The 72,089-nt window shown below is 47.2% G+C and overlaps 1 protein-coding gene across 1 annotated transcript; it reads right to left on the bottom strand.

The window, feature by feature from the left end:
- Window positions 1-1,727: 1,727 nt before the first annotated feature.
- On the bottom strand, window positions 1,728-51,953 carry LOC308476355 (retinal guanylyl cyclase 2-like; the record flags this gene model as incomplete). The annotated part of the gene is made up of 17 exons (XM_081003902.1): window positions 1,728-1,838; window positions 3,183-3,268; window positions 6,581-6,675; window positions 10,520-10,618; window positions 16,073-16,247; window positions 16,618-16,810; window positions 20,305-20,468; window positions 21,574-21,722; window positions 23,623-23,772; window positions 25,628-25,784; window positions 27,188-27,364; window positions 29,069-29,149; window positions 30,329-30,460; window positions 44,530-44,790; window positions 46,443-46,744; window positions 47,644-48,219; window positions 51,923-51,953. 17 exons carry the CDS (start codon window positions 51,951-51,953, stop codon window positions 1,745-1,747), a joined length of 2,922 nt encoding a protein of 973 aa, XP_080860028.1. The 3' UTR covers window positions 1,728-1,744.
- Between the last annotated feature and the right edge of the window lie 20,136 nt (window positions 51,954-72,089).

Below are 72,089 nucleotides of genomic sequence, written 5' to 3' on the forward strand. Positions count from 1 at the left end.
GAAAGGCAGGATATCAAATCCAAACTCTTCTTCTTCTTCTTCTTCTTCTTCTTCTACGTGGAAGGATGTTATGGACTGTTTGGACACAGAGGAATGGTGGGCGGAAGCAGCTGGGGAACCACCAAGGGAAGAAGGCTCAGAGCCAGAAGACCAGTGGTGGGATGACAACAAGATGTCAGAAGGAGAAGAGGGACCAGACTAGGAAGAGGTGTCGGAAGATGGAGGTGCAACAGGGAAAAGTGAGCAGGGAGAGTCGGTGACAGACAGCAGTCCAGAATCAGAGGCAGAAGGTGAAGTAGGCTAGTGGATGGAGGGAGGCCAAGAGGGAGAGAGGAGTTGGGTTGGTGAAGAAACGAGGGTGTCTCCCTCTCCTGCTACAACAAGCGCCCCTCCCTACTGGTCTCCCAGGACCCACCCAAAGAGGCACAAAGAGGGCGAGGCTGTGATCAAAGGGGGCATGTCTGTTGCATCCTCCATGAGCTGCCCTACCAGCATGGGCTGGAAAGCTAGTAATATCCAAGTCAACATGATAACCAAATACAATGATACAATATCAATATACAGTGGTACCTCGGCTTAAGTACTTAATTCGTTCTGGAGGTCCGCTCTTAACCTGAAACTGTTCTTAACCTGAAGCACCTCTTTAGCTAATGGGGCCTCCTGCTGCTGCCTCACGATTTCTGTTCTCATCCTGAAGCAAAGTTCTTAACCCGAGGTACTATTTCTGGGTTAGCGGAGTCTGTAACCTGAAGCGTCTGTAACCTGAAGCGTATGTAACCCGAGGTACCACTGTACACTCTTTATATAATATGAAATATATGAAATCACATAAACAGAAAACTTGTGAATCTCTGAAAGACACAAAATATGCCCTCTTAATGGATTCTCTTGAAAACGTAAAACCAAATAAACATAAGTCTTATAAGTCTCTGAAAGTCTTTGAAGACTATGCAAGTCTCTGAAAGAAGCAATGGGTCAGATTCTTATCTGGTGAAAAGCAGGCTGTAATGATTTGCTTATCGCGTCCAACGCTGCGAAAGTAGTTCGCAAACAGACGTTGTGAACAGTGATTCCGGATATACCTACTGTTTCGTGGAATTCTTCTTCAGCACAGCAGAAGGATACAGAAAGGCTTCATAAACCCATCTATATGGGGAATGGAAAAGTATAACAACAATTGCTATGGAGCAGTAGTCATAAAGAGAATCCATTAAGAGTGCATATTTTGTGACTTTCAGAGATTCATAAGTTTTCTGCTTATGTGATTTCATATATTTCATATTATATAAAGAGTGTATATTGATATCGTATCATTGTATTTGGTCATCGTGTTGCCTGGGATATCACTGACCATTGTTTGCAACACAGGGGTTACATGGGCTGGAAAGCTGAGATGAGGAGGAAGCAACTGATTTGCCGCAACGCTTTGCAAGACGTGGGATCGGACCCTGGACCCCTATGCCCCCTATGCGATGCCACTGGAGATGCCATCTAGCTCAAACTCCTGCAATGCCGGAATCACAACTAAAACTGCATCATTTCCCCAGCCCAGGAATCCTAAATATTGCCACGGGGCTAGAATCCTGCACACAGATTTCCATGCTGGTTCCATCCAGACCTTTCTCAGCAGCAAAACCGAAGCAGGCACAGAGGTGGTGGCCCGGATCGTGGCCATCAGCCACGGCTTTAAAAGAAACAGAATTTACCGCTATTTCCCCGCAGTTCTTCTTTGCCTTCTGTCTCTTCAGGACTGTTTGTGGAGCTTGCTCGTGGACTTTCTCTTGGAATCCCTCAAGGCGGCTTTGATTTCTTGAGTCACCGTGTCCTGCCATGGCTGGCTGTAAAAGATGAGTGGCAAATAGGAGACCACCTCTTGGGGGGGGCAATAAGGACTTTGCTGAGCTGAATCTCATTCGCTCCCCATGCCCAGAGCAACCCGCCCTAGTATAAAAACCTGCTTGCACAATCAACAGTCAGAACTTCCTGTCCTGAGATAACAGGAATTTATGTGCTTTGTTTTGGAAGGTTTATGAGCTGTTTCATCCAAGGGTTGCCAACATGGCGCCAATGGCAGGGCCAATGGTGGCCACATACCGCCCTGTAGTAATGAGCTTTCACTCTCTGGGAAAGTACATAGAGCTGAAGGAGGAAGTTGGAAGAACGACGCTCTTCCCTACTTCCTCTTGCAGCTCTATGGGTTTCTCAAGGCTCAGATTCATTCTAAGGGATCTGACTTTTGCCTACATTCCTTGGAAAAGTGAAGTATGCTGTATCCACACATATTTTTGTGGCTCCCTGATCAGGAAGAGAGGGTGTCGCCCACAGTTTTCTCTTTTTGTTAGGCGCTTTGAGGGGTTTTGTTTGCTTGTTTACAATGTATAAATGTTAATAAATAAAAAATAAATATTTTGCTCATTCCAGGACTACCTTTGAAGGTGACCCGGAAACTACAACTATTCAAGAATGCAGCAGCTAGACTGGTGACTGGGAGCGGCCGCCAAGACCACATAACACCGGTCTTGAAAGACCTACATTGGCTCCCAGTACGTTTCCAAGCACAATTCAGAGTGTTGGTGCTGACCTTCAAAGCCTTAAACAGCCTTGGCCCAGTAGACCTGAAGGAGCGTCTCCACCCCCATCTTCCAGCCCGGACACTGAGATCCAGCGCCGAAGGCCTTCTGGCGGCTCCTTCATTGCAAGAAGTGAGGTTACAGGGAACTAGGCAGAGGGCCTTCTTGGTAGTGGTGCCCACCCTGTGGAACGCCCTCCCATCAGATGTCAAAGAGATAAACAACTACCTGACTTTTAGAAGACATCTGAAGGCAGCCCTGTTTAGGGAAGTTATAAATGTTTGATGTTTTATTGTATTTTTAATATTCTGTTTTGAGCCAGAAGGTCTGTTCTTAACCTGAAACTGTTCTTAACCTGAGGTACCACTTTAGCTAATGGGGCCTCCTGTTGCCACCGCGTCGCTGCTGCGCAATTTCTGTTCTCATGCTGAAGCAAAGTTCTTAACCTGAGGTACTATTTCTGGGTTAGAGGAGTCTGTAACCTGAAGCGTATGTAACCTGAAGCGTCTGCAACCTGAAGTGTCTGTAACCCGAGGTACCACTGTGAATTTGTGTGTGTGTGTGTGTGTGTGTGTGTGTGTTGTTGTTGTTAAAGCCCACAACTGTACTCACCCTGGTTTCACTTCAGGAGGACGTGGTAATGGTTTGGTGAAGCCCTTCTTTCCTACCAGCCAATAGGTTTCTTCTAACCCTTTGCCCTACAAGCATGGAAAAGGGAGACCATCAAAAACTCACTGGAAAGGTCAGTGCAATTTTGCAAATAATAACCAGAAGTCTTCCGACTGGGAAGTGCAGATGTGTTCGGCCCAGCAAAGTAATTGCACAAGCACAACAAATCCTGCATGTGCAACAGAATTTCCCCCAGTCCCCCTGTATACCCGGGAACCCCCAAAATCTGCAGATCTGCCCTGGGGGTTCCCCAACCCTCCAGATCAGATTTGGAGAAGTGCAGGAGGAGGAGGAGGAAGAGGGCACCTTGTGTGGTGCATAAAAGGTAAAGGTAAAGGGACCGCTGACCATTAGGTCCAGTCGTGGCCGACTCTGGGGTTGCGGCGTTCATCTCGCTCTATAGGCCGAGGGAGCCTGCATACCGCTTCCGGGTCATGTGGCCAGCATGACTAAGGCGCTTCTGGTGAACTAGAGCAGCGCACGGAAACGCCGTTTACCTTCCCGCCGGAGTGGTACCTATTTATCTACTTGCACTTTGACGTGCTTTCGAACTGCTTGGTTGGCAGGAGCAGGGACCGAGCAACGGGAGCTCACCCCGTCGCAGGGATTCGAACCGCCGACCTTCTGATCGGCAAGTCCTAGGCTATGTGGTTTAACCCACAGTGCCACCCAGGTCCCTGTGTGGTGCATAGGAAGGGACAAGTCCATCAATTTCACTTTCTTTCAGATCCCCATTTCTACATCCGTTTGCATAATTTTTTAAGCCATCGTGAAAATTCATCAACCTTTTAGTGCAAATTTCCCCTGGCATAAATACGTTTCTGTGCAATTTGGCCCAAGAAACTGGTTTTTGCAAAGCCATTTCCCCATATTATACGTTATGTTCACTATTAGATGCAGTTTTAAAATAATAATTTCTTATTTATACCCCGCCCATCTGGCTGGGTTTCCCCAGCCACTCTGGGCGGCTTCCAACCAAATATTAAAAACAATACAGCACACTGGCATGTGCATTTTTGCACACATTATCTGGCTTGAGAACTGCTTTGCAAAATTTGGAGAAGTGTGACTTTCAAAGAAGGGCTGTGTTTTGGTTCAGGTATCATTTCGGCAATCAAAATATTCCATAGGTTGGTCTTCACATGCAAACTGAATTGAATTTCTCCTCCATCCTGAGTGGAAGTTGTTCCACTTGTACACTTCATGCTGAACAGCCTTTCCTCCACCTCGTGACCTGCAGATGTCTTGGACTAAGATCTAGTTTCCCCTCCTTCTCCTTACATCTCATTTAAAGATCTCTGAGAGATCTGCATTGGCTCCCAGTACGTTTCCAAGCACAATTAAAAGTGTTGGTGCTGACCTTTGAAGCCCTAAACGGCCTTGGCCCAGTATACCTGAAGGAGTGTCTCCACCCCCATCGTTCAGCCCGGACACTGAGGTACAGCTCCAAGGGCCTTCTGGCAGTTCCCTCACTGTGAGAAGCCAAGTTACAGGGAACCAGACTGAGGGCCTTCTCGGTAGTGGCGCCCACCCTGTGGAACACCCTCCCTTCAGATGTGAAGGAAATAAGCAGCTATCCTATCTTTAAAAGACATCTGAAGGCAGCCCTGTTCAGGGAAGTTTTTAATATTTAACACTGTACTGTTTTTAACACTTGACTGGGAGCCGCCCAGAGTGGCTAGGGAAACTCAGCCAGATGGGCGGGGTATAAATAATAAATTATTATTATTATTATATTAAAGCTGATCTCTACCAGTCCAGGGACCTTTCGGTCCACCAAGCTGAGTGTTGCCTCCTCTGGCTGGCAGAAGCTCCTCCTGGTTCTCCAACAAAGCTCTTCCCCATCATCTGCTTCCTAAGACCATCTAAAACAGCCTTTCTCAACCTGTGGGTCCCCAGATGTTGTTGAACTACAACTACCATCACCCCTAGGTGGCAAGACCAGAGCTCAGGGATGATGGGAGTTGTAGTCCAGCAACATCTGGGGACCTACAGGTTGAGAACTGCTGATCTAACAGGAGATGCTGGAGATTGAACCTGAGACCTCCTCGGTCCTATTGCCTGGGGTTCCATATGTCCAGAATTCCCCAGACTTATCCAGGATTTATCTGTCGGAAATAGTGCCTGGGCAGAATTTCCGAAAATCGGTAAAAATGTCTGGGGAAACCCGGGCATATGGCAACCCATGTCAGAAGTGTTGGTTTTTGGAGTGAATTTCCTAAAATGAAATGAACCTTCTGCATTCACAGCAGATGTCCTGTCTGCAACCTGTGGCCATTCTCTATTTTTGATGGTTGGTGTTTGTGCAGATGAACAAAGGAGACTGCCTTCTAATAGAATCAGTCTAGAGCATAGCTGTCAACTTTCAGATTTGAAAATAAGGGACCAGCAGCCTCCCCTGTCCCGGGGACAGTCTACAGGATATCTAACAATCCGGGATAGCAGTGGGAAGCAGCAGGAAATGGCGCTGGAATAAGGGTAAAGGGACCCCTGACCATTCGGTCCAGTTGTGACCGACTCTGGGGTTGCGGTGCTCATCTCGCTTTACTGGCCGAGGGAGCCGGCGTACAGCTTCCGGGTCATGTAGCCAGCATGACTAAGCCACTTCTGGCAAACCAGAGCAGCGCACGGAAACACCGTTTACCTTCCCACCGAAGTGGTGCCTATTTATCTACTTGCACTTGGACGTGCTTTCGAACTGCTAGGTTGGCAGGAGCAGGGACCGAGCAATGGGAGCTCACCCAGTCGCGGGGATTCAAACCGCCGACCTTCTGATTGGCAAGTCCTAGGCTCTGTGGTTTAACCCACAGCGGGAATTTCCCGCAAAAAAATGGATGGTTGACAGCGATGGTCTAGAGTCAGCCTACACCAGGGATCAGCAAACTTTTTCAGCAGGGGGCTGGTCCACTGTCCCTCAGACTGTATTTTTTTGGGGGGGGATGAACAAATTCCTATGCCCCACAAATAACCCAGATGCATTTTAAATAAAAGCACACATTCTACTCAAATTAAAAACACGATGATCCCCGGACTGTCCACGGGCCGGATTTAGAAGGCGATTGGGCCGCATCCGGCCCCTGGGCCTTAGTTTGCCTACCCATGGCCTACACTGACTGGAAGCATCTCTCCAGGGTGTTGGGCAGTGAACATGTGCAGCCCTGCCTGGGGGCTGAACCTGAGACCTTCCACATGCCAAGCATATGTTCCGTCACTGAGCTTTGGCCCCTCGTTGCTCTATCACTCCCCTGAAAGCGAAAATGTTGTCTTTGGCAAAGCAAGAAGGTTGGCCAGGAGACAAGAGACTTCCAGACAGTTGTCTCCGTCCAGATCAGATTCCTTACCTTCAGCTCCGTCTTTCCCCTGAATTCTACTTTATAACCTTCATTTAGGCTCTTCAGGGTTTTCATGGTGCTTCGGCTGATGTGGATTCTGTACGCTGCCATTTTTATTTTTTTTTAAAAAGGGGGGAAAGGAAGAAAAGTTTCAACTTCAGATCTTTGTCACGTTTCCAAGTGTCAGAGTCTACCTGTCGGGACCGGCCCACCCATCAGCCTCGCTGAGGCAGTCGCCTCGGGCGGCAGTGTCACGGCTAAAATGGCCGCTGTTTCCTTAATGCTTAAAAAGCAGGGTCAGCATGAGTCAGCGGCCTGCACCGGGTTGTATATATAGAGTGAGAAACGTTAGTTTGTTTGTTGGGTTGGTTGGTTGGTTAGTGAAAGCTGGTTGTGTTGATGTGTGTACAGTTGGTCAGTCGCTTTTGCACAAAGACTTTTAAGAATAAAAGCAGAAAGTGCTCTGCGAGGATATTCTTGTGGATTCTTTTATGCTGGCAAGGGTCTGAGGACCAGGCTGAGGAGACAAAGGGAGGTCAGAACCTTTTTTTTTTTTTTTACAAACACTGACAGGTTATGGGCCCAGTGTTTCTGAGCATGTGCAGAGTCCAAATGACTGACAGCATCTCAGCAGGGAGCTGGTGAGTCCTGGTGGTTTATGGAGCCAGTGGCTGTGTGTTGGAGCAGTTGGTGACAAGCTGTAACTGTCTGCAGCGACGCTGGAGCGGCTAGGATCTGAGGATCAGGAAAGCACTCAGCGTCGGCTACTGGAACAGTTTGAACTGCTAGAGGACCACAGTAGGCAACTCACAGAGCGGCTACACCAGTTGCAGAGCCAGGCGGGAGAAAAGCTGGGTGGGGTGGCAGATCTGGAAAGAGAGGGGCGCCCCTCACATGTCTTTGCCGCACCTTCTTTGGCTGAGGAAAGGAACCACCGCCATCTTAGTCTCCCCCTAATGGGGAAGGTTCCTCCACCAACTCAGAAAGAGCCACCTGCCCGGGCAAAGACATACCACATATGAAAAAAAACCAATCTTTTTATATGCAACAACAGCTGCCACGGTAGTGACTGCTACTAAATGGAAATCTCAGGACATACCAACCAAGGAAGAGTGGATTTGTAAATAAAGTGAGTATATAGAATTGGCAAACTTAACTTCGATTGTAAGACATCGATCAAATCAATAGTTAAGAATGGAGTGGAAGTATTTCGAAGGTTATACGTCAAAATATTGTTCTAAAAATGACATGTTAGTAGGCTTAGAATAAAAAGTGTAAGCCGTAACAAAACAAAGAAAGTAGGAAAAATCAGAATTTAACAAAAGTAGTTTATTATAGAATGCAAGGGAAGAAAAGGTGGAAAGAAATATAAAGAAGTCGAATTGCTGTGGAGGGAAGTAGAGGGTGGGTGGTGGGTTTTATAATTAAGTGTATAATTATGCAAATGTTGTAATTTAGATATTATATTTTATGTGACGGAATCATTGGGAATTTTGGTTATTATGTATATACGTTAAGTTTCAATAAAGATCTTTGAAAAATTTTTTTTAAAGGAAGAGCCACCTGCCCACCGAGAATTGTCACCTCCTCCTCTCCTTCTCTGAAGGCCCCTGAGGAGAACACCACTTGCCACTTGGGATGACTAAGGCCACTGCCGCCATGGCTGCTCCTTTCCACCCTCTGTTTTCATACCCCTGAACTGTACCCAAAAAACCGGGACATCCCTTTTTTCACGCGAGATCTTGGCACCCAAAATGGCCGCCGCAGCCTTGGCCCCCCAAAAAGCTTTTTTTCAGGGCCACAATCTTGTATGGGGTAACATGACTGTTATGTACTGAGTTGAATAGGATCCAAAATGCAGCAGTCTGATTGGTCCTAGAACAATAGGATTCAGAATGCAGCAGTCGGATTGGCCCTAGAACAATAGGATCCAGAATGCAGCAGTCTGATTGGTCCTAGAACAATAGGATCCAGAATGCAGCAGTCTGATTGGGTGACAGGAGCCACCCAATCCAGCTCCAAGCGGAAGTGAATCCGCAACCTGATTGGCCTACAGGAGAATCCCGGAATTAGCCAATCATGTGGGGTCCATTGTATAAATAATATATATAAAGCAGACATTCTGGGGGAACTTTCATTCCTCCTCACCACTATGAGCTGAATAAAGAGCATGAAATCCACTCTCAACTCCGAGTATATTTCAATGACTTGTGCAGGTGTGCTGCCCAGGAAGATGGCGTCCTAGTTTTTATCCGTGACGTGTTGAAGGGTTGGCTTTTTTCTCTCTCCCCTGCTGCCTTCATCACACAACTGCTTCCCTGGGCTGCATCCAGTCACCTCAGCTGGTGACGGAGGAGGCAGGGACGCCATCTTGTTTTGCCTCAAGCGGCAAAATGGCTTGGGCCGGCCCTGCCGTTGGTGCCTATTTTCGAAAAGCACCAATAGAGGTGGAGCAGGAATTGGTAGGAACTTCGGAAGCTGCCATTTACTGAGTCAGACCATTGCTCTATCTCTCTCACTGCTGCCTGCACTGACCGGCAGAGGTTCTCTAGGATTTTGGGTGTGGAAACTTTCTCATCACTTCCTGGGGTTGCCAGGGAAGGAATCTGGGGCCTTCTGCAGAAAAGCAGGTGTTCCACCACTGATTTATGTAGGTCTTTCCCCATCCAAGAGAGGCCTAATCTATCTCTGAGGACGTTCCACTGGCAGGAAGAGCTGCTTATTCAATCATTCAGACAGGCCTTTGGCCAACGGGTTGAAATGTGTTTAACAAATTGGTTTTAACATCGTTTTTATGCATTGGTTTAATCACTTTGTTTCCCCAACTTCCTCCCCAAGGAGCCTAGAATGGCCAACAGCCAGACAACAATATAATTACAATACAATGAAAATATTCAAAACATTCTAAAGCAGTTAAACTACACACATACCCCCACAGCTAATTATTGCAGCTCACTGGGAACGTTTTTCGATTCTCCCGGAGTGATCTACCTCAATTATACATAAGAACACAAAGAGAGCCTGTGGGATCAGGCCTATGGTCTATCTATACCAAGAAAAAAGCACACCAAGAACTCAGGCCAATATAAGTTTCAGTAGTGGGAGTGGTTCCTACTCGCAAATCAATAGTCGATTGTAACAAAAACTAATCCATTCAAAAGGCCTTGCATGAGAACGTTTTCAGTACAGTGGCACCTCGGTTTTCGAACAGTTTAGTTCACGAACAACTTGAAACCCAAATGCTGCAAAACCGGAAGTAGGTGTTCTGGTTTTCAAACTTTTTTGGGGGAAGTTGAATGTACTCCGTTTTGAGTCCCCCTGTGTTTCCTGTTGAGCTGCTAATTTGCATCCCCCCATTGTAATTCAAGCCTTCCGTTTCCAAATGCAGTGTTCTGAGGTGATATTTGGAGCTTATATTTGGTGCTTTTGTTTTTGCTATTTATTTTGCGTCTTTTGTTTTGAGGCTTTTTCAGTTAATTTGTTTTTGTGACTGTGTGGATCCCAGTTCAGTTGCTGATTGATTGATTGATTGATTGATTGACTGATTGATTATGTGACCGCGGGAATGGATAAAAGCCTCCCCCACCCCCAGCCAAACAATGACTATCATTAGTGCAGGTAAGAAATTATCATCATCATCATCTACAATACTGTTTTATTTATTTTATAGTACAGTACATTGATTATACTTTCATTTTAAGGAGCAATGGTCTCGTTAGATAGTAAAATTCATGCTAAATTGCTGTTTTAGGGGTTGCTTTTAAAAGGTTGGAACGGATTAATCCATTTTGCATTGCTTTCTATGGGAAAGCACGCCTTGGCTTTGGAACGCTTTGGTTTTGGAACGGACTTCCAGAAAAAGATTAAGTTTGAGAACCAAGGTATCACTGTGCTTGTGGCCAAGCCAGCATTTGCTAAAAAAAAAAAAACAACCCCAAGAAGACTTACGCAACCCGGTGGACTCTATCCGCGAAGCTGTATTCACCGTGTCCCCAAAGAGACAGTAGCGTGGCATAGTGAGACCCACCACCCCAGCAGCACACGGACCTAGAAAACAGAAATGCATTGGGTGAAAGTGGAATGGATATGAGATGCACCAGATATTGAAACACAGGAACCCTTAGTCCATCTAGCTTTCTAATGCCAACACTGACCGGCAGAGGCTCTCCCTGGTTTCAGACATGGGCACTGGTGCCAATTCTATGGGCCGAGGTGTCTTCGGCCCCCTCAAGATCTGTGGGGAGGGTCCCTTCAATGCTGAGGGGGCAGAAGGGGTCAAGCGTGGAGCTGAGAATGGTGTGTTTTCAGTGACTGGCCCCTCCTGAGTGCAAGAGAGGAGGCCACCCCACGCTGGGCTCCCCACTCGGCCTCCTCCCAGCGATGTGACACACATCACGCACATGTCACGCATGCACATCGCACACATGACATCACACCAGCACCAGGTCCCCTCAATCTTGGGTGCAAGTCTTCAGATCTGGACGCGGGTTTTTCCAGCCCTGCCCAGCTACACCAAGGATTGGAACCGGGGCCTTTTGCATGCAAAGCATGGGCTCTAAGACCGAACTAGGTCCATTTCCCCTAAAAATAAAGCAAGAATCCGCAAAGAAAAAGAAGGAACATTTTATCACATGTGGTGGGAATGTAAAAAAGTGAAAAACCTCTGGGAAATGATATATAATGAGATGGAAGAAATGTTGAAATATACATTTATTAAGAAACCGTAAGCATTTTTACTTGGCATTGCAGGTGATGATATAAGCAGAAAGGATTGTAAGTTATTTTTGTATGCAATGACGGCAGCAAGAATATTATTGGCACAAAATTGGAAGCAAGAAGAATTACCGACGAAAGAAGAATGGAGGACGAAAATGATGGACTATGCAGAATTAGATAAACTAACAGGAAGAATTCGAAACCTGCGGGACCAGAGACTGGAGTAAATTTACAGACTACTTGAAAAGTAATTGTGATGAATAGATAATGCTAGTAGGTTTGCAAGAGATAATGAGGAGAATTGTTAGTTAAAGATAATTAAAGGTAATATGAAATTAAGAAATGCATAATAAGTGATAAGAACGGGAAATCATCAGAGGTGTTGACGGAAGTCCAAAAATTATTGTATAAGATGAGAAGTTTTGTTGTATGAATGATCATTAATATGTTAAAAATGTATATATATATATATAAAGAAAAATAAAGCAAGAATCCATGGTTTGGAATAAAGGGCTGGATAAAAGAGGACTGTTCAAAGTTGCAATCCAGCCTGTGATCTTCAGACAGAGGTTTTACCCTGCCCTACCTAAAACACCAGGAATGGAAACTGGCACATTCTGAGCTCCTTGTTTGTTACATTTATAGACCTCCCCCCCCCCCCCAAATACTTTCCCTCCAATTATCATTGTAGCATAATTATAAGATGATTGTTTAATCTTTGATGGTTGGGTAATTTCAGAAGGGGCCGTGGGGGAGAGTGGCTATGAATTTTGTGAAGGCACCCTACGCTTCTGAATTGTTGTCCCTACTTTGCTGTCTGTCACACGTCAGGTATGTCACCGGTTAAACGTTCTCAGCTGCTAAACACCGCAGCTCTGAAATGCTTAAATGCTCTCCAATGCTCAACAGTGTCACACGCCAAACTGTCAGCTCTCGGATATCAACCCAGATTTCGTGGAACGTCAAATGCAGACACCAGCTGTTCAGAGTGTGTCGCCGTACAAATTTCCACCGCTGGCTGGAAGTCAGACTCAAAACTCTTTACAATTCCTGGCAAAGTCTCAGACCACCCAGCCTCCCCCCCCTCCTTTTTTCGGGGGGAACTGGAGATCTGATTAACTAATCCACCAGACGAGCTGCGTTTTTCTGTCTGCTATCTTATCCCTGAGTGACAGCTTCATCCTTTCCAGAGGTAGTCCAGAAAACAGAAAATCCAAGCCATTTGTCAGGGTTCCCTCCCCAACCCCATGTTGAGAAATACGGTGCTTATGAACACCCACACGACACACATGGCAGTCTGAAAATTATACTGCCGTTATACATATCTATGGGGTGACCGCACTTGGGACACTGAAGACAATTTTAGGGGTTGGATAGCCATCTGTCATGGGTTGAGATTCCTGCATTGTAGGGGGTTGGACTAGATGTCCCTTCCAACTCTATGATGATTCTAGGGAAACAGTGATCAAGGGGCTGGATCAACTCCCTTGTGAGGAAAGGTGGCGACATTTAGGGAAGCTTCATATCTTAAAAAGAACTTCATATCTCAAAAAGTCCTTCCTTTTGTCTGTCCTTAACCTTCCAACAGTGAGAGATTTTACTTTCTTGGGCTCCATGATCACTGCAGATGGTGACAGCAGCCACGAAATTAAAAAACGCCTGCTTCTTGAGAGAAAAGCAATGACAAACCTAGACAGCATCTTAAAAAGCAGAGACATCACCTTGCCAACAAAGGTCCGTATAGTTAAAGCTATGGTTTTCCCAGTAGTGATGTATGGAAGTGAGAGCTGGACCATAAAGAAGGCTGATCGCTGAAGAGTGGATGCTTTTGAATTATGGTGCTGGAGGAGACTCTGGAGAGTCCCATGGACTGCAAGAAGATCAAACCTATCCATTCTGAAGGAAATCAGCCCTGAGTGCTCTCTGGGAGGACAGAGCCTGAAGCTGAGGCTCCAATACTTTGGCCACCTCATGAGAAGAGAAGACTCCCTGGAAAAGACCCTGATGTTGAGAAAGATGGAGGGCACAAGGAGAGGGGGTGACAGAGGACGAGATGGTTGGACAGTGTTCTCGAAGCTACCAGCATGAGTTTGACCAAACTGCGGGAGGCAGTGGAAGACAGGAGTGCCTGGCGTGCTCTGGTCCATGGGGTCACAAAGAGTCGGACACGACTAAACGACTAAACAACAACAATCTTCCAACATTCACCTTCACTGGAGTTCTAGTGTTATGAGAGAGGAAGGAAAATTTTCTCTAATACACTTTCTCTATGGCACGTCAACTTTTAAACAAGCCATCAGCCCCTGCCCAACCCCTTTGTGCAAGAGTGTTCTCCCTTGTCCAGACAGCCTCCATCAGGCGACTCTTGAGAGCAACAGGTTTCCAAGATGCAGCTCGGATGTCTAATTAGGTCAGGTTTCTCCTCCACGGACTCGTCCTTGTTGTTTTTCCTTACCCCAACGGCTGCTTGCCAGAAGCGCTGGATAGGCTGATGAGGCCTGTTAGCTAATCTTCTGCAATAACCATCGAGGATGCCAGGGGGAACCTACAAACTCAGAGCAGTGCTGGGTGGCTACAGGCCAAAGATTTCAAGGTCTTGACAAACAAACACCCATCTGGGCGCCTCTGCTTGGAAAAGAGACTCCTTCTCCTCCTCCTCCTTCTCCTTCCCTTTCTCTTCCTCCCTTCTCCTCCTCCTCTCCCTCTCCCTCTCCAATGGCCTGGGACTCGGACTTGGAACCAGGGGAGACTCAGTCTGCACCGGATCCTCTGCCTCAGGCATCATCTGAACCAAGTCTGGGGCCTGATCCTGAAGAGTCCCAGTCTGCACAGGTTCCCCTGCATCAAACACCAGCTGGGCCGAGTCAGGGGCCTGAGCCTGCCCTGGCTCCAGATGTGGGGATGACCTCGTTGCCTTCAGTTGGGCCATCACTTACAGCTGCTCCACTACTGGTTGGGTCAGGGGAGGCTGAGGCGGCCCCTGGGTCTAGTAACCCACCGACGTCTCCCGAGCTGCAGAGACTGAGGTCAGAGAGAAGGAGAGACCTGAGTACTCGCGGGAGGAGTGCTCGCCGTTGGGCTAAACAGGGAAGCGAGTCGCTGGGGGATCAGGGCCGGCCATTACCCCGACAAAGATAGAAGGCTGTTGGACCCTGCCCCAGGTTGCGGGAGCAACGTTGCTGCTTGCTAGAACCTGCCTGAGACCCTGTGCCTGACCCTGCCTGGTTTCCTGCCTTGTGTCCTGCCTTGGCCCTGTCGGACTGACTCCTCACAGAACCCTTGGATTCAGGACCAGACCTGGACCACGTCGCTCGGATTACCCCCAGGCCCAGCACACCCTCTCCTCCCTTTCTCCTCCCTCTCCCCCTCCCTCCCTCCCTCCCTCCCTCTCTCTCTCTCTCTCTCTCTCTCACACACACACACACGACTTTCTCTCTATGTTTAGGTCCAGCCTGAATACTTCTAAGTTAGCTCCTTTCATTGGCAAGATAAAGCAAAATTTCAAAAGAAAAATAAACCGCTTTGAGGGTGTTTTTTTTAAAAAGATACAACAGCAATCAAGCAGTGTAAGAAATTCATGAAATAAATAATAATAAAATAAGTGGCCGCTGTTGCTGGCCCCTCCCCAGCTTCCCTCTGCTGGGAAGACCCTTCCCCATCACCATTGCTGCTGCCGCCCGGCCCTAACCGGGGGTACAATATTTGGCTCCCCCCCCCGGGCAACCTATGCTACACCACTGGTGATAGAGTCATCTTAGATCACATCCTGACTCAGAAGATGACCTTCGGAAAGCTCTCCAGTTCAATTCCTCAGCATTTCCAGTTCTTATGGAATGTCCAGGAACAGATACGGGAGACAACAGACAGTTGCACTAGAATCAGGGACCGGCAAAGTTTTTCAGCAGGGGGCCGGTCCACTGTCCCTCAGACCTTGTGGGGGGGCCAGACTTTTTTTTTTTAAATGAATGAATTCCCACAAATAACCCAGAGATGCATTTTAAATAAAAGGACACATTCTGCAGTGGTACCTCGGGTTAAGAACTTAATTCGTTCCGGAGGTCCGTTCTTAACCTGAAACCGCTCTTAACTTGAGGTACCACTTTAGCTAATGGGGCCTCCTGCTGCCACCGCATGATTTCTGTTCTCATCCTGAAGCAAAGTTCTTAACCCAAGGCACTATTTCTGGGTGAGCAGAGTCTGTAACCTGAAGCGTCTGTAACCTGAAGTGTCTGTAACCCGAGGTACCACTGTACTCAGGTAAGCCATTCCCCCCTGACTCTCCCCTCCCTTCTCCACAGCAGTGGACGAGCCCCGGTGGCTGCCTACCTGTGTCTTGCAAGCGGCAGGGGCTGGCGGTGGCGGCGGGACAATGAGCGGTGTGCGAAAGGGCTCTGGAGAGGAGCCAGCAACAACAAAGCCCGAAATGAGTCCGCTTACAATGGCGGCCACTCAAGCGCTAACGCTGCTGCTGCTGTCACCAACAAAGCCCAGTGCCCTTCCTCTCTGCTCTAGGCAGGGCAGGGAGAAGCCAGGAGGAGGGAGGGAGGAGGGCCGCTGAATGTGCACGCTGGCGCAGCCCAAACGATGAGATCCCTGGTGATTCCCAGACTGTCTGCGGACCGGATCCAGAAGGCAGCTGGGCCAGATCTGGCCCCCGGGCCTTAGTTTGCCTACCCAGGCACTAGGTGGACCAAGAACCTGACTTCCTGTTTTCCCCAAGACTGACAATTCCACTTTTTTCCACTATGAGCCCAGGTAAGGCAGAGAGTGGGTTAACGCCATTACCTGAATGCAGCCCCATCCGTACCCTGATGGGCACGTGGGGGAGATGTTTCGCTCGAAATGACCCCACAGAGCTGAGGATGTCCAGGGACATGTTGGCGATCTCGGAGGCATGTCTGCGGCCATTGCGTTTCGGAAGCCCTGAAGCCACCATATAGGCGTCGCCGATGGTTTCCACCTGGAAAACAAAGAGTATTGCTTTTCCCCAAAGGGCAATTAGAACTGCAGATGGGTTGACTAAGAGCTGAAGGCTAAACGATGCTCACTTCTTGTGCGGGTTGTGGTGGAGCACTAGGATCTGCGTCAAGCAAGGCTCATAGGCGACCAGGCCAGGTTCAAAGTTCTTGTGATGCTCCACAACTTGGGCCCAGGATACCTGAAGGACCACCACCCCCCTCAAGCCCTTATATCCCAGCCTGAACACTCAGATCATCTGGAGAAGTACTGGTGGCTCTTAAGACTCCACCTTCATCTGGAGCCTTCTCTAGAAGGCTCATGTTTCCCTCACACACACATCCTCCTCCAAAGTAGGTGCGCCAAGACCTCACCTTGTAGACGTCATGATGGCCAATGATGGCATCAAACAGAGTGTAAAGGTCATTGAGAAGGTCCACGATCTCAATGGGCTCGCTGAGGGCGGAGATGGTCGTGAAGCCAATGATGTCGCTGAAGTAGATGGTGACCTCGTCAAAATACTCAGGTTCAACGGTGGCCCCGGTTTTCAGCGTTTCCGCCACCGACCTGAAACGACACGAGGATGTCAACCTGAGCGACAGGAAGTGCAGAATCTTCTAAGGCTCAAGACGTTGAGATGTCTTGGCAGGCTGTTTATGGATTATTTAATTATTGCATTTCTATTCGACCTCCACGACTCTGAATATCAGCGGCTGGGAACTGTAGGAGGGAAGAGGGCTGTTGCGTTCAGTTCTGATTGTAGGATACCCACAGGCATCTGATGAGACCAGGATGCTGACCTAGACAGGCCATTGGCCTGGTCCAGCAGACTCTAATTACCTTCTCATGTTCTCACAAGACCTGGATTCCAGACCCCTCATCCTGCTGGCCACCCTCCTCTGGACATGTTTCAGTTTGCCAATGTCCTCCTTCAAATGTGGTGGACTGTGATGGCCTGGGACTCGGGCTCAGACTCGGAACCAGAGGAGTCTCAGGTGTCATCTAAACCAAGTCTGGGGCCTGGTTCTGAAGAGCCCCAGGTTCCCCTGCAACAAGCACCAGCTGGGCCGAGTCAGGGGCCGGAGCCTGCCCTGGCTCCAGATGCGGGCATGACCTCGTTGTCTTCAGCTGGGGCCATCACTTATAGCTGCTCCACTACCGGTTGGGTCAGGGGAGGCTGAGGTGGCCTCTGGTCTAGTAACCCACTGACATCTCCAGAGCTGCAGAGACTGAGATCTGTGAAGGAGAGACCTGGGTACTCGCAGGAGGAGTGCTCGCCTTCAGGCGAGACAGGAAGGTGAGTCGCTGGGGGATCAGGACTGGCTGCTACCCCGACAAAGATAAAAGGCTGTCAGACCCCGCCCCAGGTTGCGGGAGCAACGCTGCTGTTTGCTAGAACCTGCCTGAGACCCTGTGCCTGACCCTGCCTGGTTTCCCTCCTCGTGACCTGCCTTGGCCCTGTTGGACTGACTCCTCACAGAACCCTTGGATTCGGGACTGGACCTGGACCGCATTGCTTGGGTTACCCCCGGGCCCAGCACATGGACAGAGCTGGACAAAATATCCCAGTGTCAGGGACGTGGCTGAATTGAATGCGTGGGAAGAGGCTGACTCTGGAGACAAAGGAATGCCAGGACAGAGGGAGCCAGAGTCTGACTCTGGAGACAAGGGATTGCAGCCACAGACAGAGCAGGAGTGGGTTAGTTCGGGGCCTCCTTCACTGAGAGTTCCCAGACTCAGATAGAGCAGCAGACTCGGAAAGCTTGCAGGCAGAGGGAGGGGAGGAGATAGATGGTATTGAGGGGGTTGCTATGCAACCAGGGAAGAGGCAACATTTGGAGGGATCTTCGTTTAATAGTTGGGGGAGTTCACCCACCTTCTCCCTGAACCAGAAGAGCTGAAAGGGTTAAAATGCAATGGAAGTACAAGAGAGGAAGGACGGGACTTTGGTGCCCTTCGTGCTGCGAAAGGGGCGGAGACTCAGAGTGACCAACTCGTAGCAAAGAGCGGCAGGCTCGGAGCCACACTCTGAATATAAATTGTAAATAAACATGCGATAAGACTCATTAATTCTTATGGGGGCTTGCTTGCCTTCCTGAGATCATTACACCCAGCAGTGGAAGTCGGCTTTAAAATCTCAGCAGACCCCTGTGTGATGTTAAAATCCAGGCACTCCTCACCTTCCATTCTACATTATTGTTACAGCACCCTCTTGGCTCAGTGCCCAGTGCGGACAAACCAGTTGTGCTCCCCTAAAGCCACCTGTGACTCCAGATCTGACTTGACCAGTACAGAAGATACAGAATTCTTCTGATTTTTTTAAAATTAATTTTCCAAAAAGTTTTTTAAACAAACAAACAAAAATCTCAACCTTATTTGAACCAATCTTAGTAACATTGTTAAGTGACTTCCTCGTATCCCCCTGGTTGAATTTCAATGTATATCATGTTAACAGTTTTCCAAAACCAATATTCTTATAAAATTAACTTAATCACTTATCATCTTTCTTTCTTTCAAATTTGGCATTAAACATAATAATTCGTCACATTACATAATTAAATCCTAAGCCTATCTGACAAGAAATACCAACAGTGGAAGATTGGCAGATGAAGATGATGGACTTTTCGGAGCTAGCCGACCTGACTGGAAGTGTCCGTGACCAGAAGGAGGAGGAGTACCAGGAGGAATGGAAGAAATTTAAAGACTATTTATTTAAATATGTTAAGTTAACTTAATTGGAATAGCTTGCAAATATCAGAAGATACAGAATTCTTGGAGGTCATTCCCATTTCACGCAAGGTTGAAGTGACAGAGTTAAAGTGGCAGTGACCAATATTTGTCACTCGCTTCTCTTCCTTCTCCCCAGTCTGCAGCAGCAGGGTGCGATACTCTACCTGATACTTTTTAACATCTTTATGCGCCCCCTCGCCCAGCTTGTCCCGAGTTTTGGGCTGGGCTGCCATCAATATGCTGATGACACCCAACTCTATCTGTTGATGGATGGCCATCCTGACTCGGCCCCAGACACACTGATCAGATGTTTGGAAGCTGTGGCTGGATGGTTATGTGGGAGCCGGTTGAAGTTAAATCCTTCGAAGACAGAGGTCCTCTGGCTGGGTCAGGACAATATGGGATTGAGGGGGCAACTCCCATCTCTTGCGGGGGTGCAATTAGTGCCAGCACCGTCCGTTAAGAGTTTGGGTGTAATCTTCGAAAACTCCCTCTCCATGGAGGCGCAGATTACAGCTATAACAAAGGCGGCATTTTTTCATCTCTGCCAAGCTAAGCAGTTGGCTCCTTACCTCTCTCGCCCTGACCTAGCCACTGTGATCCACGCAACGGTCACCTCCAGACTGGATTATTGTAACTCACTCTACGTGGGGCTGCCCTTGAGACTGACCCAGAAACTCCAGCGGGTGCAGAATGCCGCAGCGAGACTCCTTACGGGGTCTTCACTGCGAGATCACATTCACCCGGTCCTAGACCAGCTGCACTGGCTCCCGGTGGAGTACAGGATCAGGTTTAAGGTGCTGGTTTTAACCTTTAAAGCCCTACACGGCCTAGGACCCTCGTACCTACGGGACTGCCTCTTCTGGTATGTCCCATGGAGGAACTTACAGTCCTCAAAAACATCCTGAAGGTCCCATGCCTCAGAGAGGTTAGGCTGGCCTCAACTAGAGCCAGGGCTTTTTCGGCTGTGGCTCCAATCTGGTGGAACACTCTGTCACAAGAGACTAGGGCCCTGCGGGACTTTCCGCAGGGCCTGCAAGACAGAGCTGTTCCACCAGGCTTTTGGTCTGGGCGCAGCCTGACTCCCTCCTTTGGCAATCTTCACAGAACTTTAGCTTAATGGTTGCCATCAATTTGATTTTAATTAATTTTTATAATGAAATGTTTTTAGAATGTTGTACTATTTTATTGTTGTTAGCCGCCCTGAGCCCGGCTTCGGCTGGGGAGGGCGGGATATAAATAAAATTTATTATTATTATTTATTATAGCAGCACTTTTTCCCACTTGGAAGCAGCTTGGGGCAGGGTTATTGCCCTGACATTTCGACTTACAGGGGAAGCATCTGAGTCAGGAGTTTGTCCGTCTTCTGCTTTTCCATCTCCAGCTCCTCTGTCCGCTCTCGGATCAAGTCTTCCAGGTTGCTGGAATACTGCTCCAGCATCTGCAGCATGGAGTCGATGATATTGGTCCGTCTGCCTTTATTGATGGATTTGAACTGGGGTTGGAGAATTAGAACAAGGTTCTTTGGTGCTCAGTTCTCCAGCTGACTCAGGGAGACTAAGCTGATTGGGTAAAGAATAAGTTACGCACAAGTAGGAACAGATGGGTGGAAAGCATAAGGTTTTATCCAGCCAAGTTATACCCAGAGCAGTCCTGTTGAAAATAATGGATCGAAGTTCATCATGCCCATTATTTCATTCATGCATTCATTCTTTATAAAAAATACTGCTATTTGTTAAAAATATCAGCATAGTTTGCAACAACTGCACATACAGTAGTACCTTGGTTCTCGAACTTAATCCAACTTCCAGTTGGCTGCAGGAGCTTCCTGCACTCAAATAGGAGCCACGTCGGACGTCCAGCTTCCAAAAACCATTCGCAAACTGGAACACTTCCCGTATTTTTCGCTCTATAGGACGCACCCGATCATAGGACACACCTTGTTGTAGAGGGGGAGAACAAGAAAAAAAAAACCTCCCCCTCTCTGCGCAGCGCCCCTTCAGCGAAGCGGCAGGAGAAACGGAGCCCCTTCCATTTCTCCTCCCGCTTGGCTGAAGGGGCGCTGCGCAGTTCTCCCTCTCTGCTGAAGCCTGGAGAGTCTTGCTCTCCCAGCTTCAGCAAAAGGAACCTGAAGCCTCCGGAGCGCAGCGGGAACTCGCGCTGCACTCTGAAAGCTTCAGGCGGCTATCCCTGAAGCCTGGAGAGTGAAAGGGGTCGGTGCGCACTGACCCCTCTTGCTCTCCAGGCTTCAGCGAAAGCAACGCGAAGCCTCCGGAGCACGGAGGGAGCGCTCCCTCTGCGCTTAGGAGGCTTCGCGTTGCTATCACTGAAGCCAAGGAGCCTGCATTCGCTCCATAGGACACACACACATTTCCCCTTAATTTTTGGAGGGGAAAATGTGAGTCCTATAGAGCGAAAAATACGGTAATTCCAGGTTTGTGGTGTTCGAGAGCCGATTTGTTCAGCAGCTAAGCCATCCGAGAACCAAGGTATTACTGTAGAACGAAAACCACCCCAAAATACTAAACTCAGAAATCAGCTATTATAGAAAGATGCATTCTTAACTGCATAAGCCTGATGGAATGGGAACAAGGAATGACCTCTTGAAAGATCTCATCAAAGCTTGGCCTTCGATCTGGTCTCTCACTCCAGCACTGTTTCATGAGCTGAATGCATTCCAGTGGGGCATTTTCTGGGGAAACACTTGGGCGATACAACGGCGGAGGCTTCTTCAGTTTGCGGATGATTTCTGGAGCAAGGAGAGGGTTTCACAATGACAGCATGCCCTAACCTGGTGCCCCACCCCTGTCCCTTGGACTACATACTGGGGTTCTCTCACCAAAGAGTATTTGCCCCAAATCTAGATCTTCCTTCTTATATTATTTTTTCCTTGCCACCACCACCTTTGAAGTCATCCCATGTTGTCATAATGATGTCAAGTAATTGACAGGTGGGTGGCTCCGCCCACCTGTCAGAGTCGACCCATGAGTGCTGGGGGCGCAAGGATCTGGTTGACTGGCCTGATCCAGTTCTGCACCCCTACCAATGGGCAGATTTGAGGGTAAACCATACACAGCACGGGTCTGCCCTTGTGGCTCGTTGGAAGTTGAAACTGCTTCACATGTACTATTACGTTGTTGTTTTTATGAGGATATATGTTTGACTTTTATTACACCTGTTTTGCAAAAGTCCAGGAAAGAATCGGAACACCATAGTTTAAAATTACTGTTAGAGGACAAGAATCCCAAGACTACATTAAATGTAGCCAAATTCTGTGCGTCTGCAATTAATCGCAGGAAGCAAGTGGTATCCCATAATGACCAAACCCCCAAATGTTAATTATAGGGGGCACGCTAATAATTAATTTTAATTTTTATATTTAAATCCTTGTTATATTTATATTGTCCTCTGTATTTCTGATTTTTTTTTTTTATGATCTGCGATATTGTGTGTGTTGACGCTGGTCTGTGACCGTATTAATAAATTCATTCATTCATTCATTCATTCATTCATTCATTCACCCCTACCAATGAGCGCACCGCCTCATGCGAACAAAACAAAACTGCCTCTTTTGGATCAGTATTGTCACTGAAATTCTACTCAACATTGACCCAGAGCAGATTCCAATGTATAGTTAGCAGAATAAAAACTTAAACATGTTGCAGGATTCCCAAAAAGTACAGGTGAAACTCGAAAAATTAGAATATCGTGGAAAAGTTCGTTGATTTCAGTAATTCAACTTAAAAGGTGAAACTAACATATGAGATCGACTCATGGCATGCAAAGCGAGATATGCTTCTACTTCTCAGAGGTCCAGTCTTGCTCTATTTGCAATCCTTGTTTTGCTGATTTCATTGAATATTCTAATTTTCTGAGATGGTTAATTTGGGGTTTTCATCAGCTGTACGTCATGATCATCACAATTATAACAAAGAAAGGCTTAGCATATCTCGCTTTGCATGTCATGAGTCTATCTCATATATGAGTTTCACCTTTGAAGTTGAATTAGTGAAAGAAAGGAACTTTTCCACGATATTCTAATTTTTTGAGTTTCACCTGTAGACCAGAGGCAATTGATATTCCATCCAGCAGAGCTTTACTGCTACTGAAGGCAAATGAGCACAATGGTCACAAATCCAATACATTCAGGATTGGCGCTGTCCATAAGAAATCCAGTTGCAGCAGACTTAACTTAAACTTACAATAACTTATAATAAGTCTAAAACTTAACACTAAGCATACTGTGTACGGAACACCACACCAGAAGGAAAAGAGATAGAAAGAGAAAGAGAAAGATTGAAACGCAGGCTCCTTCTGGCCCTACTTTTATAAGTCAGCATCACCTTAACAGAAGAGATAAGAGAACCAGTTTAAAGCAGCTGTACTCAGCTTCTCGGAAGGGATAACCCAAACATCAGGAACCTCCTGCTTGTTTCTTTCACAGAGAGAAGCTTCCAGAACCCTCTTGAATTAAATAGAATAGGAAAGATCTCTACACATCAGATCAATACTTTGTGCACTAAGAAATGCATACTGACAAGTATCTAGCCTAGTCTTCAACACTGGCTCGCCAAATCAAATGAGTGTGTTTGATTCTATTTTGCTGCACACATTCAAATACCGGGGCTGGAGGGGCGGATCGTGCTCACCTTCAGCTGACATTTCAGACATGCAGTATGGGGGCCCCCGAAGAACAACTTCTTGCAGGATAATAGCAAAACTATAGACGTCTCCTTTTATGGTGCCTTTTGGGGACATCGCTGGATTTCTCAATATCTCGGGAGCTGTCCAGAGCAATTCTGGGAGAAAAAAGATCAATTTATCCAGAATCAACTTGATCCCCTCCCCCTCTTTCCTTTTTCCTTTCTCCTTCTGTGATGGAACTCCTATTTGGGGACTTCCCTGGCTTTTTTCTGGCCCACGTAGGACCAGTCTGGATAGTTGGCCTTGGTGAAGATTTGATGTTTTCATCCCCCAAAAGTTTTTGATTTGGGTTTCTACTGAAATGAGGCTGCATTTTAATGTTGCATTTTAATCTTGTTGTTAAGTTGTATTTTAATCAATTGTTTTTATACCTGGTGTTAGCTGCCCTGAGCCCAGTATTGGCTGGGGAAGGCGGGGTATAAATAAAATTTATTATTATTACTATTATTATTATTATTATTATTATTATGGCTTGCAGGAAGGACCACTGTGTTAGACTGCAAGTAGTGAAGTCTCTTGGCACCATTAGAGACTAAGTCCCAATCTGTACTGAAGAATTTCATTAGGTTTTAACCCCCCCCCCCCAAATGTTTACTGTCATGGCTTCCTTAAAGAATCTGAGGGACTGAGTTCTTTTAGGTGAACTCAGAGCTGTTAACAACACAGAAACAGAAAATTGCCAAGCAACACGACACATTACAGTACTTGAATAAGCAGTTAGATCAGTGGTTCTAAAAAATAACAATTCTCACCACACCATTTGAGAACCACTGAGTTAGATGAATGAATCAGTAGTCTGATTATTGGCTCAGCCTCTCCCAAAGGCCTCCCTAACTAGCCATACACTGATGGGTCCCTGCAGGCCTCTCTAGGTAGGGAAAGTCAGGCTGTCTGTGCCACCACCGAAAAGGCCCTGTTCCTTGTGCTGAACCTCAGCTGACGGGGAGGCCTGACCCCAGAGGTCAAAGAGAGCCTGTGGAAGGGGACCCAGAAGAGAAAGCGATCCTTTAAGGTTCCAGATCCTAAGCCAAATCAGGGCTGGGTGGCGAACCTCAGACCCAGGGGGCAAATGTGGCCCTTCAGACCTCTCCTTCTGGCCCTTGATAGTGTCCTCAGACCACGACTTCTCACCTCAGCCTACATCCATCACTGGGCTTGCTTCACACTCACCTTGAGTGTTTTTGCCTTTACTTCAATATGTCACTGAACTCTGAAAAAATGCCCTTGTTTGCCTGGGTGCAGGACAAAGAGGAGTTTGTTTGTGGAAATCAGCCGATGACATTTATATTCCTTGCTCCACCTACTTGTGCCTCTGGCCCCATCCTTCACTGGTGTGTGGCCCTTGGAAGGCTGCTCAGAAGAGGATGTTGCCCCCAGGCTTAAGAAAAGGTTCTGCGCCCTTGATTTTGAGCTATTAAGGGAGAAATGAACACCTTGAATTGAGCCTGAAAATCAGTGGGTAAGAAGTGCAATGGTGCTGGTCCCATGGACTGCAAGAAGATCAAACCTCTCCATTCTGAAGGAAATCAGCCCTGAGTGCTCACTAGAAGGACAGATCATGAAGCTGAAGCTCCAATACTTTGGCCACCTCATGAGAAGAGAAGACTCCCTGGAAAAGACCCTGATGTTGGGAAAGATGGAGGGCACAAGGAGAAGGGGATGACAGAGCACGAGATGGTTGGACAGTGTTCTCGAAGCTACCAGCATGAGTTTGACCAAACTGCGGGAAGCAGTGGAAGACAGGAGTGCCTGGCGTGCTTTGGTACATGGGGTCACGAAGAGACGGACATGACTAAACGACTAAACAACAACAAGAAGAAGTGCAATGCAATGCGGATAGAACTACTGTAGGGTTATGGATGGGCAGCATCATTTTGCATCAGCTGAGGTTTCTGGACCCTTTCCAAGGTCAAAACCACAAACATACAGAGCATGACAATTACTTCTTACCTTCTGCAGGGGGCTGAACGCCTAAGTCACTCAGTGGCGCCAGGAGCTCGCCATAGCTGTAGTCGGTGATCTTCAACATAAACCGCCCGTCCACAACGCAGTTGCGAGACTTGAGACGTCCGTGGGGGATCTCCTGGTGGTGCAAATATTTCATTCCCTGAAAAGGTGAGGGATCAAATGCTTCAGTTTAGGCATCTCCAGAGCTGAGGCACATAAACCCCAGTTAAAAACCTGCCCGGTCCAGCATTCTCTGCCGGCGAGATTCAGAGCTCGATGGTGAAAGCTGGTGACTGCAATTTCACTGTGTTTAGCTTGTGGTTTCCATTTTTAGCTGTTTGGGCTAATCTCTCAAGACAGAGCTACCCTCCCTGCCATGGACCGACCTAGCCTCCTTGAAGTTGCCCTGGTGCGATCAAGACAGGACTTTGGGGCAGTTGTCTAGGGGCTCAGTCTTGGCAGCCCATCAGCGATTCCTCCTTGGCCATCTCCCACTGTTGGAGATCAGAGGTATGTGTGCTACAGACCTCTGAGACACCCCCTAAATTAGCCTGCAGTTTATCCGTCCCCACAATGCATAAAGGTAAAGGTAAAGGGACCCCTGACCATTAGGTCCAGACATGGCCGACTCTGGGGTTGCGGCACTCAGCTTGCTTTATTGGCTGAGGGAGCCGGCATACAGCTTCCGGGTCATGTAGCCAGCATGACTAAGCCGCTTCTGGCGAACCAGAGCAGCACACAGAAACGCCATTTACCTTCCCGCCGGAGCTGTACCTATTTATCTACTTGCACTTTGACGTACTTTCGAACTGCTAGGTTGGCAGGAGCAGGGACCGAGCAACGGGAGCTCACCCCGTCGCGGGGATTCGAACCGCCGACCTTCTGATTGGCAAGTCCTAGGCTCTGTGGTTTAGACCACAGCATCATCCGTGTCCAGCGCCACCCCACGATGCATAGCAGGGTGCTTATTCCATTGACAGAGTTGAAGTGTGATTCAACTAGCACTCATGACCTTTGGATACAAAGGCTTTTATCCAAAATTAGTCATACTTGGAGGGACCCACTGAAATGAGTGGACATGAATAACTTAGATCCATTCATTCCAATGGGCCACAGTTAATTAACCCAGTGCACTAGCGGAAACCAGAGCAAGAATTTCTACTAGTGCATTGGGGCTTTCCCTACTTCTCTACCCACCTGCGCCCCCTGTGCCTCCCCCAAATCCATGCTGGAGGGGCAGAGGAACCCTCAGAATAGTGTGCAAGGAAGGGAAAGGGGGATGGAACAATTACCGAAGCCTGACGTTGGATTCCACTGAAAGCATCTACTAAAAGCAGGACTTAGTTGGATAAAACTCAAAACGTCTTGAGTTGGTTCTGCATAAAGGACCTTTTCAAATCTTCCAAGGATCTGGCCAGAACCCAAGGCTCATTTTCAGAGCTGAGAACAATATGACTGCAAAGATTCTCTCCCTTTGTATGACCCATTGTATTCAATTTTGCATTTTTGATAGAACAGCCTTTCACCCTTCCTTTTCACCCCCAGAATAAGGAGAGAACTTACTTTAATTAAGTCCATCAGAAGAGATGATTTGAACATCCAGTCCAGCTTTATGTTTGTGTTTTGCAGCAAATCCTCTAGGCTCCCTCTGGAGCAAAACTCCATCACGATGGCAGAGAGACCCCCATCAGATAAAAGGCCTAGAAGTGGGTTCACATTTTCATGGCGTACATCCTTCATCTGGGGACACAAGGAGCAAATCGCAAGAGAGATTGGGGATCTCTGACTTTCTTTTCTTTGATACTCAGGTTGTGATGCCCACAATCAAAATAAATGTATCATCATGTCAGATATGAAGACTGAAAGGATGCAGAATGCAGGTTGCTCCACAATTATTCTGCAAAGTTTTAAGGGCACTTCTGGAGTTGCATGCGATATTTATTTTGTTGTTTATTCCACTTGCTTCCCACCTTCCCATTTCAGAAAATCAGCAATGCATAATGCAACTGAACCAAAACAACACAAAATAGCAATGCAATCATCCGACAGAAAATTGAAAGTTAGTCCCACTGTCTGCTGATGGCAAATGATAAACTTGAGTGGTCACGGCACAGATTAAAGGCTGGCTGCCCTCTTTGCTGCTCTCAGTAGACCAGGTCAAGTGGCTGTAGCATGGACCTCCTCTAAGACCTATCTCTATAGCTAATTGTGAATTCAAAGATGGGCTTGGGTAATGTTTTGGAGCTGTTAAATTGGGCAGAGAGATAAAAATAAAGTAAATAAGATGCTGGGTTTGCCCCATTGAAAGTGTTCACTGCAAAATAACCTGTAGCTTCTGAAAATGCCATTGCATCTTAAAAAGCAGAGACATCACCTTGCCAACAAAGATCCTTATAGTTAAAACTATGGTTTTCCCAGTAGTGATGTATGGAAGTGAGAGCAGGACCATAAAGAAGGCTGATCGCCGAAGAATGGATGTTTTTGAATTATGGTGCTGGAGGAGACTCTTGAGAATCCCATGGACTGCAAGAAGATCAAAACTCTCCATTCTTACGGGAATCAGCCCTGAGTGCTCACTGGAAAGACAGATCCTGAAGCTGAGGCTCCAATACTTTGGCCACCTCATGAGAAGAGAAGACTCCCTGGAAAAGACCCTGATGTTGGGAAAGATGGAGGGCACAAGGAGAAGGGGACGACAGAGAACGAGATGGTTGGACAGTGTTTTCAAAGCTACCAGCATGAGTTTGACCAAACTGCAGGAGGCAGTGGGAGACAGGAGAGCCTGGCGTGCTCTGATCCATGGGGTCATGAAGAGTTGGACATGACTAAATGGCTAAACAACAACTATGTGTGGGAGTTCTTATTTCAGTTTATTGGAATGAGCTCTCCCTAGCCATTGGCTCAGCTGAAGCCATGTTGTGGGATGTTTATGAAAATTCTGCTGTTTTGAGGTGGATAAAACTCAGTTCCATAAAGTATAGGGATAGAGGGTATGGTGTTCTTTTAGTGGGAAAGAGCACACAAGAGGATGAAGGACATGCAGGCTAGCTCCATGATGACACCTTCTGCTGCCCCTGTAGCAGATACTCCTCCTCCCATCCATGCATTGGTTCCATGTGGCAAAGAGCTCAGAGTTTTCCCTTGTGGTTGGGCTAGAGGAGCTCTAAGCATGGATACCAGAAAGCACATAGAGGTGTTTTGCACACTGGCTGAATGCACAGACTGGGTGGAAGTGTTTTCACTGTGAGCAGCTGGGGCAGGGTGGGCATAGACATAGCATGCATCCTTATTGGGAGTAGGACTAATCCCGTGACCCCTCCTTTTGCATTTTTCTCAAAGCATTGGGGGAAAGTGTTATATGAACCTCCTTGAGAGCAGTCACGAAAGAGACACAGAAAATATGCAGCTCTGTGTATACATGTGAATCACCATAACAATCCCTACCTGGCTTAACAAGCTGGCAGTCCTCTGTCTCAGGTCACTGGTTGCTCCAGATTCCAGCTTCTTCAGCCATACCCAGTCGCCCTGGCCAGAAAAGGTATTAGTAAATGATTAAGAAAGGCCCTTGGCTAATTCTAGAATTGAAACACAGGTATGCACCCTTTTGCAATGTTTACAAAACATCATGTTTCACATTCACACGTTGCATGTTTCCAGATTTCACAAATTCCAAATGGTTAGGGGCTGATTTGAAAATAGGGGGTTGTTGCTTGACAATATATCAGAATCAAAATTGTTTTTCAGATATCGTGGTGGAATGTCTGAAGGAGTGTTCGTTTTGGATCCCTGATTAGCTAGAATCATTGATGAGAAGAAGAAGAAGAAGAAGAAGAAGAAGAAGAAGAAGAAGAAGAAGAGGAGGAGGAGGAGGAGGAGCTTGGATTTGATATCCCACTTTATCACTACCCGAAGGAGTCTCAAAGCGGCTCACAATCTCTTTTCCCTTCCTCCCCCACAACAAACACTCTGTGAGGTGAGTGGGGCTGAGAGACTTCAGAGAGAAGTGTGACTAGCCCAAGGTCACCCAGCAGCTGCATGTGGAGGAGCGGGGAAGCGAACCCGGTTCACCAGATTACAAGTCCACCACTCTTAACCATTACACCACACTGGCTCAGCAAATAGCCAATTCACAGAACCATAGAACTGCAGAGTTGGAAGGGACCCCTAGGGTCATCTAGTCCAACCCCCTTGTGATGCAGGAAACTCAACTAAAGTACCCATGACAGATGGCCCTCTGAAACTAAAAAAGTCCCTGCAGAGAAGATCTCCCATCCCTTCTCTTTGCTTCCCTTCACCTAAACTTTGTTTCCCTTCATAATCTCCCCTTCCCCCTAGGATGAGTGTAACCTTTCACTTGCTACCCAGCAACCAGGCAGCGTCTACAAACAGGCTGCAAGTATTCACTGGGAAAGATGTTGTGACCAGTATGTGGTTCCTGATTCTGGGATCACATGATTCCTGCATTTCAGGGGGTTGAACTAGATGACCCTTGTGGTCCCTTCCAACCCTACAATTCTACGATTCTATTCCTCACCAGGCATAATTTTATATCCATTGTTCTATGGCCATTTGGAGAGACTAACGCATTTCTAGGGTCATTCTATGTTATTTTAAAAATATGTCTTAACAGCATCACTTTGGGATCCTGATATACCCACCCCCTAAAAATCCAAGAACGGCTAGATTTAATCAGTGTTCCACTACCTTGTATATTGCCACATTGGAGGTTTCGTATGTCACAGTTGTGCTTTTCACCGACAAAGAATGTGTGGCAGATCTCAGGCTTCGAACTTCCAAGTTGCTCTTAGAATCGCTCAGGCTATCCACCACCAGTCTCTGTGAGTAGGAAACACAGCCAGGGATGAATCAAGGAGCACGTCCTACTGATCTAGGCTGAACATCTCGTTCAGATTCAGCGTTGACACAATGGCAAGTCAGATGGCTAGTCAACGTTTCTCCCACCTCAAAGTGTAATGATTTCCAGTGCAAAAAAGCTAAAAGGTAAAGGACCCCTGGACAGTTAAGTCCAGTCAAAGGCGACTATGGGGTTGTAGTGCTCATCTCGCTTTCAGGCCGAGGGAGCCGGCGTTTGTCCACAGACAGGTTTCTAGGTGATGTGGCCAGCATGACTAAACTGCTTCTGGCACAACGGTACACTGTGATGGAAACCAGAGCGCGTGGAAATGCCGTTTACCTTCCTGCTGCAGTGGTACCTATTTATCTACTTGCACTGGCCTGCTTTCGAAATGCTAGGTTGGCAGGAGCTGGGACAGGGCAACGGGAGCTCACTCCATCGCGGGGATTTGAACCGCTGACCTTCTGATCGGCAAGCCCAAGAGGCTCAGTGGTTTAGCTCCTTCTCATGAGTTATCTTTTCAGCTAAATGTCCACCCACCTACTCCCCCCATGCAAACTGCCCATATGACACCACAATCTACTCAGAATTGTTGGAGAAGCTGTGGGGGGAAAAGGCACTTTTTCCACATATGGTGGGACTGCCCCCAGATATCTTGACAATGGCTTATCAAGAAATGACCAAAATACTCAGTTATCCCATTCAAACTTCACCACAGCTTTGTTTACTAAATCTGTGGAACAATCAACCGAAATATTTCAGCTCTCAGGAACTTTTGTCAAGGGTGATGGCAGCTGCCAGAAGTCCAATTGCTCCCAAGTGGAAAATCTTGCAGGATTTGAAATTTTTGCTTTGCTATAAAAATATGTGCAGTTAACACTTAGCTGAAAAGATAACTCATGAGAAGGAGCTCCTGTGACGGTGTAATGAAAAATGGTGGGAGGAAACTCCTCCCCATGAACAGATTTCGCTTAGGTGCAAAGTCAGTGCCAGCTGTTGCATGACTTGGATTGCCTACCATTCTACTGAGTTTGGTGTTGACGAAAGTGAGGTCATCCAGAGTCAGCAGTAACTTCTTAGGCCCTTTGATGACTTGGTGATAGAGGGCGCTGTGCCTGAAAAGGAGCCAGGAAAGCATCGTTATATTTTGTAACTATCTATACAGATCATAGCAAATCATGCCCACTTTACATGGGTCTGCTGGAAGGTGTCTGGTAGGCAGGTGGCCAGTCAAATTATGGAACCCTGGGGGTGAACAGAGTCTATAATTCAGGATAACCACCTTTCAGTTGGGGTTGGGTGGACTTTGAGGTCTTTTTTTGGTGAAAAGCGGTACATAAATACCGGAAATAAATAAAGTAAGTAAATAAGTAAGTAAGTAAGTAAGTAAGTATCAGGAGTCCAGGTTCCCCACTTGATAACACAGTAAGTGTAGGTAATTAAAAAGGAGGATTTATTGCAAAAACAAACAGATAGCTATGGACTGCTTCAACCAAGCCTCCAGCATCATTACTCAAGATGACCCTTCTGAAGACTCCTTCCAGAGATGACAGAAGATATTGAACTTATGACCCTTACGTCTCTTGTATTGCTTCCTATCCAACAGCCCTCCCATTTGCCGACTCTTTGGACTGAGTGGATCACCTCCAACCTCTTCCTGTTCTGAGAGGCTGTTCACGCTGTTTTGTGCTTCCTGTGAGCTTTGGCTGTGTTCTAGCTTGCTCTCAGCTACTGCCTTATCAGCTTGCTCGTCAAGGTCAGGAAGAGTCGGAGTCTGCAGCTGCCAGCTCTCCCCTGCCTGACTAACATCTGAGTCTCCCTGTTCCTGGCTGCTTTCTGCAGTTGACTGCAAACCTTTGCTTGGAGCTGGCTCATTCCTGACGTAAGTAAGTAAGTAAGTAAGTAAGTAAGTAAGTAAGTAAGTACAACAGCCTGGAGTGCAAAAACTGAGCCTTGCCTGTAGATAAACAGATGGGAAAGCTTCAGTGGCCTAATTAGAGCATGTTGCTCTACTTTAGTTCCACAACAGCATAAGATTGCCCTCCTCCAGATGGCAATAATGGAGAAACATTGGGGAAGCATTGCAGAACAACGATTAAAGTGGAATGATTACACAACAACTAAGGAAGTGCGGACGGCCCAGTACAAATCCATCACAAATGCACTATTATTGTATCAATGATGCAGTATGATTGCTTCTTATGTGGGGGTCCAGGGAAATGTGTATATGCAAACCCTCGGAATTAAACCCCACGAGAATATCCCGGGACAGAATCAGTACACCATCTTCAGATGTCCTGGGATGCTCTCGTGAGATCTCATGGGGCCATCTGAGTTCCTGCAAGATCTTCAATAAACCATTTCCATTCTTTTATAAAAAGTTTGTTATTTTGATTGTATGTTTCACCATTTCTGCATATTCCAGAAGTTTTTGAATCCACTATTCCTGTGCTGGGACTTCTGCTTCTTTCCATTTTGGGGCAAGTAACATTCTTGCTGCTGTAGTCGCGTACATGAATAAGTTTCTATACAGTTTAGGTAGTTCTGTCCCTATAATTCCCAAAAGAAAGGCTTCTGGGCTTGTTTGTTTATTTTTACAAAGGTTATTTTAAAGATCCTTTTCAATTCATTATAGAATTCCCATGGGAAATTGTATCCCATTCTGGGTAACAGGTAAAAGCTAAAAAGGTAAAGGACCCGTGGACAGTTAAGTCCAGTCAAAGGCGACTACGGGGTTGCACCACTCATCTCGCTTTCAGGCTGAGGGAGCCGGCGTTTGTCCACAGACAGCTTTCCAGGTCATGTGGCCAGCAGGACTAAACCGCTTCTGGCACAATGGGACACCGTGACGGAAACCAGAGCGCACGGAAACACGGTTTACCTTCCTGCCACAAAAGGGTCCTGAGTTGAGGGAGCTTTTCCTTCTCTCCTTCCTTCCCTCCCTCCTCTACATGTTTGCCTCCTTCCCATCTTCTCCCTGCCTGTGGCCAGTGCCAGACACTGCTCTGTGGGGCTTTCGGCATGGCGCCTCCTCCTCTGAGGAGACCCGAGAAGACTCCCGAGTCAGCGGAGGGTGGCGGACCTGCTGCTGGCTTCCCCTGCTGGGCGGGCGCTGTGGTGCATGGCGCCACTCAGCCAAATGGAAAAGATAGCTCTGAGTACCTATTTATCTACTCGCGCTGGTGTGCTTTCAAACTGCTAGGTTGGCAGGAGCTGGGACCGAGCAACAGGAGCTCACCCTGTCCCGGGGATTCAAACCGCCGACCTTCCGACCAGCAAGCCCAAGAGGCTCAGTGGGAGTGGCGGGCTCATAGCTACCTCATGTCATTATCTCAATTCATAGATCAAATCCAAAAGCCAGTCACCCAATTACATGACCCAGATCAATTTCGCCTCCACCCGTGGCTGATGAAGATATCTGAGTCATTCACTTGAGCAGGCTATAAGGACCAGAATGAATGAATGTGGAGATGTCAGAAGGTCTTAGGACAGCTTTAGTTATCTTGGTGTAGGTGGAAGGCTGGCGGGTTATCCCTCCCAGGCCCAGACAGAGGGGGGGGGCATATGGGCCACTTGGCCCAGGCCTCCGATTCCAAAGGGTGCCTCGGTCAGCATATTCACAACCCTTTTCCCTATGTATTTTTTAAAAGCACTATTGTATACCTATATTTTCCATTTTGTCTTTATATGCATATACGGTTCAAGCCTTGAAATAAAATCATTTGTCAGCATAATTTTTGTGAAAATCATTTATATACTTACCTATTTATAAGACTTCAGGTAACCCCAGGGTAAAAAAAAGGGGGGGCACATTATCTACCTGGCCCGGGCCTCTGCCTGGCTCTGCAAGGCCCTGATCCCTCCTGTAAATCAGAAGGTGATTTCATGGTTCCCCAGAGAGCATCTGATCTGCATTGTATTGACTCTGGACGCAAGCCTCTTTCTGGCATGCTGGCCGGACCACCCTCACTCTGAACAAGCGCGCACCATTCTTGGGCCAAGAAGCAACAGCTGCAACAACAGCAACACCTTCTACACACACCCTACATTTCGTAACCATCGCCGGCGGTGGCTGGACAAGGCGGGAGACCGTGATTTCCCAAGCTTCACGCAAAGGCGTATTTATGTACCATGATACTTTACCAAATTTGAGGCACTCGCTGTCAGAGACTGGCTGGAAAACAAGGAGTGGTGGGGGGCACCAGACGTGGAACCCCCCCAAGGGAAACCCCAGAGGAGGAAGGCTCAAGGGAACCCCCAAGGGAATCCCCAGGGTAGGAAGGTGGGGCTTCAAGGAGAGGTCAGAAGTGGAAGTTTGAGAAGAGGTGCTAGATGCTGATGGAGAAACAGGGTTTAGTGAGCAGGAAGAACCTGTGACAGGAAGCAGTTCAGACTCTGACGCTGAAACAGAGGGGGGTCAAGGGACTGCTGGAAAATCCAGGGAACTGCACGGTCCGGGGAAAAACAATGCTGTCCAGGGTTGTAAAGACTGCGGAGAGAATAATTGGGTACACTCTTCCCACCTTGGATCAAATCTATGCTTCCAGGTGCCGTAAGAAAGCGGCAGAGATAGCGCAGGATAGTACGCACCCCGGAAATGATCTCTTTCAGCTCCTGCCTTCTGGAAGAAGGTCCAGGGTTATAAAGACTAGGACTAGCCGCCTGAGAAACAGTTTCTATCCAAATGCGATTTTGGTTTTAAACACGGTGTAAGGTAGTCTCTGTGGGAGTATATTGTATTTTAAAAATGGGGTATCAGAGTTTTTAGGGGGCTAACCAGGTTGGCAAAGCTGGGATAGCAGGCTTGTTGGTTTTGAATGCCTCATGTAGATTTTTTTTTTCAATTTCGTTGTTCTGTATGGGACAATGACAATAAAGATTATCGTATCGCCTCTCTCTCCTGCTGTAACAAGCTCCTACACCCGGGTCTCCAAAAATTTGCAAAGTAATGGGGAGGTCAGAGGTGCGCAGACACAGTTTGAGACTGATTGGGAAACATCCAGGAAAGGAGGAGCCTTAGAAAGGTGGAAGGCAGAGACCTTCAATCCTGGCAACTGCTCCATAGGGGGTGTTGCTGAGACCACTAAGCTGATTTGTATGTTCCTTGAATGTGGTTGTTTAGTCGTTTAGTCATGTCCGCCTCTTCGTGACCCCCTGGACCAGAGCACGCCAGGCACTCCTGTCTTCCACTGCCTCCTGCAGTTTGGTCAAACTCATGCTGGTAGCTTCGAGAACACTGTCCAACCATCTCATCCTCTGTCGTCCCCTTCTCCTTGCGCCCTCCATCTTTCCCAACTTCAGACTCTTTTCCAGGGAGTCTCCTCTTCTCATGAGGTGGCCAAAGTATTAGAGCTTCAGCTTCAGGATCTGTCCTTCCAGTGAGCACTCAGGGCTGATTTCCTTCAGAATGGAGAGGTTTGATCTTCTTGCAGTCCATGGGATTCTCAAGAGTCTCCTCCAGCACCAGAATTCAAAAGCATCAATTCTTCGGCGATCAGCCTTCTTTATGGTCCAGCTCTCACTTCCATACATCACTACTGGGAAAACCAGAGCTTTAACTCTACAGACCTTTGTCAGCAAGATGATGTCTCTGCTTTTTAAGATGCTGTCTAGGTTTGTCATTGCTTTTCTCCCAAGAAGCAGGCATCTTTTAATTTCGTGACTGCTGTTCCTTAAATAAAGAGTTAACTTCATTGACAACGGAGATCTGCTTCCTTTATTACTGACCTGCGACTGACTCCAGCCCTGACACCCCCACCCTCTCTGGGCCCAAATTAGTCCCTCAGAAAAGAGGCTGCCCGACTTCTCTCTGCGTGATCCACTTTCTTCCTTCCAGTCAGCCTAGGAAGGGGAACTTCATCATTCCTCCATCACGGGTGCAACCAGGTCATTCAATCAACCCCAAAACCGGCTCTCTGTAACTCCCAAGCTATTCATGTTAGGCAGTCATGTTCACTGTATTACTTTTGGCACAGCAGAATTATCCATGCTCAGAGAAGGCTGCCTGTTGCACCCCAGCCTGAGTCTCCCTTCTTGGACTTGCCTCTGTCCCATCTGACTCTGCTGGGGGAATGATTTTGGGGGAATAACTTGGCTGCATCGGAGATGATTTTATCACTGAAGCACTCGCAATGCACAGGCCCAGCTAAATTATCAGTCCTGGGGGAGTCCTGTTGCACCCCAGCATGAATCACTGCTCAGTCCTCTTCTCCTTCACAAGCATATAATTAAAGCATCCCCCCCTTTAAATTGTACTTTTTTGATGGAAACTCTTAGATTCAGTTAATATAAGTACAGTGTCTTTCAAGCAGACATTAATTGCTCCATCACCACCACCACAAACCACTTTGCAGTTTTTTTTTACAAACCAAGCGGTGTACAGATTTTACAAAACAGATAAATTCTGAAATAAATAAAGCTCATCTCAAACCCCATCCCAAAATAGGTGTTTGCTCTTCACATGGCACCAGCCTCAGAGAGCTTGCCTCGGCATCTCCAGACATTTCCAGTTCTTTGTTAAGCATCGAAGTGCCTCGGATCGTTCCAAATTTCCTTCGAAGTAAATCATGTAGGTGAAATTGGAAATCCCTTCCCCTGGAGAAACACCCATGGGATTTATGTGGGAAATAGTGGTACTTTGGTTCTCAAACAATGCCTTGGTTCCCAAACGCCGAAAACCCAGAAATAAGTGTTCTGGTTTTCGAACGTTTTTTGGAAGCTGAACGTCCGATGCGGCTGTCAGCTATTGTTTCTGGGGTGCGCCTTGGTTTTCGAACATTTTGCAAGTCAAACAGACTTCTGGAACCGATTAAGGTTGGCGCTTTTATTTCCGCTATTAATTTTGCATTTTTGTTTTTGAGGTTTTTCCCGGTTCATTTGTTTTTGTGACTCTGTGGAACCCTGTTCAGCTACTGACTGATTGTGTGACTGAGGAAATGGATCAAAGCCCCCATCCAAACGACAACTAGCATCAGTGCAGGTAAGAAGAAAGAATAATTTTACTTTTTATCATCTACAATACTGTCTTATTCATTTTATAGTACAGTACATTGATTATTGCTTTCCTTTCAGGGATCAGTGGTCTCGTTAGATAGTACAATTCATGCTAAATTGCTGCTGGGGTTGCTTTTAAAAGTCTAGAAAAGGGTTAATCCGTTTTGCATTGCTTTCTATGGGAAAGCGTGCTTGGTTTTGGAATGCATTGGTTTTGGAACAGACTTCTGGAACGGATTAAGTTTGGGAACCAAAGTACCACCGTCAATCACAGTTTCAATAAACCTGCCAAATTTTATCAGTCGGTGGCCCACACAACCCTGCTCAGATAAACTGATGCAGGTTGTACAATCAAGCTCTGCTGTTGTTACTGCCTATCTCTCATCAGTTCTGGGATGTCTTGTTGGGAATCCAAGTTTGCCCCCCCAAAAACAAACAAACAAATAAATATCCTCTACAACAGCTTCCTCTACCCCATGTCCTCCAGAGACTTTTCTTCAGCTGGGAATGAAGACTGTTGTGACACCTGAAAGCTCTTTCTTGTACGCATCCATCTGGTATGAAGGCTGAGACCCTACCTGCCCGCAGAGTGTCTCTCCAGAGTAGTGCATGCTCTAGTTATCTCTCGCTTGGACTACTGCAATGCGCTCTATGTGGGGCTACCTTTGAAGGTGACCCGGAAACTACAACTAATCCAGAATGCGGCAGCTAGACTGGTGACTGGGAGTGGCCGCCGAGACCATATAACACTGGTCTTGAAAGACCTACATTGGCTCCCAGTACATTTCTGGGCACAATTCAAAGTGTTGGTGCTGACCTTGAAAGCCCTAAACAGCCTTGGCCCAGTATACCTGAAGGAGCGTCTCCACCCCCATCGTTCAGCCCGGACACTGAGGTCCAGCGCTGAGGGCCTTCTGGCAGTTCCCTCACTGCGAGAAGCCAAGTTACAGGGAACCAGGCAGAGGGCCTTCTCGGTAGTGGCGCCCACCCTGTGGAACGCCCTCCCACCAGATATAGAAGAGAAAAACAACTACCAGACTTTTAGAAGACATCTGAAGGCAGCCTTGTTTAGGGAAGCTTTTAATGTTTAATAGGTTATTGTATTTTAATATTCTGTTGGAAGCCGCCCAGAGTGGCTGAGGAAACCCATCCAGATGGGCGGGGTATAAATAATAAATTATTATTATTATTATTATAATTGCCTACCAGGGATCTTCTACAAAAGTAGGGATGCAGATGGATGTCATAGTGCAATTTTGGTCTCAAGCTGTTTTTGGACTACAGATCCTATCATCCCTGACCACTGGTCCTGCTAGCTAGGGATGATGGGAGTTGTAGTCTGAAACAAGCTGGAGACCCACGTTTGGGAAACCCTGCTATAGTCCAACGACATCACCCTGGCCTAGACCATTTTAGGGTCAATGCCAAACGTTGCAAGTGGGCGCTTGCTCACCTTAATGTATTAATGATTCGGTGCTCTTATTTTTCTAAGTGCTAAGCAGGAAATCTGTGAACTCCTGAATTGTCAGAGGATTTTGAACACCTGGCATGTCATAATTGTTCCACGCGTAACACTTAGTTAGCACAATTTATTTCCCAAGGTCTGCAGTCATTAACCAATTAGACCTCCCAGTAACTCTCCCTTTGTGAGACTGAAGGCTGACTCAGAATAGACAGTCGACAAAACGTGGAGCGGATTCCTGCCTATGGCTGGGTTGGAAGGAGCCGTGCAAGCCAAATGGAGCCTGAATGAACTCTGTGCCAGAGTGGATTGCTAAGTTTGTACCAAGCTGGATGTTCCATGCGAATTTGGATGGCCAGCCAAAGCTGAGAACCTGTTTTGCATCTGTTAAATTCTGTAACTTATGTTTTTATATTGTGATTTAATCTTGTGAACCACCCTGAGACCTGTGGCTATAGGGCTATAGACTACTACTACAACAACAACTATTACTTATAATAATAAATGTACAAAGCCCTTGTTATTATTAATCATGCATGTATCTAGGGATGAGGAAGAACTATGCCTAGGACAACTATCCCTCTCACCTCAGGCCACACCCCTCATTGGCTCTGATTCTGTTGTTACATAGGGTTACTGATTCACACTTGCGTGCATGAAAGAGTTAACCTGAGCCCAGAGATCAGGTTGCAGGTGGGTGTGGCTTAGCAGGTTCTCAGCAGGCTCTGCCCCCCAATCTGTCTTTCTCTTGGTGCTTCCTGGAATAAGCAAAGAAGGAGACATGCAGTCAGTGGCTCCCAGTTGCAGGAAAAACCAAGTGAATTGAATCTATCCAGAAGAGAAATTGTATAGCCTGCATCTTTGTTAACCCAAAGACTGCAGGTGCTTTTTTGTAAGGAAAACAAGTACTGTACAAAAAAGGGGGGGGGGCACTTGCAACCTTTTTCTTTTCTATTTACTGCCATCGGATGGAGACTTGTTTTTGGTAACTTCTGGAAACTCTGTGAGTAAAGCATTCACTTACTTGCAAAGCTACGTGTCTGTGATTTATTCTAGCCTAAGTATTTTTGTGGGAAACATTTGTTTAAAGATGGATGAAGGCAGATGTAAATCTAACCAGGTTTTAATGTGCTTGGAGCAACTGCCATTGAGCTAACTCTGCTGCAAGAGAATAAGGATCTCGTTCCCAAATCTTTCTCTCCAACAGCTTTGCACCCTCCACGAGTGCTTTGCCTGAGTGAAAGGTATCCCTGAACTCTGGCAATGCCTCTTGCTTGTCTTGATGGAGAATGGAGAAAGCATGTGTAAGTGTGTGTATAAGTGAGTCAGCTGGGCAAAAGTAATATATATTACCCCACCCACTTTGGCCCCTCCCACCACTGACATGTGGTCCTCAGAAGGTCACAAAGCTTTTGCCTCCTGACCAGTGAGCTAGGCAGAGGCCTTCTTCAAAACTAGAAAGAGAAGAAAATGCTCTTACCTGATCAGGTACGCCAGGCACATCCCGAAGAGCAGAAGGGTGAGTGGCGGCAGCAGGATCAATACCACGACTGGAGGCTCCAGACCTAGACAAGTAACAGGGACAAGGGATGGGTCAAGGAAGGCTACATGAACTGTTTCCATCCCAGGTGGTCATTCTAAAAACTGTGACTTTAAGAAGCTTGCTCTTTACTTTTTCCTCTACCCTCCCCACACCTCTTTCCTCGTGTGCTGTACCTTTTTAGATTTTTTAGCCCAAGGGCAGGGATTGTCTTACTACAGTGTGGTGTAATGGTTAGAGTGTTGGACTAGGACCTGGGAGACCAGGTTTCAAATCCCCACTCAGTCATGAAGCTGACCTTGGGTCAGTTGCAATCTCTTCGCCTAGACTGCCTCGCAGGGTTGCTGTGAGGTTGAAATGGGGAGGAGAACCCTGTACATAATAATAATAATAATAATAATAATAATAATAATAATAATAATAATAAAAAATACCCCGCCCAACAGAATATTAAAATACAATAGTTGGTGGCTTCCAACAGAATATTAAAATACAACAGTGTATTAAACATTAAAAGCTTCCCTAAACAGGGCTGCCTTCAGATGTCTTCTGAAAGTCTGGGAGTTGTTTTTCTCTTTGACATCTGGCGGGAGGGTGTTACACAGGGCGGGTGCCACTACTGAGAAGGCCCTCTGCCCGGTTCCCTGTAACCTCACTTCTCGCAGGGAGGGAACCGCCAGAAGGCCCTCGGCACTGGACCTCAGTGTCCAGGCACAATGATGGAGGTGGAGATGCTCCTTCAGGTATACTGGGACGAGGCCATTTAGGGCTTTAAAGGTCAGCACCAACACTTTGAACTGTGCTCGGAAATGTACTGGGAGCCAATGTAGGTCTTTCAAGACTGGTGTTATGTGGTTCCGGCGGCCGCTCCCAGTCACCAGTCTAGCTGCCGCATTCTGGATTAATAGTTTCCAGGTCACCTTCAAAGGTAGCCCCACAGAGAGCGCATTGCAGTAGTCCAAGCGAGAGATAACTAGAGCATGCACCACTCTGGCGAGACAGTCTGCGGGCAGATAGAGTCTCATCCTGCATACCAGATGGAGCTGATAAACAGCTGCCCTGGACACAGAATTGACCTGCACCTCCATGGACAGCTGTGAGTCCAAAATGACTCCCAGGCTGCGCACCTGGTCCTTCAGGGGCACAGTTGCCCCATTCAGGACCAAGGAGTCCTCCACACCTGCCAGCCCCCTGTCCCCCCAAAACAGTACTTCTGTCTTGTCACGATTCAACCTCAATCTGTTAGCCACCATCCAATGAGCTCCTTGGAAGGTATTGCAAATCACTTTGGGGTATCTCATGGAAGCAATTAACAAATGAATAATATTTGCAAGCATTGCCTACTGTGACTGGCAACATCTCAAGCAGCGGTCTTGCCCAGCGCTTGCCCCCTGGAGATCCTTTTATTGCCAAGGACAGAAGCTGGCCCCTCTCTGCCTGCAGACCCTGCAATCCCTCTCTGGAGGTTTCAGGTGTTAACTTTTGCCCCAACTTTAAAGGTAAAGGGACCCTTGACCATTAGGTCCAGTCGTGACCGACTCTGGGGTTGCACGCTTATCTCTCTCTATAAGCCGAGGGAGCCAGCGTACAGCATCCGGGTCATGTGGCCAGCATGACTAAGCCACTTCTGGCGAACCAGAGCAGCGCACGGAAACGCCGTTTACCTTCCCACCAGAGTAGTACCTATTTATCTACTTGCACTTTGACGTGCTTTCGAACTGCTAGGTTGGCAGGAGCAGGAACCGAACAACGGGAGCTCACCGTGTCACAGGGATTCGAACCGCTGACCTTCTGATCGGCAAGTCCTAGGCTCTGTGGTTTAACCCATAGTGCCACCTGCGTCCCACGCCCCAACTTTAGCTGCAAACAAAATGCCTGAAAGTTATTTGTCCCCTCCCTCCCCCCTCCCCGGGGAAGAACTATGCCCCACTCCCAGTTTCTTGACTGCCACCTTTGTCTTTGGAAACAACTCAGATTATATTAAGTTCTTTTCTTTTCTTGATAGGATAAGCCGAGTATTCCCCAGGCCATTTCGAATTGCCAGAAGCCAGCGTAAATACACAACAGCCGTCAGCAGCGAGGAGATCTACAGCTCAAATACCCCAGATCTGCTTTACAGTGGTACCTCGGGTTACAGACGCTTCAGGTTACAGACTCCGCTAACCCAGAAATATTACCTCGGGTTAAGAACGTTGCTTCAGGATGAGAACAGAAATCGTGCTCCGGCGGCATGGCGGCAGTGGGAGGCCCCATTAGCTAAAGTGGTGCTTCAGGTTAAGAACAGTTTCAGGTAAGAATGGACCTCCGGAACGAATTAAGTGCTTAACCCAAGGTACCACTCTATTGTAAACTTGGGCGAGGCAGAGGGACTCAGGACCTGAAGGCTAAATGTGGCCCCCAGCCCTCTCTATTTGGCCCTCGAGAATCTCACTAGGCTATACAACCCCTGAGCCCTGCTCCGTGCCACCCCTTGGGTGTTTTTGCCTGACTGGAAATGTGTCCAAGATCTGAGATAAAGCCTCTATATTTGTTTCAAATGTTTTTAAATACTGATCTTTAAATGGTTGAAACCGTTGTGACACCTGCTGGGGAAGGCTTGACAATGCATTTAACAACAACAAACAGATAAGTTTGACCTTCCTTGCTCCACCCACTTTTGCCTCTGTCCTAATAATAATAATAATAATAATAATAATAATAATATATTATTTATAAATTCCCCAGCCACTCTGGGCGTTTTCCAACAAAACACTAAAATACAATAACCTATTAAACATTAAAAGCTTCCCTAAACAGGTCTGCCTTCAGATGTCTTCTAAAAGTCTGGTAGTTGTTTTTCTCTTTGACATCTGGTGGGAGGGTGTTCCACAGGGTGGGTGCCACCACCGAGAAGGCCCTCTGCCTGATTCCCTGTAACTTGGCTTCTCACAGCAAGGGAACTGCCAGAAGGCCCTCAGCACTGGACCTCAGTGTCCGGGCACCCACCTCTGGCACACGGCCCCCAGAAGATCGTCTTGTTAAGGTAAAAAATTCCAGGGTGAGAGACTACTCAACAGACCTGCTTGCCGGGCTCTGATAATAAAAACGTATGTATTTTAAAACAGCTGATAAAAGGGAGTAATAAAAAGACTCTTTATGAATGCCACTACTGCAGCCCATGTTATGTTAGCCCCCAAATGGAAAGACTAAAGAAGAATGGCAACAGAAACTGATGGAATATGTGCAGCTTTTGGACCTAACACATAGAATAAGAGAACAAGAAGAACATACGTTTAAAGAAGATTAGAAAACGTTTGTTGAATATATGGAGGGAAATTGTGTTTATTTGAAAATGTGGGCATCATTAAGATAAATTCAACAGTGTAAATAAGTTTTGATGGATGTAATACAGTGGTACCTCAGGTTACAGACGCTTCAGGTTACAGACTCCGCTAACCCAGAAATAGTACCTCGGGTTAAGAACTTTGCTTCAGGATGAGAATAGAAATCGTGTGGCGGTGGTGTGGCGGCAGCAGGAGGCCCCATTAGCTAAAGTGGTGCTTCAGGTTAAGAACAGTTTCAGGTTAAGAACGGACCTCCGGAATGAATTAAGTTCTTAACCCAAGGTACCACTGTAATGGAATACTGAATGGTTTTAGCTTATGTAAAATATGCAGGGATTTATGTTATGCAAAATGAACCACGGAAAGAGAAGAAGGGAAGTCACTGATATTTTAAGGATGTTTAAATGAGTATTCTAAATTGTAAAACAGAAAATTCAATTAAAAATTATAGGGGGGGGGGGAACGGAGCAATAAAAATAAACATCAGGAAAGGAGGGGTGGGAAGTTATGTGTGTATAAAAATATTATATGGTTTGAAATATCTCCAGAGACGTAATAAAAACGATACATGGATTAAGAAGGAGTGTCAACAAAGTGCAAGAATGTTAGATATGGGCGATACGGGCACCACTTACCTCTGATGCAGGGAACATCTGGATCGAACCAACAGCTGGAATCAGCTGGGGGTGGGCTTCCTCCAGGAAAGTGTATTGCCCTTTCCAGGGGTTGTACCAAGCCAGAGGACGCCACCAGCAAGTAGGTGGGGAAGAAATGGCTCCCTCTGCCGTCTGTGTCCAGGACGATATATTGGGCCAGAGGTTTTCCTTTGCTGTCAGCCTCTACCCTGCGGCTGAACCCAGCAAAGTCGAGGTTTCTGACGTGCTGAGTCAACGTTTCCCCCGAGACCTCAGTCGCCCCCTGTTGATGGGCCTTGGCTAAAGCTTTTGCGACCAGGTAAATGGCGTCATAGATGGTGCCGAAGAGTGGAGAGACCTGAAAAAGACAGCAGGTTTTTAGCGCCTACCAAAACCTGACAAATGATCTGGCTCAGAGGCAAACTAGAGCTAACATTCATCATATCGTTTAGCTGACTTTTGCTTCCACAAATGCCCAGTAAGGGGAGCAGAGAGCAAGCGAAGGATAGGGGAGATATTTTATGAAATAAAGAAATCCAGCTCCCCCACTCTCTTTTCCACCTGACTCCAAATGTTGCCTATTTGGGAAAGAAAAAGGAGCTAAGCCAACGTGTTGGAAATGGCTTCTAGCCATTCTTGGTTAATTATTGGGGAAAGCCAATGCGTTCAAAAATTATGGAAGTACAGAGAATATCTCCTGAATGGTGAGGCTTGCTGACCTCCCAGTAAAGCAAAAATTCGATCTTCTCCTGTTAGGCAAAAACCACAAGATGACTCAGAATGTCACCAGATTCTGCAGGTAGAGAATAGACTCTGTATGGATTTCCAAAGCATTGGAAACAAGAGTCAAAAAAATTGAAATCAATCCAAGAACCTTTTCAGACCATAATTCCCTGACTATGGAATTACAAAAAGAAAGCCAAATCTCTTTTAGATGGCGATTAGATGATGATTTATTAGATGATCACAAATTTGTTGAAAAAGCAGATTCTGCGCACAGATCTGTAGGTGCAGACCATCCCCTGATTCAATCTAGTTTGTTAAGAAAATTCCCCAACCCAGATCCACGGGTGACTTTGGGTCATTTCTCTAAGGTAGTCTATTTTAAAGTTTTTATGTGTTTATATACCTATCACACTCTTAAACTTAAAAGCCATTGTTGTATATTGTTTTAAATGTTTGTTTTGCTATTGGGATTGTGGTTCCATTTGCGTTTCTCAAGCTGGTTTTCTGACCATAATAAATTTCATGTTCATGTATCTCCTGAATGGAGTGCAAGGTTTTTTGCTGAGCTCACTTGCGAGGTTGCCCAAAGCAGGTTTGCAAGGGACCTTCCTTTCATTCTACAAATCACTTCTCTGGTGGTCCGTTGTGTCTGGTGGGGGTAGAAGACAGGAAAATCCACAGTAGGTGGATCACAGACAAGGACACCTGGGGTTTGGTCCTCCCTTCCTCTCTGCCAAGTGCATTTCTACAGTTATAATGTGGAGGTGGATTACTGAAGAAGGCAACCGTGATTGATTAGGATGGGTGCAGGAATGATATTTAGCTTTACATTTACATTTCCACGCACAATTCAAAGTGTTGGTGCTGACCTTTAAAGCCCTAAACAGCCTCGGCCCAGTAGACCTGAAGGAGCATCTCCACCCCCATTGTTCACTGAGGTCCAGCTCCGAGGACCTTCGGGCGGTTCCCTCACTGCGAGAAGTGAGATTGCAGGGAACCAGGAAGAGGGCCTTCTTGGTGGTGGCGCCTGCCCTATGGAACACCCTCCCAGCAGATGTCAAGGCAATAAACAGCCATCTGACTTTTAGAAGACATCTGAAGGCAGCCTTGTTTAGGGACGCTTTTAATATTTGATGAATTATTGTATTCAATATTTTGCTGGAAACCTAGCCAGCTGGATGGGGTATAAATATATTATTATTATTATTATTATTATTATTATTATTATTATTATTATTATTATTTGGAGCAAAATGAAAGCCTTCTGCTCTATGCAGTCCTGACCTGCTCAGGTTCCAGATCGAGAGGGATTTCACCCCTTCGTTTCGCGGCCTCAAACGCCTCATAAAACGTTTTGTCCCCGGACTGCAAAGTAATGGTCAACACTGCGTCGTAGGCTTCCCGGAAGGAGCGGTCGTTTTCCAGAATGAAGTAGGAGTGGTTTCGGTACGGGAGGCTGTAGAACAACGTGTCGTACGGCAGGAAGACGTATCTGCCATCGGCCAGACCCATTTCTTGGGCCTTCGTAAGCAAGGTAGCCTGTTCCTCTCCTCCGATGAGAGCCGAATGCATGCACAAAATGATAACTGTGGCACAGAAATCAAAGAGTCGTTTTAAGAACACCAGAATGGCCAGGCTGCTAAATCAAACCAAAGGCCCAGGTATAATGACTCCCGACAGTGGAGGTAAAACATCATGGTCCTTACAAGAGCTGTATAAGGTACATAAGGCAGCCCAGGATTACTTCTGTCATAACAGAAGAGCCTTAATGGGTCAAATTAAAGGCCTATCTAACATACCCTCCAACATTCCTCAGATAAAAATAGGGACATTCTGTTCTACATCAGTAATAATTTATACATACATACATACATACATACCTACATATGGGATGCGGGTGGCGCTGTGGGTTAAACCACAGAGCCTAGGACTTGCCGATCGGAAGGTCGATGGTTCAAATCCCCGCGACGGGGTGAGCTGCCGTTGCTCGGTCCCTGCTCCTGCCAACCTAGCAGTTCGAAAGCACGTCAAAGTGCAAATAGATAAATAGGTACTGCTCTGGCAGGAAGGTAAACGGCGTTTCCGTGCGCTGCTCTGGTTCACCAGAAGCAGCTTAGTCCTGCTGGCCACACGACCCGGAAGCTGTACACCAGCTCCCTCAGCCAGTAAAGCGAGATGAGCGCCACAACCCCAGAGTCGGTCATGACTGGACCTAATGGTCAGGGGTCCCTTTACCTTTACATACATACATACATACCGCATCCATCTGGCTGGGTTTCCCCGGCCACTCTGGGCAGCTCCCAACAGAATATTTAAAACACGCTAAAACATCAAACATTAAAAACTTCCCTAAACAGGGCTGCCTTCAGATGTCTTCTGCAAGTAAAACAGTTGTTGAATCCCACTCAAAACTGTGACAGTCTGCAAGCGCCCTGAAACCTTCTCTATTCCCACCAGGCCAAAGGCTCGTTCTCACCCTCCTTACCTTTAATGTCACCGGCAGCTTGGATCTTGGCCCAAGTTCCTTCAGCGTCTCCATCTCCTCTCCCCATCGAGGTGACGACACCCACCGGGAGCCCCCGGTTCCTCAGCGCTGTTGCCAGCTTGTTAGCCGTGTCTCTCCAAAGCTCCTCTTGGGAAGAGACGATGCCGACATGAGCCCAGCTGAAATATTTCAACACGGAAAGGAGAATCCCCGTCGGAGAGGGCAACGTTCTTACAAAAGTAGGGTGGTAGCCTGGGCTGTCCAATTCGTCGCTGACACAGGCCCAGGAAAACACAGCTTTGTTCCAGCTCCTGCCAAGCAGGGAGGCTGTGGCGCAGTAGCCTGGGTTCAAGGGACCTATGAAAGCTGACAGGTGCTTTTCATAGCCAATGAATCCAGCCAGGGCTTTAGAAGTCTGGCAGCCTTCCTCGCATAACGTGCAGTCCAGCTGATGGGGAGAGTTAACAGAAGGGTCCTTCCTTATCCGCTCCATGGCTAGCTTCACAGCAGCTTGGGGGAAAGCCTTGGAGAAGAAGGGGTCGCAGGTCCAAGGTCCCACCAGGCCGATGTTAAAGGCTGTGCAATATATTGGGAGAGGGAGCAGGGCCAAGCCAAGAGCCGCCCACCACAGCCCCACGGTGATCTTGCAGGGCAGTGGAATTGTACGTAGTCTTGCGCACCTCAAGATGTCTGGAAGGAAGCAGCTTGAACTTTGCAGGGAAATGGCCATCGTCTCCTGGCTAATTAGTGGCAAGTGAAGAATGAATGAATGAATCTTTATTTATGCATCTAGGAGCCAGTGTAGTGTAGTGGTTAAGAGCGGTAGTCAAGTAATCTGGTGAACCGGGTTCGCGTCTCCGCTCCTCCACATGCAGCTGCTGGGTGACCTTGGGCTAGTCACACTTCTTTGAAGTCTCTCAGCCCCACTCACCTCACAGAGTGTTTGTTGTGGGGGAGGAAGGGAAAGGAGAATGTTAGCCACTTTGAGACTCCTTCTGGTAGTGATAAAGTGGAATATCACATCCAAACTCTTCTCTTCTTCTTGTGTCAGCCATCGGCCATAGCAAAAATACAACAATACAATAGACAAAGAATAGAAATAAAAAGTCAGTTATATAAAATACAGTCGTAGCTCGAGTTACAGACGCTTCAGGTTGCGTTTTTTCGGGTTACAGATCGCTGAAATCTGGAAGTACCGGGATGGGTTACTTCCAGGTTTCGGTGGCCGCGCATGCACAGAAGTGCTAAATTGCGCTTTGCACATATGCAGAAGCACCGAATCGCAACCTGTGCAGACGCGCAGCTGCGGGTTGTGAACGCTGCAGGTTGCGAACGTGTATCCCGCACGGATCACGTTCGCAACCCGAGCGTCCACTGTACATTTTAGGGTTTTGAATCAATACAGTGGTACTTTGGGTTACAGACGCTTCAGGTTACATACACTTCAGGTTACAGACTCTGCTAACCCAGAAATAGTACCTCAGGTTAAGAACTTTGCTTCAGGATGAGAACAGAAATCACGCGGCGGCAGCAGGAGGCCCCATTAGCTAAAGTTGTGCTTCAGGTTAAGAACAGTTTCAGGTTAAGAAAGGACCTCCAGAATGAATTAAGTACGTAACCAGAGGTACCACTGTAGTCAAACAGAGGATCTTATTCTGATTGCCCCAGCTGAAAACCTTGCAACATTTGTTGTCGCCTGCTCATCTTGATCTGCCAAGAAAAAGGACACTGTGGCAGTAGCTGGGAGACCCGGAATGGACAATATATGGAGTAAACTCAATATATCCCATGGACTGCAAGAAGATCAAACCTATCCATTCTGAAGTAAATCAGCCCTGAGTGCTCACTGGAAGGACAGATCCTGAAGCTGAGGCTCCAATACTTTGGCCACCTCATGAGAAGAGAAGACTCCCTGGAAAAGACCCTGATGTTGGGAAAGATGGAGGGCACAAGGAGAAGGGGACGACAGAGGACGAGATGGTTGGACAGTGTTCTCCAAGCTACCAGCATGAGTTTGACCAAACTGCGGTAGGCAGTGGAAGACAGGAGTGCCTGGCGTGCTCTGGTCCAGGGGGTCACGAAGAGTCAGACATGACTAAACGACTAAACAACAAGGTTATGCAGATAGGGTGCCAGAGAGGGTGGCAAGTGAAGGTCTTTGGGTCTACCTGGTCTGTCAACCGAGGATGCACATCACAAATGGAATGGGTAGATTCTCTCTGAGTGGGATGCAGAAAGGGCTAGCTCAGTGGCAGAGCATATGTCTTGCCTGCAGGACATCCCTGGGGAAAACGTTCCACAAATGGGGAACCACCACAGAAATATATTGTGAGGTAAGGACCACCACCTCTTTTTTTCTATTTCCTTTTTCTTTTGGCAAAGTAATCATCATAAATAAATAAGAATAAACACCTGCACCCCACCGCCAAGACTATTCCATTGTAACTATCCAAACTCCAAAATTTCAACACCTCTTGCGATGGTTTGACCCCTTTCCATTTCAACAGTACGGATTCTACAAACACCCTCCATATCTCCTCCAAATCATTCCTCCTGCATATTCCCCATCTTACCTTAATGGCACATGTTAATTTATCATGAATAGCTATATCCCACACCTCTTCATACCATTCTTTTATATTCTGCTTGCCCCTTCCATTTCCTAGCTATAGTAATTCGTGCAGCGGTCAATAAATTTGTGAGCGAGTCCTTCATAGCCTGTCAACCTTCCACCCCATCGTAAATTGATAATAATGCTACCTCTGGACTTTTGGTCAGCTTTAACCCAGTGATTTCTGTCATCTCCTTAAACACCCTTTGCCAAAAGAATTGTACATATTTACACCCCAACCACATGTGAACATAATTCCCTGTTTCCTGGCATTCCATCTGACATAACACCGAATATTCTTTGTTTATTTGATTTAACCTGAGTGGTGTTAAATACCATCTCCAAACTAATTTATATATAAAAAATCTTTTATTCTTACAGTCAACATTTTCAATGTACAGTTCTTCTATATAGTTCCCCAGCTTTGACTAACTATCTGCCCTATCTATCACCTCTTTTTTGATGCCCATGGCAGCCATTTCATGCTGACACCTGCAGGACTTTTATCAAGATATGAGTACTGGCACCTCATTTTTTACACACACACCCCAAAAAAAGTGCTAATGACACCTGCACATTCAGGAAATCCTCTATAGCATCCTTGACTTGAGACCTTTCAGCGTGTGCTTCAAAAATCCACCCCACTAAAAGGCAGCCTGCTCTTATAAGCTCGCAACACCAGCAAATTATTCCGTATGTTCAGCAAAAATATCCTCTTTCTTATATTCCAGCCCATTGCTCCAAGCTCTAAAAACTGAATGAGGCAAAGTGATATTGGTATTGGCCCAGGAACTTACCATTGGGGTGGGCTAGTCATGGAAATAAACCATTTTCAGCGATCATCTCTTATTTTCAAAGAGATCTTCAGCTATCTGTGTGGATGGGAAAACTGTTGCTCTGTGGGTTTTACGAGATCGGATTTCAGATCATCTTTCTAGCAGGTGCTCAAGACGATGAGAGCCGTTTCCAACTTCACATTGCGATGCCCACAAAAATAAGAGTATCTGTCCTCTCTCGTCCAACTGTTTCTTGACTGTTTGATCAAACGAGCTCTAATGGACCATTTTGGATCAGTTTTATCAGAGTCAGGTTTTGGAGATCAGGACTATGGAGAATGAGACTCTATTTGGTCAGTTGCAGTTGGTCTGCTTCCTCTACATTTCATTCATCTGCAAGAAAACCACATGGAATCGACTTACCGGCTCAGCTGAATGTAGTTACTGACATTACTGACCACCACAACGCAGCCAGCACAGAGTTCGAGGGAGATACTTCACAACAGCAGGCTCAGTGGAAGCCCTTGGTTTTTCTTACAGCTTGAAGAAAATTCATTTACGAATGAAATAACCAGTCCTCAACTGCCAGAAGAGGCACCGACAGTTGCCCTGAACTTGGTTATAGAAAATGGCACGTTCAGCACCAAGGAGAGTTCCTCCCTTGGGGATTCCTAATTGGAACTGCTTTGACAGCAGGCTAACTAATGCTCTTGGTAGCGAATTATCAAATGAAAGGCACTGCTCTCGTTTCAAAGTTGTTCTCCTTTGGGAGGCTGCCACCAACCTGTGTGTCTCAAAGTAGCCCCAAATGCGAAGCAGCATCTTAAATCCCGACTCCATTCATCAGCGAGTGAGGCAGCGCTTGTGAGCAGCCGTTCCTCTGTGAAAATACGTCCCAGCTCCGAATCGGAGGTGCCCGCCATGACTGCAATTGCAGGAAGAGCATGTTAAACCTCTCTTACTTGGGTTAAGAGGATTTCGATTCGTACAAAACAGGTTTTGTTGCAGAGCTGGGAGGGCAAGGCAAATCCAGAGAGATCAAGGCCCTGGTGTTGGGGACATGGATTCAGAGTGAGTTTAGCAGGAAGTATAGCACACTTAAAGGGACACAGGTGGCGCTGTGGGTTAAACCACAGAGCCTAGGACTTGCTGATCAGAAGGTCGGCGGTTCGAATCCCCGTGATGGGGTGAGCTCCCGTTGCTTGGTCCCTGCTCCCGCCAACCTTGCAGTTCGAAAGCGCGTCAAAGTGCAAGTAGATAAATAGGTACCGCTCTGGCGGGAAGGTAAATGGCATTTCCGTGCACTGCTCTGGTTCACCAGAAGCGGCTTAGTCATGCTGGCCACATGACCCAGAAGCTGTACGCCGGCTCCCTCGGCCAATAAAGCGAGATGAGCGCCACAACCCCAGAGTCGGTCACGACTGGACCTAATGGTCAGAGGTCCCTTTACCTTTACCTTTATAGCACACTTAAGAATATTCCTCCCTATGGGGAGTTTCCCTCCAGAAGCTGCAGTTAGGGCAGAATGCTGCAGCGCGATTGCTGACACACCTTGTTAACATACACACTCAAACCTTATTGTCGAATATAATCCGTTCAGGAAGCCCATTCGGCTTCTGAAACGTTTGACAACCGAGGTGCTCTGGTCCAGGGGGTCACGAAGAGTCGGACACGACTAAATGACTAAACAACAACAAATTGGTGGAGGGGGGATACCTTCAAACAAACAAGCAAATAAAATTTAAGAAGGGCATCTCCACTATCTAAGTGTTAGAATTCCTGATCTATTATTGCAGTCATGGGATTTTTGTCTTTCACATGACGGTGTATGTTTTGACTCCACAGAGTGGGAAGTGATGGAGACAGGATGTTTGTGTTACTGTGTTCCGTGAAGTGGGACTATTGTCCTCTGTTCTTTTTCTCTTTGCTGTCGGATGCTAGAGAGAGAGGGAGCCATGTTGCAGTGCTCCGTGTGTGTTTATATGAATATAAAGTAGATTAGCCAAAATGCTGAGTTGCTGCGGTCTGTCACGTGCAAGTGGTGCAATCTCTGTGGATCCTTAAGTGTGCTGGTGTCTGTTGGCATCGGTCGCTGTGATGTTTGGGCAGAAGAAAGCTTATGAAGCTCCCGAACGAAAGACCAGGAGGGAGGGAACATGCCAGTCAGGCATGTGTCCCTGCCAGGGTCCTACTCGAGTGTAGGCTGAACTCCTGACACTAAGTCCTGCCACTTTCTGGATCCTACAGAGAATCCTGCAGAGAATCCAGATTGCGGCAGCTAGACTGGTGACTGGGAGGGGCCGCCGAGGCCATATAACACCAGTCCTGAAAGACCTGCATTGGCTCCCAGTACATTTCCGAGTACAATTCAAACTGTTGGTGTTGACTTTTAAAGCTTTAATGGCCTTGGCCCAGTAGACCTGAAGGAGCGTCTCCACCCACATCGTTCTACCCGGACACTGAGATCCAGTGCCGAGGGCCTTCTGGCGGTTCCCTCCCTGCGAGAAGTGCGGTTACAGGGAACCAGGCAGAGGGCCTTTTCGGTGGTGGCACCCCCCCTGTGGAACGCCCTCCCACCAGATGTCAAGGAAATAAACAACTACCTGACTTTTAGAAGACATCTAAATCTAAGGCAGCCCTGTTTAAGGACGTTTTTTATGTTTGATGTTTTATTGTGTTTTTAATATGCTGTTGGGAGCCACTCAGAGTGGCGGGGGAAAACCAGTCAGATGGGCGGTGTATAAATAATAAATAATAATTATTGTTAATTTATTTATTTATTTACTGCATTAATTTATTTATTTACTACAGGCAGAGAGAGATGGCAGAGGTAATCTGGAAGAGAGAAAATGAAGCCAAATTGTGAAGAGAGAGAAAAACTGAGGATTCAAATTATTATTAGCATTTTCATGCCGCTCTTCAGACAGAAAAAGGCTTCCAGAGCAGCTTACAAATATCTCTAGGAAGACAGTGGGGTCTTGGTTTCTCGGTAGCGCAGGACCCCCAGACACACTACCCCAGCTTGCACCCCAGAGAGGCCACTTTGCTGCTGCTAACACAGCGGTCTGACTACAGGAGGGGCCCTCCATTATCTCTTGAGACCGATGGATGTGCCAACAATAAAGCGAGATGAGCGCCACAACCCCAGAGTCGGTCACGACTGGACCTAATGGTCAGAGGTCCCTTTACCTTTACCTTTATAGCACACTTAAGAATATTCCTCCCTATGGGGAGTTTCCCTCCAGAAGCTGCAGTTCGGGCAGAATGCTACAGCGCGATTGCTGACACACCTTGTTAACATACACACTCAAACCTTCTTGTCGAATATAATCCGCTCAGGAAGCCCATTCAGCTTCTGAAACGTTCGACAACCGAGGTGCAGCTTCTAATGATTGCAGGAGCTTCCTGCACTCAAACGGAAGCCGTGTCAGACATTTGGCTTCCAAAAAATGTTTAAAAACCAGAGCATTGACTTCCGGGTTTGTGGCATTCTGGAGTCGAAACATTCCAAAATGGAGGCGTTCGGGATCCGAGGTTTGACTGTAACACCTGTGCTCAGAGATATGCACTGGTTGCTGATTTGCTACTGAGCCAGGTTCAAGGCATTACTGTTAGTCAGGAGTCAGCAAACTTTTTCAGCAGGGGGCCGGTCCACTGTCCCTCAGACCTTGTGGGGGACCAGACTATATTTTTTTAGGGAAAGAAGAAAAAATTCCTATGCCCCACAAATAACCCAGAGATGCATTTTAAATAAAAGCACACATTCTACTCATGTAAAAACACACTGATTCCCGGACCGTCCGCAGGCCAGATTTAGAAGGCGATTGGGCCGGATCTGGCCCCCAAGCCTTAGTTTGCTATTAGTACATAAAGCCCCAAACAATTTGGGACCAGTTTACCTATGAGATCGCCTTATCCCCAAAATGCCAATGCTTCCACTGTTACCACAGACCCATTTGTTAGAACGTGATCTTTTAGCGTTGCGGCACCTATACTCCCTGCCTATTGAATCAGGAAAAGGCCTTCATGGTACAGTGGTACCTCAGGTTACAGACACTTCAGGTTACAGACTCCGCTAACCCAGAAATAGTACCTTGGGTTAAGAACTTTGCTTCAGGATGAGAACAGAAATCGCGGTGCGGCGGCAGCGGGAGGCCCCATTAGCTAAAGTGGTGCTTCAGGTTAAGAACAGTTTCAGGTTAAGAACAGACCTCCAGAACGAATTAAGTTCTTAACCCGAGGTACCACTGTATTCTTTTCAGTGCCATATAAAACCATCCTTGTTTAGACAAGCCTACCCAGATGTTTAAAAAGTCAATGGGAGTTTCAATCTATTCTCAGTCTTTTCTTTTTGAAAGCTTTAAATTGCTTTTGCTAAAGTTTTAATAGATTGTTTTTATGGGGGGGGGGGTTGTAAACCACTTTGAGGTTGTTGCTGTTTTTACAATCCAGCAGTGTCTAAGTCTTATCAAACAAATAACAGGGGTCTCAGAGGAGCAGACTGAAAGTCCTTTTACACCGTCATCCTGGCTGTGGCAGTGAAAAGCTCACAAATGGTTTTGTGTCATACCAATGCTGTTTGCGCGTTTGTTTCATAAAACTTCTATGCCACTTATATGATTTATAATAATATATTACTTATACCCCTCCCATCTGACTGGGTTTCCCCAGCCACTCTGGGCAGCTCCCAACAGAATATTAAAAACACGATAAAACATCAAACATTAAAAACTTCCCTAAACAGGGCTGCCTTCAAATGTCTTCTAAAAAACAGATAGTTGTTTATTTCCTTGACATCTGATGGGAGGGCATTCCACAGGGTGGGTGCCACCACCAAGGAGGCCTTCTGCCTGGTTTTTAAACTTGCTTTAAAAAAAACAAAAACCCATCTCAAAGCAGTTTACATACCAAGCTGCAAGAGGGGAAGGGGCCTGGGAAAAGGCTGCTAACTTTATGTTATGCAGATTCTATGTGCAGATGTGCAGCCCTAACATTGTACAGATGCAAGTTTCACTGACTTGAGGGGGAAAATTTAGACAGATAACTGACTTTGGGCCCAGCCTTGTATCTCCCTATATGAACCTGCCTGGGTGCTAAGATCCTTGGATGAGCACCTTCTCTCAGTCCCATCACCATCAGAGGCATGGCTGGTGGTGACACAAGGCGGAGCCTTTTCTGTAGCTGCTCCAAAATTGTGGAATTCCCTCCCAAGAGAGGTGAGATTGTCTCTGTATTTATTATCCTTCCACCAGCCTGTTCAGACAGGGCTTTGGAATCTAAGGTACAAGCAATGATGATCAGTGGGCTGCTGTTCAGGGCAAAACCGCATTTTAATTGCTGGTTCTATTGTTGTTGTTATTATTATTATTATTATTATTATTATTATTATTATTATTATACTGCCCTATACCCAGAGGTCTCAGGGTGGTTCACAGAATCAAAATATCAAAAATAACCCAATAACCTGCCCACACACACACACACCCCATTTTAAAAGGGCATAGGATGTCTATAAAATCAACGAAAAGCCTGGTTAAAAAGGAAAATTTTTGCCTGGTGGGTCTAAATGTGCTTCTGATGCATTTGATTGTTGTTTCAAACTAGCTTGTTTTTATTATTATTATTACTTTGTATGATGCTTTAAGGGACGCAGGTGGTGCTGTAGTCTAAACCACTGAGCCTAGGGCTTGACAATCAGAAGGTCGGTGGTTCGAATCCCCACGACAGGGTGAGCTCCTGTTGCTCAGTCCCTGCTCCTGCCCACCTAGCAGTTCGAAAGCACGTCAAAGTGCAAGTAGATAAATAGGTACCGCTCCAGCGGGAAGGTAAACGGCGTTTCAGTGCGCTGCTCTGCTTCACCAGAAGCGGCTTAGTTATGCTGGCCACATGACCCGGAAGCTGTCTGTGGACAAACGCTGGCTCCCTCAGCCTATAGAGCGAGATGAGCGCCGCAACCCCAGAGTCGTCTGCGACTGGACCTAACGGTCAGGGCTACCTTTACCTTTATGATGCTTTAAACCTCGGCCCTCCAGTTGTTTTGAGACTACAATTCCCATCATCCCTGACCACTGGTCCTGCTAGCTAGGGATCATGGGAGTTGTAGGCCAAAAACATCTGGAGGGCTGAGGTTGAGGAAGCCTGCTTTAAACACCGGGAGCTGCCTTGAATCCCCATTTGGGAAAAAGGTGGGATATAAAATTATATAATTATTGAGCTGGAAGGGACCTGTAGTCCAACCCCCTGAGATGCAGAAATCTCAGCACACGGTCCCCCATCCAACCTGAAACCATACCAGACCCTGCTTAGCTTTGCTAAATAAATGGACTGCACTTAGGAGTTGCAAGAAAGGGAGCAGGGAATGAAATAATCCCCTTTTGCCCACATTGCTGTGGGATGCTTTAATAGCTTCTGCAGGGACGACTGGGCCAGTTATTCTCATTAAACAGAAGCAGGTGCTTAAGGACTCCTGAAAGGCTAATTTTCCAGCTGGTTATGTGATTTGATAATGAAAAGTGCTTCTTGCATAGAAGGTCTATTTAAAAAGAAAAGGGGGGGAGTGAGCCCCTAGGTCCTGCCGCTTAAGGTTCTGTGCTCAGCAGTTTTTGCTGGAATTTGATTACAATTGATAGCTGAAGCACAAGCAAGTCCAAACTTGCCCTCCTGAGTAACAGCCATTTCCTCTTCCTAGCCTGTTTTCCACATTTGCAACATCAGCCTCTCGCACAGAGCCAAGAGGAAGGAAAGCAAAAGAGGCACTGAAAAAATGGGTCCTAAATTCAGTGTGGTGTAGTGGTTAGGGTCTGGACTAGGACTTGGATTGAGACCAGGGTTCAAATCACTACTCAGACATGAAACCCACTGGGTGATTTTGGGGCAGTCTGACCTACCACTCTGATTATTATGGTTTTTTAATTGAAGGGCAGCATTGGTGGAGGGGAAAGGAGTACGACAAGCCTGTATATTGCCTCCCTGCTTATTTAACTTATATGCAGAATTCATCATGCGAAAGGCTGGGCTGGATGAGTCCCAAGCCAGAACTGAGATTGCCGGAAGAAATATCAACAACCTCAGATATGCAGATGACACAACCTTGATGGCAGAAAGCGAGGAGGAATTAAAGAACCTTTTAATGAGGGTGAAAGAGGAGAACGCAAAATATGGTCTGAAGCTCAACATCAAAAAAACGAAGATCTTGGCCACTGGGCCCATCACCTCCTGGCAAATAGAAGGGGAAGAAATGGAGACAGTGAGAGATTTTACTTTCTTGGGCTCCATGATCACGGCAGATGGTGAAAGCAGTCACGAAATTAAAAGACGCCTGCTTCTTGGGAGAAAAGCAATGACAAAACTAGACAGCATCTTAAAAAGCAGAGACATCACCTTGCCAACAAAGGTCTGTATAGTTAAAGCTATGATTTTCCCAGTAGTGATGTATGGAAGTGAGAGATGCACCATAAAAAAGGCTGATCGCTGAAGAATTGATGCTTTTGAATTATGGTGCTAGAGGAGACTCTTGAGAGTCCCATGGACTGCAAGAATATCAAACGCATCCATTCTGAAGGAAATCAGCCCTGAGTGCTCACTGGAAGGACAGATCCTGAAGCTGAGGCTCCAATACTTTGGCCACCTCATGAGAAGAGAAGACTCCCTGGAGAACACCCTGATGCTGGGAAAGACAAGGAGAAGGGGACGACAAAGGATGAGATGGTTGGACAGTGTTCTCGAAACTACCAGCATGAGTTTGACCAAGCTGCGGGAGGCAGTGGAAGACAGGAGTGCCTGGCATGCTCTGGTCCATGGGGACACGAAGAGTCGGACACGACTAAACGAATAAACAACAACAAATTGGTGGAGGGGGGGGATATCTTCACACAAACAAGAAAATAAAATTTAAGAAGGGCATCTCCACCATCTAAGTGTTAGAATTCCTGCTCCACGATTGCAGTCAGGGGATTTTTTGTCTTTCACATGACGTGGTATGTTTGGACTCCACAGAGTGGGAAGTGACGGAGACAGGATGTTTGTGTTACTGTGTTCCATGAAGTGGGACTATTGTCCTCTGTTCTTTTTCTCTTTGCTGTCGGATGCTAGAGAGAGAGGGAGCCATGTTGCAGTGCTCCATGTGTGTTTATATGAATATAAAGTAGATTAGCCAAAATGCTGAGTTGCTGCGGTCTGTCACGAGCAGGTTGCACAAACTCTGTGGATCCTTAAGTGTGCTGGTGTCTGTAGGTATCAGTCGCTGTGATGTTTGGGCAGAAGAAAGCTTTTGAAGCTCACGAACGAAAGACCAGGAGGGAGAGAACATGCCAGTCAGGCATGTGTCTCTGCCAGGGTCCTACTGACACTAAGCCCTGCCAGTTTCTGGATCCTACAGAGAACCCTGCAGAGAATCCAGAATGTGGCAGCTAGACTGGTGACTGGGAGTGGCTGCCGAAACCACATAGCACCGGTCCTGAAAGACCTGCATTGGCTCCCAGTATATTTCCAAGCACAATTCAAAGTGTTGGTGCTGACCTTGAAAGCCCTAAACGGCCTCGGCCCAGTAGACCTGAAGGAGCGTCTCCACCCCCATCGTTCTGCCCGGACACGGAGGTCCAGCGCCGAGGGCCTTCTGGCGGTTCCCTCCCTGCGAGAAGGGAGGTTACAGGGAACCAGGCAGAGGGCCTTTTCAGTGGTGGCACCCATCCTGTGGAACGCCCTCCCACCACATGTCAAGGAAATAAACACTGTATCTGACTTTTAGAAGACATCTGAAGGCAGCCCTGTTTAGGCACGTTTTTTTATGTTTGATGTTTTATTGTGTTTTTAATATGCTGTTGGGAGCCACTCAGAGTGGCGGGGAAAAACCCAGCCAGATGGGCGGTGTATAAATAAATAATTGTCATTATTGTTAATGTATTTATTTATTTACTGCATTTTCAGGCAGAGGTAATCTGGAAGGGAGAAAATGAAGCCAAATTGTGAAGAGAGAGAAAAACTGAGGATTCAAATTATTATTAGCATTTTCATCCCACTCTTCAGACAGAAAAAAAGGCTCCCAGAGCAGCTTACAAATATCTCTGGGTAGACAGTGGGGTCTTGTTTCCTGGGCAGCCCGGGACCTCCAGACACACTGCCCCAGCTTGCGCCCCTGAGAGGCCACTTTGCTGCTGCTAACACAGCGGTCTAACTACAGGAGGTGCCCTCCATTATCTCTTGAGACCGATGGATGTGCCAACAATGTAGATATAGTCTATAGCCTGGTGGAATGGCTCTTTCAGCAGAACAGATGGAGACGACCTGTAGACCCATCGCCCTCTGCTGCAGCCTGATGGAACGACTGCTGCCAATTACAAATAAAAATGATGAAACATTACATCGTCCTCACTTTGTGTTATGTACTGAGTTGAATAGGATCCAAAAGGCAGCAGTCTGATTGGTCCTAGAACAATAGGATCCAAATTCAGCAGTCTGATTGGTCCTAGAAAATGCAGCAATCTGATTGGTCTGCAGGAGCCACCCAATCCAGCTCCAGGTGGAAGTGAATCCACAATTTGATTGGCCTACAGGAGAATTCTGGAATTAGCCAATCACGTGCAGCCCATTGTGTAAATAATGTATATAAAGCAGATACTTTGGGGAAACTTTCATTCCTCCTCACCACTATGAGCTGAAAAAAGAGCATGAAATCCACTCTCGACTCCGAGTATATTTCACTTTTGAAATTCAGTTTCGACAGAAACTTAACAAAAGCACTCAGGAAAAAAACTAACTTATTTCTATACGCAACAACAGCGGCAAGAATTTTGATTGCTAGCTATTGGAAAGAAGACAGCATCCCAACGAAGAGAGAATGGTTGGGGAAACTTTGCGAGTACCTGGAACTAGCAAAACTGACGGATATAATAAGGAGAAAATCCAGAACTATGGTTATGAAGCAATGGGAGTTCTTAAATCATTATTTACAAGACCAGGGCTCGACTACAAAAATCTGGTTGTGTTTAGAATAATCTTGTGTGTAATATAAAAAATACAAAGTGAGACATCAAGGAAATCCAAAGGAAGATATGAAGAACAGAGGATCTGACGAACGGGTTATTAAAAACGCGTGAGGCAGTCTTTTAAAAAACACACTTTCTTTAGGGTAGATAAGGACAAGATGAAATAATACAATTGAATATAAATATAGATGGGAAACGGCTATGTATAGTGAATACTTATCTACTTTTTAAAAATTTCACTTACCTTTTTCTTTTACTTCTTTATTATTATTGTTTATTGTTTTTTTCTTTTTTCTGATATCTTATCTTTCATTTCACTCCAGCTGGTAGACCAGTCCTACAACTCAGTATAACGGAGCTTCATATGACAAGTGTAATAATTAAAATATATTAATGATAAGGCAGAAGGGTAACATGGATGCTGTCCTGTTAACTTTTTATGGAGAGGTCTGTGGTCCAACTGTAAATATGAAAAGAGACAAAGTATTCTCTAATTTCTTTCCTTGGTTATATGTATTTTCTTTTTCTTTTGTATTTTCTTTTGTTGTAAATATGTATGTTTTCTAATTTGTCCTTAATAAAAATTAATTTTTTTAAAAAAGCACTCAGCGCACAATCTTATCCGTGTTTATTATCCCAATCAGTTCAGTGGGACGTACTTCCCAGTCCACAGAGTATATGGTCGGCCTTTTTGGTTCACATTAAGGGCGAGCTTCCGCAATTCAAGGGGCTGGGTGTTTTCCTTTAAAAAAACAACACATTGTCCACAATTGGGAATGTTAGAGAAAATATTTGACGTGGCGTCTAAATTGGAGTGGAATCATTAGACCCAGAGAATTTAGCGGCCGTCCCCAGGGAGAAAGGATATTAAATGCATAAGCCGTTGTTGATTTGAGAATCTGGATGAACAAAGAAAAGAAGATTAGAGGCACGCATTGTTCCCAGGAATTAGGAGGCGCTGAAACTGGAAACACACAGGGTGCCATCAACAAACTTTTTTGATATAAGATACACATGGCCAGGACAAAGGACGAGATGATTGGACAGTGTTCTCGAAGCTACAAACATGAGTCTGACCAAACTGCGGGAGGCAGTGGAAGACAGGAGTGCCTGGCGTGCTCTGGTCCATGGGGTCACGAAGAGTCGGACACGACTAAACAACTAAACAACAACAACATGGCCAGCAGGCTATTTCTTTCTAGACAAAGAACTGATATCTCTGGTGATTCCCTGGTCTCATAACGCAAACACTGTTAAGTTGTGGGTGAACATATCAGACGACACAGCGATTCTTGAGACAGCTCTTGTTTATTCACAGGCCAGAACAGAACTGAACTGAAGGGTTCAGCCAGCCTGCTTATATAGAGCTCCACTACAACACAACAGTAACAACTTTCTGTAACTATCCAATCACTGAACGTCACTTTCAATTCCTTATTTGCATATGTGGACCTGAGTGAAAACTATCTACAGTATCTCCCTGCTGGCCCAGGGTGAGAACTTCAGTACGTAACAAACACAACCAGTGCTCTGAAACTACACTGCTTTTTCTGGCATTTTAATCCTAGATACGGCCAAGGTTAGCCTTTGAGTTTTTGCAGAGAGCCCTTGCCCTCCCCACACCAAAACCTCTTCTCCCCTCCATCCTCCAACTGAAAAGCCAAATGGTATTTGTTAGTGTATCATCATTGATATAAGTAAAGACACTGAGGTCCAGCTCTGAGGGCCTTCTGGCGGTTCCCTCAATGTGAGAAGTGAGGCTGCAGGGAACCAGGCAGAGGGCCTTTTCGGTGGTGGCGCCCGCCCTGTGGAATGCCCTCCCGTCAGATGCCAAGGAAATAAACAACTATCTGACTTTTAGAAGACATCTGAAGGCAGCACTGTTCAGGGAAGTTTTTAATGTTTGATGTTTCATCTTGTTTTTAATATTCTGTTGGAAGCTGCCCAGAGTGGCTGGGGAGACCCAGCCAGATGGGTGGTGTATAAATAATATATTATTATTATTATTATTATTATTATTATTATTATTTGGTGGACTCTTCTTCCTTGGAAGTTTTTAAGCAGAGGTCAGCTGGCCATCTGTCCTGGATGCTTTAGCTGAGATTTCTGCATTGCAGGGCGTTGGACTAGATGGCTTTTGGGAGTTCTACGAAAAGGAAGTTTGTTCTAGCATTAACTCGGCTTGCAGTGCGTTTTTTATGGAAACAGAAGACAACACACTTAGAAGTTCCACTTTAAAAGTGGATCCTAGAACAATAGGCAAGTAGGATCCTAGAAGGCAACAACTGATAGGCCAGCAGGAAAAGACCAATCAGGCTCCAGGAAGGAAGCAGAATCAGCCAATCAGTTGGGACTCATTGTGTAAATAATGTATATAAAAGCCTGAGGTTTGGGGGGGGGGGGGCGCAATTCAATCACTGTTTTACAAGCTGCAATAAAGAGCATGAAATCACTACAGGACTCCGAGTATAGTTCAAAAACTTGAGATCAAAGCTTGTAGAGGGAACTGAGGGGCAGACAAGGCTCATGAACCTGGGAAGGTGGCCCATTGAGGAGAAGAAAAACTCTCTCCTAAGCTTCCGCTGCCTTGCAGGATATCTTCAGGAGAAGAATAGGCTAAGGAGAGTAAACCCCATCCAAATCCATAGTGGGTCCCTGTTATGTACTGAATTGAGTGAGCTGAATAGGATCCGAAAGGCAGCAGTCTGATTGGTCCTGGAACAATAGGATTCAGAATGCAGCAGCCTGATTGGTCCTAGAACAATAGGTTTCAGAATGCAGCAGTCTGACTGGTGCTAGAACAATAGGATCCAGAATGCAGCAGTCTGATTGGTCCACAAGAGCCACCCAATCCAGCTCCAGGTGGAAGAGAATCCGCAACCTGATTGGCCTACAGGAGAATCCCAGAATTAGCCAATCACGTGGGGCCCATTGTGTAAATAATGTATATAGAGCAGACATTCTGGGGGAACTTCCATTCCTCCTCACCACTATATAAATGAATAAAGAGCATGAAATCCACTCTCGACTCCGAGTATATTTCAGCCCCCAAGACAGTTGGTTGAAGCCTTGTAACGCCTCCTTCCGGCAATTCCTGCCTCCAAGCTGCTGCCAAACGTCTTGCTCTGCTTTCCTTTGGACCACATCAGCGAGGCTGACAGGGGGGTCTTGTTGTCTGGCCAGCTCAGGACCTCCCTAGTTCCCTCTACAGCATGCGCAGAAGCTGCTTTCTTGGGCTGGAGAACTGCAGCAAGAAAGTGCTGTGATGTCCAAACCCTTCATTTTTTTTGCTTCCCACAGGCATTTAGTGGGCCATTACGGAATACAGAACGCTGGACCTTTGGCAGGGCTCATCTCATGTTCTTACGATCTGCATACAGGTGGAAGCCCATTTGAGGAAAAGACTGCAATTACGCAGATCAAATGCACCCACAGAGACATCCACACCCGCGCCGGTTCTTTCAGCAACCTTTCGACATGCGATTATCATCTGCTGATGTTTCTTCTCTCAGCCACCAGGTGGCGCTCGGTCCCTTAGTAGACTGCTCTGGCATAAGTCGGGCGGAGATTCCAGTTTACTTCTTAGATAGTCATTCTTCCTGGAGGAATTTCTGGAGGACGTTTGCAGGAGCCAAAGGGGTGGGGCTGGGGAGAAGCAGGGGGTCTCTCAAGTCTTGCTTGGTGGATTAGAAGTAGTTTGCTAGCCTTCACTCTTCTCTTGGCTGCATTCTTTGATCCTCATTAATTGCCCAGTGCCATAGGTTTCTCAGATTAAATGCTAAATCTGCAAGCAGCTGTGTGTCTCTCTATAGGTATCATGTACCCTAGGGGACATGATACCTATAGAGGTATATAAAATATACCTATTTTAAAGGGACGTGGGTGGCGCTGTGGGTTAAACCACAGAGCCTAGGACTTGCTGATCAGAAGGTTGGTGGTTCGAATCCCCGCGATGGGGTGAGCTCCCGTTCCTTTACCCTTTTTACCCTAGGGGTTAGACCAGAGCACGCCAGGCACTCCTGTCTTCCACTGCCTCCCACAGTTTGGTCAAACTCATGCACTAGGGGCTGCAACTCTGCTCACGCCATTTGACAACCCACTACAATTCCCCCACATTAATCCCCTAGAACAGGGGTCCCCAAACTAAGGTCCGCAAGCAAGATAAGGCCCTCACTGAGAGCCAGTGTGGTGTAGTGATTAAGAGCAGTAGTCTTGTAATCTAGTGAACTGGGTTCGCTTCCCTGCTCCTCCACATGCAGCTGCTGGGTGACCTTGGGCCAGTCACACTTCTCTGAAGTCTCTCAGCCTCACTCACCTCACAGAGTGTTTGTTGTGGGGGAGGAAGGGAGAGGAGAATGTTAGCCGCTTTGAGACTCCTTCGGGTAGTGATAAAGCGGGATATCAAATCCAAACTCTTCTTCTTCTCAGGGCTCGTTTACCCGGCCCGCGGTGACCCCCACCGCCCACTCTTACCAGTGCTGCGCTGCACAGCTGCCCACTTCCAGGTCAGAGGAGCACCAGAAATAGCTTGTGCGCATGCACAAGTGTTATTTGCGCATGTGCAAGCGTTATTTCCAGTGCACATCTGGGTCGGGAGAGGCCCGTGCACATGCACATAAGCTGGTGACTGGGAGCGGCTGTCGAGACCATATAACATCGGCCTTGAAAGACCTACACTGGCTCCCAGTACGTTTCCGAGCACAATTCAAAGTGTTGGTGCTGACCTTCGAAGCCCTAAATGGCCTCGGTCCGGTATACCTGAAGGAGCATCTCCACCCCCATCGTTCAGCCCAGACACTGAGGTCCAGCGCCGAGGGCCTTCTGGCGCTTCCCTCCCTGCAAGAAGCCAAGTTACAGGGAACCAGGCAGAGGGCCTTTTCGGTAGTGGCACCCACCCTGTGGAACGCCCTCCCACCAGATGTCAAAGAGAAAAATAACTACCAAACTTTTAGAAGACATCTGAAGGCAGCCCTGTTTAGGGAAGCTTTTAATGTTTAATAGGCTATTGTATTTTAGTGTTCTGTTCGAAGCCCCCCAGAGTGGCTGGGGAAACCCAGCCAGATGGGCGGTTTAGAAATAATAAATTATTATTATTATTATTGTTATTATTATTATTATAGGAAATAGCATGTGCGCACGTGTATGGGCATGCGCTACCCCACCCTCCGGCCCACTGTGCGATTGGCGCTGGAGACACCGGCCCGAGGCGTGGTAAGTTTGCTGACCCCTGCCCTGGAACTTCCCCTTCCTGTCTCCTTCAACTACTTCCCAACCCCATTTAAGAACATAAGAGGAGCCTGCTGGATGAGGCCCACCTAGTCCAGCATCCTGTTCTCGCAGGGGCCAACCAGATGCTTGTGGGAAACCAGCAAGCAGGATTCGAACACGAGCATTCCTGCGTTGCAAGGGGTTGGACCAGATGGGGCCCCTTCCAACTCTGCAATTCTGTGGTTTTACGATTCCCGTCCTGTGGTCTCCAGCAACTGGTGTTCAGAAGCGTTGCTGCCTTCCTGTTGTGAAGGCAGAGCAAAGCTATGATGCCCAGCAGCCATTTCTGAAGCTTTTTCTGCACTCCTTTACGATATGATATAATACGATAATCTTTATTGTCATTGTCCCATACATAATAATAATAATAAATTTTATTTATATCCCGCCCTCCCCAGCCGAAGCCGGGCTCAGGGCGGCTAACAACAATAAAACAGTACAAAAGTACAGCATAAACAACAGTCTAAAATCATTCGTTATAAAATTAATTAATTCAAGCCACTGGCAACTATTGGGCCAGAGCTCCGCGAAGATTGCCGAGGGAGGGAGTCAGGCTGTGCCCTGGCCAAAGGCCTGGTGGAACAGCTCTGTCTTGCAGGCCCTGCGGAAAGATGTCAAGTCCCGCAGGGCCCTGGTCTCTTGTGACAGAGTGTTCCACCAGATCGGAGCCACAGCCGAAAAAGCCCTGGCTCTAGTTGAGGCCAGCCTAACTTCTCTGTGGCCTGGGACCTTCAAGATGTTTTTATTCGAAGACCGTAAGTTTCTCTGTGGGGCATACCAGGAGAGGCGGTCCCGTAGGTACGAGGGTCCTAGGCCGTATAGGGCTTTAAAGGTTAAAACCAGCACCTTAAACCTGATCCTGTACTCCACCGGGAGCCAGTGCAGCTGGTATAGCACCGGATGAATGTGGTCTCGCAGCGAAGACCCCGTAAGGAGTCTCGCTGCAGCATTCTGCACCCGCTGGAGTTTCTGGGTCAGCCTCAAGGGCAGCCCCACGTAGAGCGAGTTACAATAATCCAGTCTGGAGGTGACCGTCGCATGGATCACAGTGGCTAGGTCAGGGCGAGAGAGGTAAGGAGCCAACTGCTTAGCTTGGCGGAGATGGAAAAATGCCGCCTTTGTTATAGCTGCAATCTGCGCCTCCATGGAAAGGGAGGTGTCGAAGATTACACCCAAACTCTTAACGGACGGTGCTGGCACTAATTGCGCCCCCGCAAGAGATGGGAGTTGTCCCCCCAATCCCATATCGCCCCGTCCCAGCCACAGGACCTCTGTCTTCGAAGGATTTAGCTTCAACCGGCTCCCACGTAACCATCCAGCCACAGCTTCCAAACATCTGGTCAATGTGTCTGGGGCCGAGTCAGGATGGCCATCCATCAACAGATAGAGTTGGGTGTCATCGGCATACTGATGGCAACCCAGCCCAAAACTCCGAACAAGCTGGGCGAGGGGGCGCATAAAGATGTTGAAAAGCATCGGGGAGAGTATCGCACCCTGAGGTACTCCACACACCAAGGAGTGGCGCGATGACAATTCCCCTCCAAGCGCCACCCTCTGTCCCCGACCAGAGAGAAACGAGCGCAGCCATTGAAGGACTGTGCCCTGGATCCCCACGTCGGCAAGGCGGTGGTCCAGAAGTTCATGATCGACCATGTCGAAAGCTGCTGACAGATCTAGAAGAATCAGCAGCCCCGACCCGCCTCGATCCAGCTGTCTACGAAGATCATCTGTTAGGGCAACCAGAGCCGTCTCGGTCCCATGACCAGCGCGGAAGCCGGACTGGAATGGATCCAGAGCCGATGTTTCATCCAGAAACCCACCAAGCTGTTCAGCAACCGCTCTCTCAATCACCTTACCCAGGAACGGAAGATTCGAAACCGGGCGGTAATTGGATAGATCTAAAGGATCTAATGATGTTTTCTTTAAGAGCGGGCGCACCACTGCCTCCTTCAGTTCCCCTGGGAATGTCCCCGTGCCTAGGGACAAATTGATGATATCCCCCAGGAGGGCCCGCACCTCGTCTGGACATGCTCTAATCAGCCAAGACGGGCACGGGTCGAGAGGACAGGTGGTGGGCTTTCCAGCTCGGAGGAGTCTGTCCACATCAGCTGGGGATATCCGGTCGAAGTGGTCCAATACTGGACCCGAGGACAGTCGAGGGGCCTCCAGTTCCTTTATTGTATTCAAATTGGCCGGGAGGTCATGGCGGAGCAACAAGACTTTCTCCGCAAAAAAGCTCGCAAATGCCTCACAGCTGTGTGTCAAATTGTTATTTAAATTTGGCTGTCCCTCAAGGGACGTTAAAGACCTGATTATACTAAATAATTGTGCTGGGCGAGAGCTAGCGGATGCAATGGAGGCCGAAAAGTATGACTTCTTAGCAGCCTTCACTGCCATCTCGTAGGTTTTCATAAAAGCCCTATAAGATGTTCTTGAGGCTCCGTCACGGGCACCCCGCCATACTCGCTCTAGCCGTCTGAGGTCCCGCTTCATTTTCCGGAGCTCCTCGGTAAACCAGGGAGCCCGGTTTCTGCGGGGTCGCAGAGGGCGCTTAGGTGCGATCTCATCAATGGCTGCCAGGAGCTGGGTATTCCAGCCCTCAACAAGCTCAGTCAATGAGTCGCCAGGGGGAGCAAGGTCCCGCAAGGCTTGGCGGAATCTATCAGGGTCCATCAGCCTCTGCGGGCGAGCCCAAATCGGCTCGCCACCTAAGCAGGGTGGGGGTGGAAAGTCAATCCTGGCTTTCAGAGCATAGTGATCAGACCATGGCACCTTCATCGAAGGAGACATGATCACATCTATACCTACGCCAAAGATCAAATCCAGCGTGTGGCCTGCTTGATGTGTGGGGCCCGAAACAAACTGGGAGAGCCCTAGTGTCGCCATGGAAGACACCAGGTCCAGAGCCTGTGAGGAGGGAGTGGCATCAGCATGGATGTTAAAGTCCCCCAATACCAATAGGTTAGGGAACTCCAAGGCCCAGCCGGCCACCGCCTCCAATAGGCCTGACAGGGTGGCTGCTGGTGCGCTAGGTGGCCGGTACACCAGCCAGACAGCCAAGCTCTCCTCGGAGCCCCACACTAGGCCAACACATTCAATGCCAGGGATCGAACAACCAATACAGAACAACCAAATTGAAAAAAATCTACATCAGACATTCAAAAACCAACAAGCCTGCTATCCCAGCTATCCCAGCTTGGTTAACCCCCTAACAACTCTGATACCCCATAATTAAATACAATATACTCGCGGGTGGCGCTGTGGTCTAAACCACATAGCCTAGGACTTGCCGATCAGAAGGTTGGCGGTTCGAATCCCCGCAACAGGGTGAGCTCCCGTTGCTCGGTCCCTGCTCCTGCCAACCTAGCAGTTCAAAAGCACGTCAAAGTGCAAGTAGATAAATAGGTACCGCTCCAGTGGGAAGGTAAACGGCGTTTCCATGCGCTGCTCTGGTTCGCCAGAAGCGGCTTAGTCATGCTGGCCACATGACCCGGAAGCTGTACGCCGGCTCCCTCGGCCAATAAAACGAGATGAGCGCCACAACCCCAGACTCGTCCGCGACTGGACCTAATGGTCAGGGGTCCCTTTACCTTTACTCCCAAAGAGACTACCTTACACTGCATTTAAAACCAGAATTGCATTTCGGTAGAAACTGTTTCTCAGGCGGTTAGTCCTAGTCTTTATAACCCTGGACCTTCTTCCAGAAGGCAGAAGCTGAAAGAGATCATTTCCGGGGTGAGCACTATCCTGCGCTATCTCTGCCGCTTTCTTATGGCACCTGGAAGCATAGATTTGATCCAAGGTGGGAAGAGTGCACCCAATTATTCTCTCCGCAGTCTTTGCACCCCTATTTACACCTTCAACCCCTTGTCCACGCTTCCTCCTCACCCTCCTTTTCTGCAAACATCTCTGACCAGGCACTGTGTCTTTCTTTTGTAAGCCATTATACGGGCCTAAGTTGGCTCAAATTCTTTGCTAGGGAACAAATATATCAGGAGAGGAGAGGGAAAGAGAGGCTAACAGATGGCCACCCATTGAGTTTTATGGATGAACAGGGACTTCACCCTTGACCTTCCTGGTTCTCTCCCAGTATTCTGATCGCTGTGTCATGAATTTCCCACAGCTTGCAGAGAAATAGCAGCGAGCCAACATCTTCTGGAGGAGACACGGCTCCAGGCTGTTGCCAAACAACAGAAAAACACAACGGCATCAGATAAGCTGTTTTATTACATGTAAACTGTTGGAAGGGTTCCTGGATCAGTTATATGGACATGTGAGCTGCAAGTGAGCATGACTCACGACGATTGTTAAACAGCTGGGTGTTCCTTTGGGTGCAATTTGTCGGTGTTGGAAAAGAGATGCACACATTTGTCCAGCAAGCGTTCTGCATCGCTGTCACCTGTGGACTTCATAGCTGTCAACTTTCCCCATTTTTTAAAGGGAAATTCCCTTATTCCAAATAGGATTCCTCGCAAGAAAAGGGAAAAGTTGACAGCTGTAGTGGACTTGGGGGGGGGGGCATCCGAACCTAGATCAACTGTTCTCCGGGGGAAATGGAGGAATGGTTCCCACCTGCTTGGAAGCTGCTTGGTAACTCATAAATGAATTTCAGAGAACTCCAGGGGAAAGGATTGTGTTCAAGGCTGGGGCGGGGGAGAGTTGTGGCTCAATGGTACAGCAACTGCTTTGCATGCAGAAGGTCGCAGGTTCAATCCCTGGCAAAGAGGTGGTGATTCAGCATATGACAAAAAACAAGGAATAATAATAGTAACAATAATAATAATTTATTATTTGTACCCCGCCCATCTGGCTGGGTTTCCCCAGCCACTCTGGGCGGCTTCCAACATAGATTAAAAATACATTCAAATGTCACACATTAAAAACTTCCCTGAACAGGGCTGCCTTCAGATGTTTTCTAAACTTTGGTAGTTATTTATCTCTTTGACATCTGGTGGGAGGGCGTTCCACAGGGCGGGTGCCACTACCGAGAAGGCCCTCTGCCTGGTTCCCTGTAGCTTTGCTTCTCACAATGAGGGAACCGCCAGAAGGCCCTCGGCGCTGGACCTCAACGTCTGAGCAAAACGATGAGGGTGGAGACACCAGGCTCAGTATTGTGGGGAGGGAATTTCACAACTTAGGGGGCTGCTGCTGAGAATGCCCTTTTTCCTGGCACACCCAGACTTTTGAGGGTGGTGGAACTAGAAAGAAGACCCTCTCTGCCGATCTTGACCCCTGCAAGAGTTTGTAGGGAAGGAGACTGTCTTTCAGATATTTGGCCCCTAAATCCTTGAGGTCACTCTGCTTATTGCTTTGGTGGAGAATGGGAAGACGTGTTTATGTGCGAGTTTGGTGTGGCTGGGATGTAGCCTACTGCACAACGGGAGGAATCATAGAATTGTAGAGTTGGAAGGGATCGCTACGAGTCATCTTGTTCAACCCCCTGCAATGCAGGAATCTCAACTAAAGCATCCGTGACAGATGGCCATCCAACCTCTGCTTTGTTGTTGTTTAGTCGTTTGGTTGTGTCCGACTCTTCGTGACCCCATGGACCAGAGCACGCCAGGCCCTCCTCTCTTCCACTGCCTCCCGCAGTTTGGTCAAACTCATGCTGGTAGCTTTGAGAACACTGTCCAACCATCTTGTCCTCTGTTGTCTCCTTCTCCTTCTGCCCTTCATCTTTTCCAGGGAGTCTTCTCTTCTCATGAGGTGGCCAAAGTACTGGAGCCTCAGCTTCAGGATCTGTCCTTCCAGTGAGCACTCAGGGCTGATTTCCTTCAGAATGGAGAAGTTTGATCTTCTTGCAGTCCA

The sequence above is a fragment of the Podarcis pityusensis genome (assembly GCF_964106645.2).
Source record: "Podarcis pityusensis genome assembly, chromosome: 4".
Classification (NCBI taxonomy): Eukaryota; Metazoa; Chordata; class Lepidosauria; order Squamata; family Lacertidae; genus Podarcis; species Podarcis pityusensis.